Raw genomic sequence first — 72,089 nt, 5'->3', positions numbered from 1 at the left:
AGCACATGTAAGCTGTGTGGGCGTCTCACCAATTACAACAATGACAACCAGACAAATGCAGAGAAAATACACTTCTAATTTAAGAAGAATCATTGATTAGTGAAAAAGCATTCCATATTTGAAATGAATTAATTGTAAACTAGGTGGGTGGTAAATACTGGTCACCGTTAAGGCTCCTTTCTTCCAGTGAACACATGCAAGTGTAGCGTGAATGTATTTGTAAGTCTAGAGAACTGGATTGCATTGCGCACCATTTGGAACTCAAGCCAGCAACACTGTTATAGATCTAGTGTTAAAAACACACTATTTTTCAATACCTGTGATGCAGTAGTGTCTATAAGAAAATATTTGTATAGATGATCCAGAATTTGGAAGTTTGTAGTTTTCTCCTGAATTTCAGGAGATGACAGACAAATCACACTTAGTAGTGTAAATATAAGAGTTAGCTTCAAAACTAAGAAGCAGTTTCAAACATTGCACAGACTAACTTTTTTTTTATTCCACTAGTACAAAGTTGTATAGAATTAGGTTCCTGCCCAAAACGTGTCTTAATACTTCCCATTGTAGTGAATCGAAACCAAATTCATAATATCTTACACATAAAATGAAGTAATATTATTAAAGTCATTAAAAGCAACAGTAAGGAGGAAGGTAGGAATTAGAAACTTTTTCCAGTTTAGATGCTGGAAGAATGAGATGTGAGAGCCCATCTAACCGATATTTATTTGTACTACCTAGAGAAAGACCAGATAATCATTATAGGAAATAAATCAGCTATATTCAGTTATCAAAGCAATCTCCTAAAAGGAGGTTTTAGGTGGTAGAAGCACACCCAAAGAAGCACAGAAAAACAGGACCAATCCAACCAATGTCTTGTTGGGCTACTCCCAGGCCCATCACACAGCCGTCAGCCCCTCAAAGGCCTATCTCCACATATCCAGGGAGGCTCAGGTACACAAGGGCAGGCAGTGAACAGGAGTTACAGCTGAAAACCACCTGGTTCAGGCCCCTCCCAGGGCTGTCCCAGCAGAGCCATCAGCACTAGTGGCCTAGGTGTGAAACCCATCACACCCCAGCTCTACAGATCACCTTCCAGACTCAGGAGGGTTACTGCCTAGGGATGCGGGAGGCATTGTGGAATGCAGGGGAACACGGGATTTATTATGGGGTGTTTATGGGAGGAACTGTAGGAAGTAAAAGAGAGGGGGCTAGGTGATTTGGAGAGGAAGAAGCATGGGAAAATTGAAGGGCAGGAGGATTAAAGAGTGCTGGTTGCATGTACATAGTCTGCTGGTTGGTGTGCTTGTCTGGCCATGCCCTGCACCTCATCAGCTTGTCCTACTTATTCAATCCCATTCTCTTTCCCGTGTTAGGGACCCTCCAGTGAACGTGCATGTGAAAATACAAGTGCTTGCAACTGGAATAAGACCATGAGGGGAAAGCAGCTGCAGAGCTTCCCTTCTCTCTCTCAGGCTGAATGACACAATTTCATCTATTTTCCTCCAGCTGTAGTAGTGACCCCACCACCCCCCCGTGAATTCCTGCAGTTTGAAGGAAGAATATATAAATAAAATTTAAAAACTTCCATGCAGGAACAGAACGTTGGAATTCAACTGGCTTCAAACAAGACTGATGGACCACTATGTATTCCATCTGTATGAGCTATTGCTGTGTTATAGCTCTTATGATCAGTGCAATAATTAACTTTTTTCCCCCCATGGATATTCACGTTAACTGTGCACTTACTACAATTTATTTTCCCAGGTATAGTAATCAGTCATGAAGAAGAAAAGGCAACAATCTGAGGCATCTACCTGCAAATAAAAGAAAGACAATCTGAAAAGCTGCAAGTTTTAATAATATCTTCGTATCATCACATTTAATGCATTTTTTGTGCTTATATAAAATTCTATCTTTCTGGAATTAATACTACTTTTTCTTAAATATTTAATGTTTAATACAGTATATTAGTTCATTAAATTGTAATTCAATTTTTGTACCTGTGGTTGCATCAGGAAACTTGCACAAACATACACATTAATACATATATACCTACACATTTAGATAATTCCAAATTAACCAAAACTTAAAGGATTTGAATATACTGAACCTCCCTAAAATTTATATTTCATAGACTTAGATAACCAGTTACAATATGCATCAAAACCAATTTAAAATATATTAGCTCTTTATACATTATGTTTCATTAACAGATCTCAGGATTTCATAGGAGGCCAATAGGTATCTTACAGACAGAGAAAACTGAAGCAATGTGAGGAGGAATGATTTATTAGAAGCAGACCCAAAGCCTCCTTGTTTCTAGGCCAGTTGTCCATCCCACAGGCTACATTTCAGCTGAAAATGAGTTCTTGATTATGTAACCAAGTGAAGCATTTGGACCCCTGAACACAATACTCAAGTATACAATCTCCTCAGAATGCATAAGTGTTTTTCATTAATATTTTCTTGGTTTTACTCCTTTTTTAAAGAACATCCATAACTAGAGGGACACTGTAGCATTTGTGGATCCACTGTTTATGCCCTTGAGATAACTAAGTAACAAGCAACAGTAAGAGAAAAAGCTCATTGCAGGATAATCTGAATGTATACAAAATGTGTCAAATATATGAGTGATAACATTAATACTGAATTGATTAAGAATTGAACATGGAATCTGAGCTTTATAGAAATCACAGAAAACACAATAGCCTATTATTAGGCTGCAGGATACAAAGATGGTTCAGCTAAAAGGTCTTACGTAACTGCTATACTGAAGTTGACCCCATACTGGCTGCTTTATTACTCCAGGCTTAACATTGAAATACAGGGAAAATCCATAAGGAAGCATTTTATTTATTTTTTAATACTGTTTTATAAGTAAAGGTGACAATGGGATATAGTGTAATTATGAATTATTATAGAAAGTACAAGTCCATCTAACATGTTTAGACAGAACATGTTGATATTCACAGGACTCCATGCCACCAATTCAGACAGTTAAATTTCTCTTGAAAAAGGACTGCCCTACCTGCAAATGCTTCCAGGCTCTATCAAAATTAGGATAAAGTTCTAGGCTGAGAGATCAGGGGTGTGAGAAGGGTTAGCGCCTGCACTTTCAGTTAGCTCATCTTTAACGTTTGTTAGCACTTAACACAGCAGAGACAACTACACTATTTATGGTGAGTTTCCTACTTTTTCACGCTGTATGCTTCAGCAACAATCCGGTCTGAACTGAAATGCAGATCCTATTCAGACCAGTAGATGGCACAAACCATTTATTTCACTATATTCATCACAATATTTATTGTAATGTCAAAGAATCACCTATTACCTTCAAAACAGGATTCGCTGTTTTTAGAATAAACAGGGATGTATAGGGACACTAAGAAACTATAACCTTTAAATGACAAGATGCACTTACATGAATTAGCAGCTAGTCCTAAAAAAACACTTAAAATAATACAAGTATTCTACTATGCAGATGCCAAGTAAATAACCATGCAATAAAAATAGTTAGCAAGTACATTTGCGTTTTAAGCTTGTTGCATATTCATAACAATTGATAATACTCTTAAATATGAAGAGCTTATACAACACTGAAAAAAAAATATCTAACACGAACAGACTAGGTGATAGCTGTGCAAAAGATACATCAGCTGGTGAAACTTAACTTCCCTGGGTAACTGACTGAAAAGTGACTAACGGATTTCCTGTAATGACAAACTCCGGGAAAAACCTACCTCGGTTGACAAAATGTCTTGTGCCTTAGAAAACAAAAAACTTCAGCAGGATAGGGTAGAAGCAACACAGATCAGGTGTAACTGACAACTGGGGGAAAAACTAGCTATTTATTTTAGAGCTAGGAAAAGGTTTAAAAGAAACAGCCAATAATTGAACCTTTAAAAAAAAATAAGAGTTTGACAGGTAGAAATCAAGAGCTCCAAATATATGCCTAAAGCAAAAATTCTAAGTGAACTTCTAGCCAGTCATACAATAGCAACTTTGCAATCCACACCATTTCAGAGCCAAGAGAAACAGACTTTTCTTTCACTGTATAAGACAATCAGAAAGTTTAAAATGCCAAAAATACCTAAATATTTGGAACGGAATCAGTTCATATGCAGGCATACTTGCAAGCATACTTCCACATAAATCATTCATGACAGTCATGGGTTATTAGGCTCTGCAGTGGATCTTTCTAAACGAGAAAAACACGGTAAAACAGAGTGTTTGTGTTTCAAAAAGAACACAGCTCCTGAAACATAGCTGTTGTTTGCTTCACTTTTATAAACATGTGTTGGACAACTTTAGTTCTTGGAAAGAAAAAAGAACAAAGGAAGTGATTCACATTGAAATACAGGGCAGGGGAAATGCATCTTTCCCATTCTGTAGAACACAAAGCTCATTCCCATACAATTTTGATAAAATTCTTGGAATACTAGAGCAAGAAGAACCAGACTCCATTTTTTAAGCTGCAAAGATAACCTATAGCTACATAATTATAGGACTTAATAATACTTAATTTTATATTTTCAAAGAAATATTGTGACATCATGTCACTTTACAGGGCACACCACTTATAGCAGTTATTTGCTGCAGGAGTACATTAAACGCTATGCAATCATAGGGTAAATTATCCTCATATCTGTTGGGCAAATTACAACTTAACATGAGAAAAATTATAAATAATGTGAAGATTCATGGTTTAATTACTTTAATAGCAAGTAATTTATCAAATAATTAAGAAAAAGAAAGAAGCAGATGAGTAATTGGCTGGAATATACAAGCAAGAGTATTTTTTTGCACTGAGCCAAGAACTCCTAAACTATAATGCTAATAGTATGAGTTTCTTGTTTTTCCCTCTAATCTAGTACAACTTCAGGCTAGCAGAGCCCGAGGTAGTGCTTGTCCCTCCTACCTCTCAGTAAATCATGCCATGAGTCAGTTCAATGAGTAGACCCGAAGGAGAGTTTTGGTTTTGATCATTTGTTTTCTGGTGAATAAATCCAATTTTGCACTACTTGCTTCCTAGATCCAATGCAACAGAAGAGTTGTGAACATGCAGCCAGACATGAAAGAAGCTAATTATTCTCTGTAGGAGGCTAAAAGTAGGCTTTAAGGTAAACCTCCATAAGCTAGCAAAGAGGTCTTGTCTTTATTTTTAAAGGACACGGGGAAGCAGGAAAAAAGCTTTGTTCAAAGTTCAAATCCTGCAGTCTCTAGAGAAGAAGGAAAATGCTGGATCAGAAACAGGCCAAAACGGCTACCTCAGCAGGAGACAGAAGGAGGATCAACAAGTGAAATTGCTCTTTGACAATGAGTATTGCTGAGATGGAAACCACAAACTGCTGGGTGACAAAAAGAATAATGACAATTAGAGTCACATGTTTTAGATACAAGATGCTGCAGCAGACTGATTTATCCCAGCTGAACAGTAAAATAACCTTGTTACTGGCTATTTCCTTATAACCCCGGCTGAAAAGGCCACTCCAGACTACAAGAGTTCTACACATTAACGTTTGGTGGAAAGCTTTCTTTTAGTAGAACACAACCAACGTACTCCCAAAACTTCAGTAAAAGCATTTATATTAACAAAGGAAATATGAACTGCGTTACAAAGCAAATACTTAAAAACAAAGCTAGTTAATGTGATGATAGGTATGGTTCCTTGAGAAGACTTTAGAGGTTCCTTGTCCCAACACTGTGACAGAAATAGGAGGCATATGGGGTTTGCAGATTGGTTAGCAGCAAGTTCCCAAGACTTTCCAAGCTCCTCAGTTTTATCTTCTGAAGCAAGAGAAGACAGCTTTTACAGTGGCTGAAGTTAACTTCCCTGGATTAGGGACTACTCTTCAAAGAATCATTTAACTAGAGGGTTTTTCTCTTGTCAAAGAAGGAGAAAAAATGTCATACTTAAGTGTTTTAGCAACATTCACTACAGAAAATCTGTCTGGAAACAAAGAACAGATACAAAATTAAATAACTCAATTGATAAATGTTGGCTACAATCTCCAGATGCTTTCCCCCATCTGCATCTCAAACAAAAAAAAGGAAGAAACAGAATAAAACCTGCTTCTTTGGAGCCTTATCATCTTCTGACATATGCTAATTTGGCAGCCCTAGAAAGCATTCAGTTTCATGTTGTGACAGCATTTTGTAGCTAACGTTTGACTTCCGTTTCAGGTCAAAAATATTTCTTCTGCAAACAAGAGCAAGGCAAAGTCCGCAGACTCCTCAACTCTCCCTCTGGATTGATGTTGTGAGACTTCTACATTATTTTTTGGCCTATTTAGTAAACTTGAGGAATAATACTTGTCTTTGGCTGGTGTGTGTGTGTGTGTGTGTACTTGTGCCTTGAACTAAAACTGGTGATACCTTCAATCATAATAAAAATTATAAATACAAATTATAACTCAGACATGGAAACTTTTTTCCCTCTTGTGGGTAGCTACTGCAAAGCTACAATTAACCTCAATTAAAAGCAGGGATAAACTTTATACAAAGAATATGCTGTTCAGGTGTTCTTAACGAGAACAGCATTTGGCACTGTTTGATCTTTTTGTAACAGGGAGTTCTGCTGGGATGAAAATGAAAGTGGCTAAAGCTTAATCCAAGAGGAAAGTATTTTTTTTCCTCTATACAAAAAGGGATTTCTCTAATAAAATGTACCTAGAAAGATTAAGATCTATTTGCACTCTAATTAGCCTGAGCAGCCTCATCTGAGACCTCACCCACACACACAGTCCACTGGCACGTTTAATCGCTGGTGGAAACCTCCAATCCTTTTTCCAAGCTGTGTAGGCAGGTCTGTGCTCAGCCGTGCCCTTGCTGTGCTTGTCTTCAGTGGACTTTGGGAGTTGACCTCCAGCCTGCCTTATCACCTTACATTTGCATCGTTTCTGACACAATTGTATTTCTGAGGAGCACTGGGCTGCTCCCAGAATCTGCCACTGCCACCAACCCTGCCCCATCCAGCTACTAGAAAGCAGATTTTCTGGAACTCTTACCTTAGCTTTTCTGGAAACGATTCCCTTGAGATATGTTTAACACTCCTGCCACTGGTACTACTTCCTACTGATTTTCCACAGTGATATCACAGCTCTCCAAGTAACCTCTTGTGGACTACGCAAAGAATGGTCTTATTTGCATCAATTACATAACTTACATGGAAAAAGCAGTGTTTACCTATATCGTTTAATCTTTATGCCATTAATCCAGGTTGCTAACCATTTTCACTTAAAGAGTTTTAGTTATCTGTTGCCCAAACTAAAACGTATCAGACTACACTGTACAAAAACCATACAACTTCCCTTGAAGTCAAAGGGTTTGAATTTTGACTTCTGAACTTTATCTTTCATTGAAAGCCTCCCTCTGTGTTTAAAAATACTTTGTGTTGATTTTTTAGTTGTGTACTTTTAAGGGGACTTATTTTGCATTACATTTCAGACATGCCATTAGTTCAGGATGAGAGCAAGCATCACTACCTGATCAGATGGCTATCAGCCTGGAAGCATCCTCACCTAACCCAAAAAGGCAGGTACAGCAGAAGATGCAAATAGTGGTCTGGGAAAGTTAGGAAAGAGTTGGGAAGCTTTTTTCCCACTCCAAGAAGACACATTTAATTGTCACTCCCGCCACCCCTTTATTTTTTTATTTTTTGTATTCTCAAGCTACTTTTATATACTGTTTAAATCATTACCAACATGCAATGGTGCTGAAACACTGTTCCGTCATTCCCCTTCCCGCCTACTCCTAGCTACATACCTGATACCTGTCCCTCCCAGCAAAAGTGATATTACAGCCACAGCGATGCATATCCAGGTTAAAACAAATCACTTTGTCAGGTTAGTTTTCAGTGCTAGCTTAAAGCGTACATGAAACCATGGCCTCGTTAATCAGCAAAATTTATCTAATTACCAGAAGTCACAAGGGATGACCCTGCTACCGTAACATTTCACAGCTTCCATTCCCAAACTCCATGGGTTGTGTTCTCCACTTTCATCAAGCTTGTGACCCAAATACTAGCACATACGGACAAAATCCTATTGCCCTTGAGACCCAGTTTGCATCTGCAATGGTCTTTTGCTCATATTACTGCTGTAATGCAGAAATCTCTCACCTGATTCCACCACCTTTCCCTTTTACATGAACTGTTTTCCACATGCTATCAACGGAGGAAAACGTAGTGTCAGGCTGGGAAGATTAAGGAAAGCCTTCCTCTCACCCCTTTTGTAAGGCTATTGCCTGACCCCCCAGTACAGGCATACCACGTCTCAGCCCAAGAGATCTTTGTTTTTCTGAAATTCTGAACAGAACAAAATTTTCCAAGTGAGAAACCACCATTTATTCCAGCTAAACTAGATGTTTTAGTTTGTGTTTTCTGACAGACTACTATTTGATATGACTGGCATGTGTCTTACAGAGGAGGGCAGCTTTGCTAATAGTCTACTTAGGAAATCACAGAGCTTTCCCAAGCTCTTATCACTAACCCACCAGAGCAGGGCTAACAATAGCATGGTTTCTTCCAGAACAATTTACACTACCCATTTTCTTTCAAGAAGCAACTAAACTATTCTGAAAGGTTGTAGATAATACTTATTTACAATAGATGAAACATTTTGGTCTTTTCATTCTCTATTTCCATGGGAAAATCTCCATGATTTCCCTTGAGTTCTCTTTTTTGTGTGTAGTCTAGACTATCATAATAGTTTTGACAATTATTTTTATTACATAACTTTGAAAAACAGACTCTCATAGAATTTGGTTGTTAGAAAAATCCTGCTCTGAATAAGATAGGACAATGTGTGGCTTTTGAAAAAAAATAATCATAAATTCCTCTATTGTTGGTTTGCTTTCAAAGTTGATTTCTCAGTCTAGAAAAGCTAAAGCTATATTTTAGAGTATGCCATCCACCAATATATATATAAGGAGCTTTCCTTTTCCTATACTTCTTCCCATGCAAAAGGAAGCAAGTAAAAGAGTAAAAATAGGGTTTGGCCTCGAACAACTATTCCAAAAGATGCTGAAATGATCACCCCAAACACTAAAAACTTGTAGATACCACTTAAGCTAGCTGACAGAGACTTGTTAGAGCTTTATGTTATCCTAGTCACTCCCAGTTAGAATGGAAAAAATACTTATGCTTGGGAATTCTCCCATGAATGAGTAGTGAATGATTAGGAATCATTCTCTAGTCCTATGGGCAGTGTGTATTTCATACCACTCCGTTAAATCAGGTGTGATAAATATTTGTAAAAAAAATTGATTTTGTATACAGGGCCATGATGCTAAGCTGTTTAATGAACGAGTGCTCATTGCTGTGCCTCTGAACTAGACGGGAGAGACAGGCAGGCTAACATGACATTTAAAATTTTTGTAATAAAAGGTTGCTTAAGGTGCGTTTTCTGCTAAATATCTTTATTATAGACTATTTCTGGTTCCATGTTGACCTCCTCCACAATTCAACCTTCTGGACTACTTCTCTGTATTATTTCACAGTTGGAAAGGATAAAAAAACTTGTTAGTGTTAAATGTTAAATAGAACAGATTCCTGCTAATAGATTATTGATCATACTTGAGTGACCTTTTGAACATCATGGGCAGGATGCCCTTCTCCCATTTAGGCTTAAGGATCTAACATATTTAAAAAATGTTAACATTACAAGCTAGTTATTTTCATGAGCGAAATTGTTAAATTGGGATGCACATCTGCTGTAAGAGGAGGTAGCATCTCTGTTTTTTAACCATAGACTTTATGGAGTATTTTATCAAACTCATAAAACCCACTTACAAAAAAAAAAAAAAACAAAACAAACAACCAAGAACAAAAACAAACCAAACCAACCAACCAAAAAAAACAGTAAAGTTCTTTATTATTCTGCTACAACCACAAACTTATTTGGCTGAATAACTATGAGAAATGATTTTCTACCTCCCTATTTCCTCTAATCTTTAGGTTAACCATTTTAAACAAAGCAAGAATGGAAAAAAGTTACAGGTAGAAAGGGTATATGTATTTCACGCACACTGTCCTACAAACCTTTACTTATTTAAGTTGTATTCTGACATGCAACTTGAAACTAAGATTCAGAATCCCAAATCCTTTTCAATCTAAGATGTGGAACATGAGAGCTCTAGGTTTAAGGCTAACTGCTGTTAGGTGACACCTAGTTAAAAATCACACTACTGCTAGTACGTATTTCACTTTATAAGTAAAAAAGAATCAAACTAAAGATCCTATGAGTACACAAGTTTTTAACCTCATTACAAGCCTAGTTGAAATGGTTAAAGGCACACCAGGTTTGCATCTGTACAACACTGTCACACTGTGTTAATCTAGGCTTTCATCCCGATCCAGACAGCTCAATGGAACACTTACAGGGGAACACATGCTTCTAATTACCAATTTTCTCTGTGCAGACATATCTTAAGACCTGCATTTCCCGAATTATTGAAATGTAATTCCCAGCCATCTTTCCCGCAGTACCATAAGGCAAGATGAACTTAAGAGGACTGCCATAACCACGTACAAGTTTGCTGTCAGTACCTCCTAGCACCTTCTTCACACACATCGCATTGAGAAGTGATTGCAGTTACTTTGACACAATGTCTTCTTACAGGGAGCAGGGAAATAAACTTCTGACATTGCAGGTGCCATTGACATCACCCTTAGAAGCATGGTAACCTCTGTCACAGGATTGTGTCTCGTTACAGCATTGTTAACCATGCACAGCACAAGGTTCACACAGCGTCTGCTTCTTGCTAATTCGTTCTTTGAACGAACTTGAACTTGTCTTGCCCACAGATAATCCAAAGCCAATGACAAGCTTTTGTTTTCCAAAGTTCCTGAAAGTTTGCATCTTTTCTTTCTTGTAGATATCTATCTAGTGTTTAGATATTGCCACAGACAGTAGAGGAGTCTCGTCTACCACGTAACTGTGTACTGACTGGGCCACTGAAACCCTCTACTTACTACTCAAGTAGATCAGGAAATTGTCAAGTCTCAGACCCACAATGCTCCCTTTTGCTTTGAGGTTGGATGATTCTACTCTTTCCTTTTAATTCTGGGATGACTAGTTTCTGGTTCTATCCTGCCTACATAATAAATAGCTTAATTGTTCATAGACACTTAGAGCTTGCAGGGATGTTTTCTTCCACTAAACCTGTCCAGAGGATTCTCACAAGGGAAAAAGTTTTCTATGGACAGGAATACTCCTGATTTTAGTCTTACTTTTCCCTTTAGAGGAGAAAAGGGAAGCCACAGAGGAGCAGGATCAAAGATTAAGCTTAGTCACAGGTATGAATGAAGAAAGTGTTTTAAAAACATAGATTGCCAAAGGCTAAATATTAATTTATTATAGTCTGAAAAAGAGAGATCAGTGAAAATACAGTAAAGCACACAAGAAAGTCTCTAAATCAAAGAGTTCCATATGAAAATCTGAAAAAATAAAACATTTAAATGAATTGGATCAGAATCACTTACACATTAATCACACATTTATCATTTACAGCTGACAGATTCAGGAAGCTGCACCTTTGTCTTCAAAAAATTTGGGAAGAATATTATAGTTTTCTTCAGTACCGACTTAGAGCTTTCTAGTTTAGGGAAGTAGTTTCCTATTTTTTTTAAAATATCCTATCTCCAAGAAAACACTAAGAAGTGACCTAGTTTCTACTCCTTTCTTACCCCCTCTTGTCCACCAAGATATGTAATTAGTTGACAGATTTCCACAATGAACAAGCTAAAGATACATATTTTGGAATTTAAGTCCTGTGTTCATCACTTGGGACACGTTTTAATTTCACAGGCTGTTCAACGTAAAAACTAGGAAAGTGTCCTAACAGAAGGATAGCCAGGTTGTTGAGGGGGACAAGTTTCTTGTTCTTTCCCTTTGTCTTCCTACCTCTGGGCATCAATGCTATTCACATGAACTTGGCAAGCCAGATGTAGCTCGAAAAGGAATTCCACTATCAGCAAAAACACCGCAAACATTAGAGCTTGAAAAGATTGTAGAGGCAGAATTTCTCCCTTGTAATATACATCCCAGTGTTATTTGGCTCTATCTCAAAACCTATTTTTCATGAGTCTGTACTTACTGTGAAAAAAATTTAATGTTTTTTCATTTAATGACTAATAACCTTTAGTTACAGTTATTTAAATTACGTGCTTATCTTAAAACCTTCATCAATAGTGTTTATCTTAGGAAATTTATTGGTATGTTCCCACCTGTTTTTCTCTCAGCCACTTTACTGATTTCATTCCTCTGTTCTCTTCTTCCTAAGAAAGAAGTAATTAACATATATTTTCTGAAATTGTGTCCATCTGTTTGCAACATACTGATAATGATATACTCAAGACTACCTACAACATTCCATGAGTGGTCTCATGAAAATTATATTAAGAAGGCCACTCCCCTGCTACTGTTCAAAACAATCCCCACAGATATGCCATAGTTATATTGTGCTTTTCTTCACCCAGTCACTGAACAAAGACATCTAATCTGCTCCCCATTTCCTCCCTTAGCTATTACTGTCTTCCAAGTTTTCCCTTGTATTGAACTTCTCACTTTTTTCCAAGGACATATCAGTTTGTATTTTTCCTCTCTACTCAGTTACGTTCAATTCCCTGTTTCCAAGATTTTTGGATTATGTTATTTCTTATTACAGCTTATAAAACCTTCTAACTTAAAATCACCTGTAAACACTGTTAATATTCTTTTTACAACTCCTCTAAAATCATTGATTTGGGATCGAGAGAGGGAGTTAAGAGAATCTTAGTAGATAGGATGCTGATTAACGAATACCTAGATTGTTGTATTAAAAATAGATGTTGCTTAATGTCTTTGCTTACTACTGAGCAAATTAACTGAAACAAGTCTTGGGGCCTCTCACAAAGGATAGTTCCTGACAAAAACGGGGAACCTGTCTCAAGAACTGGCTGAGTCCGACCCTGTGGTTTGGACAAGAGCCAAGGAGCAGCTGAGTCTGCACAAAGGCAGGAAGTCAACCAGTGGTGATGGAGGAGAGTTATCAGCCTTCACCCCCACGACCCCTGGCAACCACCACCAGGAGAAACTGGGCAAATGCAGCTTATGGAAATGACTTTTTGAAACTAATTTTAATATGAAGTGGGGATAGGTCATGCATATGTATAGGCGCATTGGGAAACTTCATGCACACGTAACTCTTCACTGCACATAACCCAGGTGAGTTGCTGCATTGGGGTGCGCATGACTTTGGTGGGACTGCCCTCCGTGCTGCCCAGCTGTACAATCTTACCGGTTGTGGAGTCCGTTTTCTGCACGTCAGGATGTTCAAGGCAGATGAGTTGTTTTCTTCCACACAAGAATAAATTAAAGTGCAAAATTAGTTTGGCCAAATTTGGACTGGGAAGGTAAAGAGCCAAAAGTAATTGAAGAGTAAGTTATGTACATTAGAATCTCTCCCAGTAAGAAAAAAAAAAAAAAAAAACACAAAACAATTAAAAACAACAGCAGATGCTCAATGAGAAGAGGACTGCTTAGGTAGGGATTAGTTCTGCCATATCTAGAATGATAAAGTAAGCTTGTAAGGCCAGACCAAATTCTCTACATTCAATAATTAGCCCATCATATTTTCTGGTCCCGTTACATCAGAAAAATCATAGAACTAAGATGACAGCTGCATGAGAAAGTGTGAACTACGAGGCCACCCAACATCTTTCCCTGCTTTCAGAAGAAAGTCTTCACAAAAGACATTGCGAGGTCAAGCAAGAACTCGGCAGAAATCCCAGCCCCCCAGCCCCTGAATAGGTTTGGGAAAGGACCTTTACTGAAGAATGAGGTAGAGGCTGAAGCTGTTTACAGTGACACTGGTGACATTAACAGATTGCTTGTTGTGCATTCCCCAGACATCCTTGGAAATTTATAGCTGGCAATTTCCTCTGAATGCCTCATTCCCTTCACTTCACCATTCCACAACACCTGCTTTCGCTTTTCCTTTCCCTTACTTCCCTTAGCTGTCTCTTTCTCCCCTCCCTGCTCTGCTTATTAATCCTTCATCGAGTTAGTGTCACGATCTCTTTACAGGGTGATGCTTTTTCTCCTACTTGCATGACATTATCTGCTTTTAGAACATCACCTTTCTGAGGTACACGCCACCTAATGCTAGTACACTACATTAGAAAGTAGTCCTGCTCCTGACAAACCTTGAGAGACCAAAAGTAAGCATTGTTTGAGAAGCTCTTCTGCTAAAACTCTAAAAGTGCTAATGACAAACTACTAAACTGATAGAGAAAATTTATGGGAAGAGTGTTCCGAAACCCCGATACTATGAGAAGTTAAAAAAACTAAAACTAAAACAAACAAATGAAAACACTTGCATTTGAGATAACAGGAAGGAAGAATGCTACACAGCTTTCCAGCTTGTAGGTGAAAACTAGTAAGCACTTCTTGCTAATCCGCATCATCTTTATTTCATGACAAAATCAGAGCAGTGGCCCATCCCTTCACCTATGAACAGCGTGTGCAGGGATTAGGAAAACGTTCAAAATATTCTTGCTGCCACAAATTGTGGGGCCCTGATGAAGAACAAATAGACTAAACTATTCACTGAATTCTGCCTACACCATTCCAACCTACACCATGTTTGCTGCTGGTTTTCATGGGAAGTTAAGATCTCCTCATAAAAGGTAGGAAAGCAGATCCTTCACGTCTCTACAGACGTGGGTGTAAGGTATTACACAGGACTAATTTACATTCACTTCAGTTTTCCTTTGGCAAAGGAAAACTAAAACTAAATACTCCCACTTCCCAACTTCACTCTCACTGTATTATGCATTTCTTCCTCTGCCCAGGGGTTAGTATCAGTGGTACTGGCAGACATTCACAAACACCTGAAAAATCAACTCACAGCACCCAGGTTTAAGATCAAGTAGCAGAGATTTGATACTTTGGGAAAGATAAATATATTAAACTTGTAAACACTCCTCCAACGCAGTTCCATCATATAATATGTGCTAGTGGGGTACAAGATAACTAATCATTTCAACATCTATTTCTTTCAGAGGCCACAAAAGATTTCTGACAGCATTTATTAAAATCAAAATTAGTGATGTCGATTGAAGAAAATCATCCGACCATATCAGGAGTTAAACTATGTTCGAAGACCAGAAATAAGCAACGTTTTCACATACAACATCAGTGAAAGTTATATACACCAATGGGGAACTTAGAGTTCTCTCAAATCACTCAAACTGGAAGGGACCTTAGGACATCTCTGCTCACGAATCCAACCTCCTGCTCGAGCCACAACAAATGCTGAATTCAGACCAAGCAGCTCGCAGCTTTGTTATGCTTATTTTTACAGTGCAGAGTAGTCCCCTCGTCTCCAGTAGGAACCTCCCACTTGCATTTATGCTTGTTGCCTCTTGTTCTCCAGCCATGCATCTCAAAGAACTTGGCTTGCCCTTTCCTGTAAAATTATTCTGGGCACTGGGGGGCTGCCTGGGTGTCCCCTCAGCCATCTCTTTTCCAGAAAGAAGCAGCCCAGCTCCCTCAGCCTCTCCCCCTTCTTATTGCCTGGCCTCTGAAGAGCTCCCATGGAGCTTTCAACATGTTTCTTGTACTGAAGGACCAAAAACCAGGCATTGTGCTCCAGATGCAGCCTAGTGAGTGCCAAGCTGAAAGGAATAATCACTTCACTTCATCTACTGGCTACACTCCTGTTGATACAGCCCTGTACAGTTAGCTTTTATCACTACCAGGGCACATTGCTGACCTGAAACCCAACCAAGTTTTCCTATTCATTTCAGCAAGGCCTAAATTCCAGACTGAACATATAATAAAGAAGACAACAGGCAGGGAACAGCGGCAACAAAACACCGGGCATAAGCTTACACATACCAGTGGTCGTTATTGTATTAGAAAGAAGTTGAGATCCATTTATCCTGTTAAAAGAGCTGCTTTTTGTATGACTGCACTCCGTTTCTGAACCATCCTTTACCAAGCTTCTTACAGAAGAAAGGAGACGAGTACTCTGTCTTCTCATACTACAGCTTGTTTGTAACAGCCACAGCCTGCATAAAGATACAAGGGCCTTTTCCACCAAAGAATTTAAGAGTTATCTGAAATAAGAAGAGCCAGTGATCACTGCTTCCTACTACAGGATAGCTAGGAACTACACCCCTGCTCAAGCACAAGATACAGTTTACTAACTTGCCAGACTAAGGCCTGGTTTACTGTTAGGATTTTTAAAGAACACATTTCATTCTGGGATGTTACAGATGCAAGTGTGAAAATCTGCGTTTAACCTTCCATCTGAAATAACTAATTTAAACAGAAATAGCGAACAGTCAGTTTAACAAACTAATCTCAAGGATTTGAACTCTTCTCCTGCATAAAAATACAAACAAAAGAAAACAGAAAAGGAAACCTTCTGCACAAGCCAAATGAGTTAATATCTGACTTTCTGGGCTCTTACATCAGTTTGTTTTGAACACCAAGGCTAGCTAGAACATCAAAACATACATAGACACACTGTTTATTCTAAGTGCTAGAATTACAACCCTGTTTTTAACCCATCAGCAACTTGCTACATCTATTCATTCTGGTTTTGAATTACTTACAAATTCAATCCAACCAGTAGCAATGCTATCTTTATTCATAAATCATGCTGCCAAAACTACAGATTTGTTAATTACTAGACAAGTCAACCCATGACACTAAGGTAAACAAGGCGATATAAAGCACTACTTGCTAACATCATGACAGATGTCACAGGATGCAGTTACTTTTATCTGCGATTAAAAATGTGAGTGTTCATATTCCAACTATTCAAGTTCTTAAACTCTTCAAAAACTTCCCTCCCCTCATAAAAAAGATACGATTTATGAATCATATACAGTAAAAATGGAGCTCTCTGCTGTGATTGCTTTAAGATAACAACTATTATTTGTAAGAAAGCCTCAGAGTTACAGTTTCCATTTATGAAGGGCAGAGTAATTCAGAATTTATGAATTTGACTACAGAAACAACATCTATCTGTGGGTAACAAAGCTTCCACGAACACCTTCTTGAATTAAGGCAAGCTAAGTTAATACTCAACTTTCAGTCACACCTCCTCCTGCCCCTCCACCTGACCTGTGACTATCCTGGAGGCAGGGCAATTTCTTCAGTAATACATCACACAGGACCTAATTTGGGAACATATGGTCTTGCATCTCCTCAGCTTCTGCCTGAAAAACACATTCGGATATCAGTGTTGTTTACCTGGCCTTCCCAGAATCATATATAAAAGCACAACACAAACCCACAAAATGAAGACCAAGGAATAAGAACCCCCACAGCGCTTTTGGAACCCGTAGGGCTGTTGAGAATCATAGTTGGGAATAGAATATAAGTAGCTGTAATGATGGTTTTCTTACTGCTAGAAATCTTCTGGGAATTACTACAGGAACAACCTTAGTGCTACATCTCACAGAAGGAATGGGTTAAAGTGATAGGAAAAACAGTTCTCGCACACAGCCCAGCAGTTTAATAGCTGAACACATACAATCAGTAAAGGTGGAAAGCTAATGAGAAGACTTCAGAAAAAGCAGCATACACTTCCTTTTTGTAATTTATCAGCAACAGCACAGTCCGTAACTGTCAAGCTCCTTTCTGCTAAGATACATACTTCAAACTACCAGTAATTTAGCAGTGATCTTTATTTACTTCATTTGAGATTTCTGCATGATCCTGCCCTCTGCCTTACATTATTACTATTAGGGAAGGCAACTATACTGAAGGTGGTTTTCCGGTACTAAGATGAGCTTGGTGTTGCTAGGCTAAGCGTTGTTTTAATGACTTGGTTTTGCCAAGCTTTCTCTTTGGTGATTCTCTACCAGCAAGGAAGTGCCTGTTCAAATTGGAAACATAATACATCATTGCTCAATATTGAGTATTAATCATGTGAAATGCCTTCCTTTTTTGGACTGTGATCTCAAAAGCTACTTCAGCTAAAGAAACTAGTGCACTGGGGAACAAATAACCTACTGAGAAGGTATAATTCTTAAATTCAGTTCTGAACTATTCCACATACTTCGCAATTTCATAATCTCACATGGCATTGCAGAGCTAGTAGCTTAGTTCATTTAACATAACAGAATAAGCTCCCAGCATGAATATATATAAACCTATTAATGGACCCTTAGTTGAAAAGGTTAGCTCCCACATAAACCTACTAGCTCCTTAAACTCCTTTGTAGAAGTTAATTGATTTTTAAAGAAGCATGAAGCTTTATTTAAAGGCAAACGTTAAGGTTCTGGCAGCAAGCGCTCAAAACATTATATATGCTGTCATCTATAATGCAAGGAAAGTTAAGTAAATTGTAGGGATTTTTTTTTTTTTAAATCACCAGTGTTTTCTGATAACACTTCAGCATTCACATACAAAAAAAAAATCAGAAAAAAATAAAAGGCTTATGAAGCTAGTGCTGTAATTATCCATTAACTTCAACAAATATTGGAATGTTTCTGCCAAGGACAAGAGTTTTAGAATAATAAAGTAGGAAAAAATTAAAGATTTATACAACTTGAAATAATGAATTTAATGTTATTGAATTCTTCATTTTATGTCTGCATGAATTACTCTACAAGACAGACATTTTGTGGACAAGTGGTCCCACAGGAAGCCACCTTCTCTCTCTGTTATTATCCTCAGCATTCTACGGCCCACTATTTCTTTCTATACTCTTTTATGTTCTGCTAGTGTTTTTTCTTGTTGTTGTTTTGTTTTTTTTTGTTTGTTATAAAGCCATGGAGAACTTATCCTAGAAGGTTCAACCACAAGCTTCTTAGAGCCTGTAGACAAAAACAAACAGTAACTGAGAGGCTTATATTTCACATGCTAGGAGCTCAGACTATTAGGGCAGACCACTTGAAACCATAATTGATACAGAACACACACATGTTGACAAAAGGGCACACACCCTTCTATGTCTCTTCATTTTCCAATTCAATATTGTAACTCCTATTTTAATAACTCAGTGAGGAATCAAAGGGCTTACTTTCATTAAGCTAATTTATTATTAGCAAACAACACTAGAAGCAAAAATTAACACCTATATAGCCCATTTAATACTCTGGGGTAGTTAGTCTCCAAAACTGCTAAAAACAACATACACCTTTCCAAAAAAAACCTAGTACTCCCAAATCTCTACTGTGGTTCCACTTTGGAGAAAAAATAAGCACAGAAAAAAAAACAAACAGCGAAAAGCAAAAGGTACCAGCACAGTTTCTTCTCAAGACAACTACAAGATTAGTTTTTTCAGTTCAGGAAAAAAAAATGAGGATGACTTTAGAAGACTTTTTGTGGGCAAAAGTCAGCATTTCTAAGGGGATAGACTTCCTTGTGAAGTCTCAAGCTGAACACACAGAGGAAAGTACAAATCACTTTAAAAAAACCTGTGCAAATGAACTTAAGCGTAAACTTTCCCTGCCTTCCAACTGGCCATAGCTCTGGTGAACAATACCTCAGAGTGCTATGTAGGAAGTTTCCTTTAGATTCTACCAAGAGAATTTGGTGCCCTACAAACTGAATGCACATCTTCTATAAACAGTTTCACTGACAGTACATTGGTGTCCCAGGACTCTCAGCAAAAGAAAAGCTTTACCTTAGACTAGGTGGTAAGAACTGCAATGCTTGTTCCTGGGATAAATACTTTGTAATGTTATCTTCCCCTCAGAAATGAGTCCTTTTTGTAAAAGCTCTAGAACTACTATCTCTCCAGATAAGGCTTTGAAACAGGTATGCAGATACCAAGTACTTTCACTGAAAGCAAGTTGTAATACAGCACATTTGTTTGTACAACAGAACTCACACCAGGCTGTTTTTTTAACACGAAATGTGCTAAGTTCATTCCTGCACTCCTTTTGGTGACAGTGAGATGCACAACCACAGCTGCTGAGCCTACATTACCCCTGCGAACCCAGTCCGTGCCCTAAAATCACCCCATCCATTCCCCACATACAGCAGAAGAGTGCTCCTTGCTCGATTAAAGCCTTCTCTCTCCTCTGTGCCAGGCAGCTGTGCCTGAAGCAGGCTGTGGGGCACAGAGATGCCGCAGAGAGCCGGACGCCCAGATACGTGGGAAACTCCCTTCATCCCCCAGAGGTCTTAGGGCAGGATAGGGGCTAGCCAGGGGTGCCTGAGGCAGCACCCTATGCCTTCAGAGCCCAGCCTGTCCCCTGCTGCCAGCCTGGGACCACACACTCAGAGGGGCTCCCTCAGAGGTGTGGAAAACAGATTCCACTATCAGTGAGATCGTACAGTAGGTATACTTACTGGGTGCTGGGCAGCACGGGGGGCAGTCCCACCAAAGTCATGCATGTCCCAACACGGCAACTCACCTTGGTTATATGCAGTAAAGAGTTACATGTGCATGAAGCTTCCCAATGCACCTATATATATGCATGACCTATCCCCGCTTCATATTAAAATTAGTTGCCAGAAGTCATTTCCATAAGCTCCTCCCATCTGTGTTTGAGCAGTGTCTCCTGGTGGTGGTCGCTGGGGATCGTGGGGATGAAGGTTGATGACTCTTTCATCACCTCCTGCCTTTGTGCAGACCCAGCTGCTCCTTGGCTCTTGTCCAAACCACAGGGTTGGCCTCAGATGGTTCTTGAGACAGGAACGTTTTTGTCAGGAACCATCCTTTGCGAGGGGCCCCAAGACTTCTTGTTTCAGTTAATTTGCGCAGTAGTTAGCAAAGACATTAAGCAACATCTACTAGTTCAGTACAACAATCTAGGTGTTCATTAATCAGCATCCTACCTACTAAGATTCTCTTAATTCCCCTCTCTTAGTCCCCCCTTTTCTAAGAAGTCAGTAAATTCTTTACTACCTCTAACCTTAACTCAGTGTTTCCCTATCTAATGCCCCTTCAAGATATTTGTTAGACTTAACTTTACATCTTAGTTGGTTCTTTTTTGATTCACTGTAGGAAACTCCTGTACTCTTAAAACACCATAAGGTACATCGGATCACCACGCAAAGAACCATGGACAAAACTATGACCACGATTATTATGATAAACAACTGCTTCATTTCATGATTGTGAAATCCTGTAGGCCTCATCACGAGAGGGTTATCCAGAGCCGTATGTGTTCTTCTTCATAAAGTTCGGACTATTCCTGGAGGCGGTCCAGCAAATATACCCCCTCGAGGACTGAGGTAGCCCCCTACACAGTGACCCTTCCAATCTGAGGGCCAGGTTTTTCTAGCAAGCCCATCTCCGCATAACCAACAGAATCCTATTTGTAACTTGCAGGTTTGCGTGAGAATATTGAGGCCATTAGATCCTGAGTTCATATTATCTTTTTTATCGAAGAGGAGGCTCAGGGGCGACCTTATCGCTCTCTATGGGTACCTCAAGGGAGGCTGTAGCAAGGTGGGGGTTGGCCTGTTCTCCCACGTGCCTGGTGACAGGACGAGGGGGAATGGGCTAAAGTTGAGCCAGGGGAGTTTTAGGTTAGATGTTAGGAAGAACTTCTTCACTGAAAGGGTTGTGAGGCACTGGAACAGGCTGCCCAGGGAAGTGGTGGAGTCACCATCCCTGGAAGTCTTCAAAAGACGTTTAGATGTAGAGCTTAGGGATATGGTTTAGTGGGGACTGCTAGCGTTAGGTCAGAGGTTGGACTCGATGATCTTGAGGTCTCTTCCAACCTAGAAATTCTGTAATTCTGTGATTCTGTGATATCGTGACTTCTGCACCATAACCACCAATTTTAGTAAGATTAAAAGTTCCTACATATTCTGCCATATTGCAGTTGTCTGGTTCCTGGGCTAAATGGCTAAGTGGACCTGTACCTACGCATGGGGAGCTATCATTAAACATCTGGTGTATATGTTAACATTCTTGTGTGGGAGTAGTTCAGGTCTTTCCCCTAGATGTTGATGAATGTCATTGCCAAAAGGACAGGTTCCATTTCTTGGGTGCACAAAGCTCAGTGTTGAATCCATACTGGGTACACCCCATACTAGGAATTCTAGGTTGCCTTTAGGCAGCAGCACGCACACCCAACAGTCAGAAAGGTTGAAACTATCACTCGCTGCCTGGGTGAGTTTCACATAGGTATTGTGCTCCCACTGTCCTGGTTCCTTTATCAATGATACCAATAAGACCGTGAAAAATGTAACTTTCCTGGTTGCACCTGAGTAACCTTCCATGGAGCCTTGTGTGTCTTTTTCAGCCTGGTGTGATGGATCCAGGCATTCTGCTCCTTGATTCTGACCATTGTGAAAGAGGTTAGGAGTACCTGGAATGGTCCTTCCCACTGTGGTTCCAAAGTGTTTTTTTCTACAAGAGACTTTACATACATATAACCTCCAGGTTGTATATTGCGCACTAGTCCATCTCCAGCCCTCTACCCTGAGTCCCATTCACGTGCTTTCCAATCTTGTTGAGCTGTTTACCTAATGCCACCATATAGGAGGTCATAATTTCACCCCCAGCTTGCATGGATGTTCATTTCTGTATTCTGTAAGGTCGTCCATACAAGATTTCAAAGGGGTTTAGTCCTTCCTTCGCCATTGGTCTAGTTCATGTACTGGTTCATTTTTTCTACTTGGCCACTCGACTGAGGTATGAAGATGCCAGTCCATACCCAAATGGCAGCTAATTTGTCGTACCACTTTTGAGATAAAGTGTGGTCCTCTGTTAGAGGATATAGCTACTGGAACCCCAAAATGTGGTATTATCTCTTGTAGTAATATTTTAGTTACCTCCCAAGCCTTGGATGTTCTGGCTGGGAATGCTTCTGGCCATCCTGAAAAGGTGTCAGTTAATACCAATAAATACCAATACTCCCCTTTTCTTGGGAGTTCTGTGAAATCAATCTGCCATTGTTGTCCAGGCCCATTACCTTTTCCAATTTGGCCCATTTCTGACTTGGAGGTATTCTTGGGATTAGTCTGGAGGCAAAGATCGCATTGCTGAGTTACCTGTCTCACTGTGGTGTATAAGTTTCTGGCCACAATTTCTGTGATTAGATGTTTATACAGGGCTTCTGCTCCCCAGTGCCTTTTCCTATGTTCTTCTCTTACAAAAGATTAGGCAGGAAGGAATAATTAGCTTTCCTTGTGGGGTGTGAGCCCACCCTTCTTTGTTATACAACCCTTCTCAATCCAAGATGAGTTTCTGACCCTCTTTAGTGTATTCTGGCTTACCTTCTAGGGAAATTCATCCATCAAGAATCAAAGCCCCTTCTATATTTACCCTGGTTTTAGCTACTTGTTTTGCCTTTCCATCTGCCAGCTCATTTCCTCTTTCCAATTCTGAGCTCACTCTCAGGTGTGCCTTCATGTGCATAATCACCACTTTCTCAGGGAGCTGGACTGCCTCTAACAGTTTCAGGACCTCCTCTGCATGCTTGATGTTTTTGCCCTGAGAGTTTAATAATCCTCTTTCCTTCCAGATTGCTCCATGTACGACCCTGAAGGCATACTTTGAGTCTGTATAGATGTTCACAGTTTTGCCTTGGGCCAATTCCAAGGCACGAGTCAGAGCAATTATTTCCACTTCCTGTGCAGAGGTATTCATGGGCAGAGGCTTTGACTCCATTATTTCTTGGCTGGTGGTCATGGCGTGTCCTGCATGCCTCCTACCACTCAGAACATAGCTGCTTCCATCCACAAACTAGTTCTACCCATCTTCCATAGGACTGTCTCTCAGGTCCAGACGGCTTGCATATGTTGCTTCAATAGTCTCTGAGCAGTCGTGATGCACTGGTTCTCCTGTGTTTCCGCTGAGGAAAGAAGCTGGGTTGACAATGTTAGTGACGATCTCCACATCGTCCTGTTCTACCAGTATCGCCTGATAACTCAGGAATCTTTGTGGAGATAGCCAATAACCACCTTTTGCTTTTAGTACTGAGGATACTGTGTGGGACACTAGTACAGTTGTCTTCTGGCCCAGGGTAAATTTTCAGGCTTCTTGTATGTTCAATATTACTGCTGCGACCGCTTGTAAGCATCCAGGCCAACCCTTTGCAGCTGCATCCAATTGCTTGGAAAAGTAGGCAACTGCTCAGCACAAGATCTGGGCCCATATCGACAGTATTCCCAAAGCAATCCCCTGCTTCTCATGGGAGATAAAGAAAAATGGCTTACTCACATTGGGAAGCGCTAAGGCCAGGGCCGACACCAAAGCCTTCTTCAGTGACTCAAAGGCTTGCATGGTCTCCTTTTGTCCCATGTAAGGTGTTTCTGATCAGTGGTTATTAGTGCATATAGTGGTTTAACAAGCAGTCTGTAGTTACAGATCTACAGTTGACACCACCCAGTCATTCCCAAGGAAGTCCGTAACTCCTTTACCATCTGGGGTCTCTGAATTTGGCACATTGCCTCTCTACGGGCCTGTCCCAAAGTTCTTTGTCTAGCACTAATTTCATAGCCCAAATAAATCACCTTATGCTGTATTACCTGAGCCTTCTTCCTGGATACTCGGTACCCTTGGAGTCCCAAGAAATTTAGCAGGCTCACCGTCCAGCCATACAGCCACCCTCCATCTCAGCAGCAATCAGGATATCGTCCACATATTGCAATAGCTTCCCTTCCTCAGACGGGGCTTCCCAAGATTCCAGGTCTTCTGTGAGTTGATTACCAAAGATGGTAGGGCTGTTCTTAAATCCTTGTGGCAACATCGTCCAAGTGAACTGAGCCTTATGTCCACTTTTAGGATATTCCCATTCAAATGCAAATATCTTCTGGCTAGCTTCATGGAGAGGGAGGCATCCTTCAGGTCTAAAACAGTAAACCACGTTAGTTTGGGTGTCAATACAGTTAACAAGGGATATGGATTTGCTACTACTGGGTGAAGGTCTTCAGTGATCTTATTTACAGCTCGTAGGTCCTGGACCACTTGATACCAGTCAAGTTTACGAACAGGTAATATGGGGGTGTTGAAATCAGACTCGCATTCTTTTAATAATCCAAATAGTAAAAATTGTTCTATTACTGGCTGAATTCCTTCCCTATCTTCCTTCTTTAGGGGGTATTGTTTAAATCTTACTGGTTGTTGACCTTCCTTGAGTTTAATCTCAAGAGGTGGAGCATTCTTTGCCTTTCTGGGTACATCGGTGGCCCATACCCCAGGATATACTTGGTCTAGAATCTCTTCGCTGATTTTTCCTTCGGTAGGAAGACTAGTTATGGATAGACTCAGAATTTGAATGTACTGCTGATCTTTTACCTTCAGAGTAACTTCCCCTTTTTCAAAGGTAATCTTTGCACCCAGTTGTCTCAACAAATCTCTGCCTAGAAGGGCTTTTGGGGAGTTGGGCATAGACAGAAATTTGCGGTTGCCCCATTGTTTTCCCAATTGCTATTTTAGAGGCTCACAGAAATATTCCTTTCACTTTGGCCAGTTGCCCCTTTTGCCATGATATAATCATTTCCCAGAGGCATCAAGGCTTGATTCAAAACTGAATATGTTGCCCCCATGTCAATTAGAAATTCTACTACTTGTTGTTTCTTCCCTAGCTTTATTATAACCAGTGGATCTGGTAGGGTAGATTCCTGAGGTCCCCGCCAATCTTCCTTCACATGGACTACTATTCCCTCCATCTGGTGGCTTCATCCCCTTTATTTCTTGGACATTCCTTTTTCCAATGACCAAACTTTTTACACAGAGCACATTAATCCTTGACTAATCAGGACTGTTCTCATCTAGGCCTCCTTTCCTTCTCTTCCCTGAGAACCGCCACCAGTCTCCTTTGCCCTTGTCTATATCCTTCCTCTCTGTTACTAAATACTCTCCATGCTTCATCCCGAAACACTTCTAGATTTCTACTTTCTGTAGGACGCAACTTCTGGAGCTTGTGCCTGATGTTCCTTGTGGACTGACCCAGAAACAGAGAGACTAATGGTTGTATTCCTACCTCTGACCCAGGATCCTGCGGTGTGCTACAGTGCATTACAGCCCTCCGTTGATCCAGGAATTCAGATTGGGACTTGGAAGGACTCTGTTTAACTGCATATAAAGCTGATCAGTTTATGGTTTTTGGGATGGCCATCTCCATTCCCTTTGAAATCCAGTCTCGATACTCCTGCAATTTTTCCATGCGTGCAGATTTATTAACATCCCACTTTGGGTCTTGGAGAGAGAAGTATTCCTTAACGTCCCCTCCTGTAATCCAATAATGGTCTCCAGCCAAATTCCCTGCTGTTTTGAAAATCAGTTGCTTCTCTGTCTCAGTCATGTATTCATTAATAATAACTGCATGTCCTTCCAGTCAGGGTTATGCTGTTTTACAATGAAATGAAAATATTTGATTATACTTACCGGATCACTCCTGTAATCCTTTGCAATCCTTTTCCATTCCCCTGAATCAGCAGTGGAAAAAGGTACTTTGATCAGCATTGTCCCACCATCAGGCCCGACTTACTGCCTTTTGGAGAGGTGTTTGTAAGGCTGCGGGGGCAGATTTCTTCCTACTACGGGAAGATATAGGACTGTCCGGGTGAGCGGATGTTCCATCCAAGTCCACACCCTGTTCCTGTGGTCGAGGGGGAGGCTTAAACAGATACATTAGATCTTGCTCTGGTGCCTGATGAATTTTATCTGCTTTAGTACACCTTCATCCAATACTGCATGCCAAGCAACACCGCCTCAGTTTACCTCCAAGCTCCTTCTCTAAGCCCTTCTCCTGTACGAGGACTATGCTGCATGCCAAACATCTCTGTGCGATTTACCAGCTGCCCTGGCCACACGTATGACTTATGTGCCCTTCTTATAACACATACCGCTGTATCCACGCCTTCAGGAGGTTGTTGTCTGCTCCCACGGCGAGCGGCTGGCTGCAGAGCCTCCTCCGAGGAAAATGCTCAGGGGGCACCCAGGGGTGTCTGCTCTGTACTCGATCCCACGGTCAAGCAGAGAGCCTCCTGGCTGGTTTTATGCACTGATGTGCAGAAAACAGACCCCACACCCAGTAAGGTTGTACAGTAGGGATGCTTGTTCACCACTGGGCAGCATGGAGGGCAGTCCCACCAAAGTCGTGTGCACTTCAGTGGGGCAACTCGCCTGGGTCATATGCAGTGAAGAGTTACGTGTGTATGAAGCTTCCCAATGCGCCTATACATATGCATGACCTATCCCCGCTTCATATTAAAATTAGCTTCCAGAAGTCATTTCCATAAGCTCCTCCCATCTGCGTTTGGGCAGTGTCTCCTGGTGGTGGTCGCCAGGGGTGGTGGGGATGAAGGCTGCTGACTCTTCCTCATCACCCCCTGCCTTTGTGCACACCCAGCTGCTCCTCAGCTCTTGTCCAAACCACAGGGCCGGCCTCAGCCGCTCCTTGAGACAGGCTCCCCGCTTTTATCAGGAACCATCCTGAGGGGCCCCAAGACTTCTTGTGTCAGTTAATTCGCACAGGAGCAAGCAAAAGGCGTTAAACAGCACCTACTCGTTCGATACAACAACCTAGGTGTTCGTTAATCAGCATCCTACCTGCTAAGATTCCCTTAATTCCCTTAACTCCCCCACTCCCCTCACAGGGACCCCCTCACAGGGAGCCCTCCCCCCCCGCACCCCCTGAGGCGCGAACCCGCCGCCCAACGGCCGCCTCCTTTCCCCCCCCCCCCTCAAGGAGCCCACGCGCCGCTCACGTCACGCCGAGCCGCCGCCCAATCACAGCGCGCCGGCACCTGCGCCCGCCGTTTGCGAAGCGGAGGCGGGCCCGGCGTTGAGCGACAGCTCGGCCCGGCCACTCAGCGCGCGGCGGCCCGCCCCCCTCTCCTTCCCCCCCCCCTCCGCGGCTCAGCGCCGGACGGACAGCCGCGCCAACCAATCAGCGCGGAGGCCGCTGGCGCGGCGGCCCGCCGGGCGGCCAATGGGAGCGGGCGCTGGGCGGAGGCCCGAGGTTTCCAAACGCTCCGCGGCGCCATGGGCCGCAAACTCAACCGAGATGGAATCTCCCGGTCTGAACCGGTTTGAGCCGGTTCCGCGCCTGTGGCACTAGGAGGGGGAGCCGCGCCGCGCTCAGTCCCTGCCGCCGCCGCCGCCTCGGCCGCCGTGCGTGCGACCTGCTCACAGGGGGAGCCCGCGGGGGGGAGCCGCCGGGGGGCGAAGTTCGCTGCGAGCCGGGGGGCGGGCGGCGGGGATGGGGCTGCCCTGAGCGCCCGCCGGGCTGAGGGGAGGGCGGCGGCGGCAGCGGGACGAGCGGCAGCCCCCGGCCGCCAGCAGCGCCGGCACTGCGGGGCCCGGGGCGGCCGGCGGCGGGGCAGGGAGCCGGAGCCGGCGGGGCCCCGCGGAAGGTAGAAGCGGCCCGGGGGGGCTCGGCGGCGGCGGGGCGCCCTCACGGCCCCTCACGGCCCCGGGGACCGAGCGGAGAGAGGCAGCCGCGCACCCTCCCCTTGATTTTTTTTTAATTCACTTCGGGGGTCGTCGTTCTTTTTTTTTTTTTTCATTTTTTTTTATTTTTATTTTTTATCGTCATTATTATTTCTTTTTTTTTTTTTTTTTTTTCTCCATTTTATTCCTTTCGGCGTGTGGTTAGAAACTTGGCTCACCTTCCCCCCCTCCCTCCCCCCTTACTTTCCGAAGGAGGAGGCTGCGAGGAACACGGAGGTGAGGGCGCGGAGCGGGCCGGGGGCGGGGGGAGGGCCCTGAGGAGCCCCCCGAGGGCTGGGGGCTGAAGGGAGGGGACGGCGGGGGGGCTTTGAGGCCCGGGGCTGCGAGCACCGGGGGGCCCCAGGCCGGGCACGGGGCCGCGGTGCTGGGCTCGGGGAGCTGGGGGGGGCCCGGGGGGGGGCTGAGGGGGCCTGGGGGGGGGCCTCGGCCTCGGTACGAGGGGGGCGGTGGGGCCGGGGTTGGGTCCGCGCGGGGGGGAGAGCCGGGCCCTAATCTGTAAATTATTAGGAGTGGAAGTTTCCAGAAATATTTTTTGTGTGTCTGTGCAGCAGTATTGAAACGTCCGCCCGCGTCACGTGGGGGCCCTGTATAGAGCGCAGGGCTGGAGCGGAGGCAGGCAGGGAGAGAGGGAGGGAGGGAGGGAGGGGAGGCAGGCGGGGAGAGGGGGGCAGGAGGGGGAAGGAGGGGCCCCGCCGCCAGCCACCCGGCCCCCGGCCCCCACCGGGGCGAGCCCGGGGCTCGGCGGCCCCGCAGGAGGAGGATGGCGGGGCCTGGGCACAGCCTGGGCACCGCTGGGGGTAGATCCCCCCCCCATGCCCTCTGTGGGGCAGGGAGGGAGGGGATGGGTGCTTGGCCATCCCCGCCGTGCCAGGTGCTCCGCTGAGCAGCGTGGGGCTGGAGGGACGTCCGAAAGATGCGAGGCAATGGCTGGAGGAGGGTGGCTCCCTCCCCCCCCTCCGGCGCTGGGCTGGTGTGTGGAGGGCAGAGCGGCTCGCCCAGGGTGGCCTCATGGCTGCCCCCCGAAGCTCTGGGTGCCTGCGGTGGAGGTATGCCTCGGGCTTCCTTGGGAACGCTCTCAGTCTCGCTGCTGCGAATCAATGGTCTCGTTCCCGGGCACGACACGCTTAAATGAATCGGGTGTGTCTTAAGGAGCTAATGGTTGTTTCAAACTGAGGGTCCAGGGTCACGGAGAGTTGGGATAACTGTGTAAACAGTTCTCTGCAAATGCAGTTCTTTTGACCTTCGGTAGATGTCATGTTCTTGCTGTGTTGTAGTTTAGTTTTTTTTAAACTTTCTGTTACCCAGCTTATTGCCAGTGTTGAAGAATTGGTGGTGGTGGTGGTGGTTAGAGGTGAGATTTAAAACTGCTCGCATTCAGGCATGACGGGGAAAGTGTAGGGGCATGGTATGCCAAAGGCTGTGAGCTTCATGTGGGTACGGTGCTGGGAGCAGGAGATCAGGTTGGTTGCCGTTGGTATTGACCACAAAGCCGCCATTTCTGTCTTTCAATTTGCAAGCAGGCAGGTCATTTTGAAGATAATGCTGGGAGTGGCAAAGGGCCCTATTCAAAACATTTCCTTTTTGCCTCCATGTGGTTAATAACTTCTGCTTGTCACGTGGCTGCTCGTTTGTCTTCTTAGGACTGCGTAAAGACCACTGAAGGGGGCTCAGATCTAAACTGAGTGGCCCTACCCAAAGAATCACAGATTGAAAACGTTCCTCGTAGTATGAGGGCTGCTTTCCCAGCTCCCGCTTCAGCCATGGAGGGCAGATGTGAAAGGAGAGGGGCGTGCCTGCGAGTACGCGCGGCTGGTGGGAGCGATCGTGCTCTGCGCTGCGCAGCGCATTAATTGGTTGGGTTTCCTCCTAGCAGCGCTGCTCGCTGCCCCTCTGCCAGGTGAAGTCTTGAAGTACCCTTTCAAGTTAGAAGAAGGAAATCATCTTTCCCTGCTGTTTTGTTCCTTGCTTCCGTATGTAGCGATTCCCAAAACTTTCCGAGCTGGGTGGAGGACAAATGCAGGGTTTAATTAATTTTGGTTTCTATTTGATGTTTATTTCCTCGTATTTTTCCAGGGAGATGCTGTAAAAAGCCTGACTGGATAATGCCATGGACCCCTCAAAATGATTACACTAGTGCAATAATACTAATTGCACGAGTTATTTATTCAAAATATTACTAAAATATTATTTTTTTCCCCCAGTTAATATAATTCTAAATAGAAGCAGACAAAACTGCTTGATTCTACTTGCAAATGTACATTCTAAACAAAAGATTTTCCCTGTCTGCATGTTACTGTAGGACTTTCACTTAATTAGCAATTGCTTGGGTTGAGTCACAGGTTTGTCTTGCTCTTCACTTTTAAGCATAAGACTTAAATATGTAAGGGATGAAATGAGTTCTTATTTCCCCATGAAGCTATCCAGTAAGAGCAGAACTTTTAGCTTGCCCTAAAGAAGGGGTGGGCTGCGTACGTTGATTTCTCTTGTTTTCCATGTGAATGCATGTGAATTTGTTTCCAGAAGAGGTGGATTGTATTGCTTTGAACACGCTGATAGCGCTCCTGTAACTTTTTGAATGACCTTGCAGTTTTCCAAACTTCAGGGCATTTCTCAAAAGAGTGGTTCGGTGTGAAGTTTGTATCTATATGGAGGGCCCTGAACAGGAGGGGGAGAGAACTGTAGATAAGAGGGTAGGAATGTGTTACTGTTGCTGTGTGAAGAGGGGAATAAACTTAAGCTATTCCCAGCAGGGGTCTGGTTTAAAAGGAGTGGAGTGTAGCTTCTGATCCGCACTTCCTTGGGTTTTGGCTTGTCTTGTTTGGGGGTGCCTTCATCTTGTAGCAGTTTCTGGCTCGTAAGCATCTTAATGTGCACGGTCACACGTGCTCCATCTAATTTCCTTTGCAAAATGTTGAGGCTACTAGATCTAAGGCAAGGAGTTGGTGTGTTATGGGACCTGAAACCTCCAGAGGGCTTTTCCATTCCAGTGTGAAGTTCTCTGAGGTGGTGTGCTGAATTAACTGCCTCCTTACTTCATCTTGAAATGCCTTCAAACAGGCAACTGCCTTAATTTCAATGGCAATGGCTTGCTTGTATGTAGATAACATGTGAGCTCTACCAAGCATATGAAAAATGACCTCTGTGGCTAACTTCTTACCAAGTTTGTAGATTGTTTCACTTCCATAATGGGTTGTTTAAAAGCTTTCAGAGCCAGATGTGCATGTTGGCCTTGAAAGCTTAAAATCCTACTGAGATGAGTAGGATGGGTATGGGTCGTGTTCCAGAGTCACGGAATGGTTGCTACTGGGTATTTCTACCAGCAAACCTGGTAGTTTTTAAAAATTTGTACTGGTTAACAAATGTTCAGGAAACTGTAGGGGCTGCTGCCTGCTTGGAAAGAAGTTGCTCAACTTGCTTGATAATGTGGCCCATTGATTAGTCAAACTGCTATTATGGGTTGTGCCTGCTGAACACCCTGAGAATTCGGTTGGGGCAGTAATGTGTGAATTTTAAGTATGGGTTTGTCCTTGTGTTTAACAACGGTGGGAGTTTTGTGTATTTAGTGCTGCCTAGTACTGCTAATGTAGCTCATCTCAATCAAATGAGATGTTTAACTTGAAGCAACTACTTTACAACTGCACCTAATAAGTTCCTATTAATTGATCAAAAAATTCTTTATTTTTCAGTAATCTATGCCAGCAATTATGACAATGTTAGCAGACCATGCAGCTCGTCAGCTGCTGGATTTTAACCAGAAACTGGATATCAATCTTTTGGACAATGTGGTGAACTGCTTGTACCATGGAGAAGGCGCACAGGTAATGTGGACTTTGAACCTATGTGTATGGACTGTGTTTGACCTTATAGCTAATCAGTTGAGCAAAATTAATTAACTTGAATAAAAATCAGTAATATTAACAGATTTACTCGGCTATTGACTAGAGTATCCATGGTGATTTATGTGCCCTTGTTTAAAGCAGGCCTTTATGCCCATTGAAATAACAGAAAAATGATAGTTTAATGTGTGTTTTCATTTCTATCATGCCTTTGGCTATTATAAGAGATGAGCAAGTACGACTTGGTGGGGGTGTTGTTGCTTGCAGCTCATCTTCTAGGCCTTTGTTCATCAGGAAAGTCTGAGCTACTGTTCTGGACAGGATTGTGAAGCCATAAACTCAATATTGGCCACACTGAATGATTGCATTTAAGAGAAAAAAAGTGCCCTTAGAACATTTATACTTACAAAAAAGTATATGTATTAAGAGAAGATTTTGTCCTTTTATCTATTTTTTTTCCCATTACTGTTTTCTTCTGCACGGATTCTTCTTGTGCTCTTCTCAGGACTTAGTGCAAATTGTGAAATTTGAGTTCAAATCAGGGGAGTGTGTGTCTGTGAGCATATGTTGTCTTGAAAGTGAATTTTATATTGCTTTTATCTAGTTTCCAACTACTTGGGGAAAAAGGCTTAATGTTGAAAGCAAGTATTGCTACAAGGGTGTTGGCATAGATCCTCTTCTGGCGAGTTTTAATTGTCCATGCTTAAGAAATTGGGAGTTTCAGTGTCAGGCATCTTACTAAGATACTCTTGCACAACAATAAAAAGTGAATTAAAATGAGACAAAGTAGCTGATGCTTTTCTATTCCTTCCTTCCAACTATTGGAATAAAAAGAAAATACACTTCCTTGAACTCATTTTGTGTATCTAAAAAAAGTTTGTCACAAAGTGGCTTGTAGCTTTTGCCTTCGGTAGCATGGACTTCTGAGTGCTTGTGTTGTAAGTGATATGCTTGTTTACTGACTTACAGAATGGGCGCTGTTTGTAAAATTTTTTGGTCCGAATTGACCTTAAAACATAGGAAAGAGATATAAGGAGAGTAGAGGATTAACACTAAATGCAATGATCAAATGGCTATTGTTGTATTGGGAGAAATTTATTTCATATAAATCAGCTGGGGATAGTTTTGTGTATTTAGGAAATCAGTGCAACAAGAAACAAATGCAAGAGGAGGCTATTAACTGGCAAAAGGGGATCATGATATAAACTTACAAATAAATGGACTAATATTTTCATGTAAACTTGGCCTCCTATTTTAGTATTTTCCCAAGGGTGTAGATGTTTTTCAGTGAATGTCTGTAAGCTTTTACCTCTTCCAAGAGAAGTTCAAAAGTTCCTGCAGGAAAAAGCACTTCATTGCAGAGTCTGCCAGTTCAGAACATGCTTTAAAAGGTGATGCGAGTAATAGAAATAGAGGAATCTAAATATTGGGATATTAACAGCATTGTGTCTGGAACAGGATATAGTAACATGGAAGAAAGATTCAGGATGCAGTCTGGCTAGCCCATGCTGAACTTACTTTCAAATTCACCTGACTTCTTCCCCATAATTCTTAGCGTGCCTCCTCCTGCTTAACTCCTATTGCAGCTTGCAAAACTATCTGCACATCTGTGTTAGGCAAGTAAGAAGCTTTGTTCTGTCCTCGACTTCTAGATTTTCTTCTGTTCTTAGCTTTTTTGGTGTACTTTCTGAAAAGAAAGAATGCCCCTAACAACTGAAGTAGCTTTGGGACAACTCAAATGGATGTTTAGCTGTATTCATCCCAGACTCTTTAATTCCATGGGTCTGTTAGGCAGTTGCATGTTCGGAAGCTTCGGTCTTGGTTAAGCATTACCGTTTGCATGAAACTATGGGAGCTGATGTCCAGCAGTGTAAGGCATTGGTGGGTACGAGAGTCAATTTCACAGAGCCTGGGAGAAGGATAGTGAGCATATGTGTATCTTCTTGGTATGTGTGTTTGATCCTGTGATCTGTTACTGGTATTAGAAGCACCAAGGCGGGTCAGTGTAAAAACGTACCCAAGTTCAGCATGGCTGTAATACAGTGATTCTTTCCCCCTTGAACGGAACTTTCAGCATAGAACTGCTGGATGTTTTAGCTCTGTGGTACTGTGAGAAAATGGTTATGCTGCCTTCTTAGGTCAATATAATACCCAGGTGGTACTGCTCCATGTGTAACCTACAGAGACTTGGTAGTCCAAGTCAGTAACAGACTGGGGAACATTCTGCTGCGCTCAGTTTTCTTCACTAGGGATGTCAGTATTGTATAGATGCCTTTAGATATCTTTTTTTTATGTGCTCTCTTAGCTTTGGATTTTAATTCCATAAATTCCATATACAATTTGGCTGTTGCTTGTGTTATATGTGTATTGACTTTGAGTCTTGATGGGGTTTCTGTCTTACCGAACAAGTGTGTTTTTTTTTTTTTTTTATACTAGTTGATAATTAGCTGAAGTATGTTCTTGTAGCCAGCTAGGGGTCTGCATGGCTATAGTAGGGTGTAACTGGTGAAGTTAAAGCTTTATCTGCTTTGTAATTCCATTGAATTGGCTCTACAGTGCAGTGGGAGAATGAATTAATCTATGCTAATTGGTGTGTAACTTTTTCTCATAACTTTGAAAATGCTCATGCTGTTGAGAGAGAGCATCTGGTGCTTGTAGGTGATGCAATTTGCTGCAGGATTTGTCAGTACGCTGCATTTTTGGAAGTGGCTTACATCATTTGGCTTCTTAAAAAGATGTTTATGGACATCTAGGCCTAAAAAGGATACTTAAAATGAATTCACCTGTTTCAATGCATAATTGCTTCAGATGAGGAGTTTTGGCAAGTTATTGAAGCCATAGTACCTAGTATAATGATTGCTTGTGGCAGTCCCAAGGAGGAACAAACTGTTAATGTAACCAGCTGCCCTGCTGCCCCCCAGTAAGTAGTTACTGTTTTTGTAAGCTATTGGATATATCAAGGGATTCCTCACAAGCAGGGATTGGAGAACTTCAGTTCTGCTCTGTGATTCTTCAAAATAAAATCAAAAGTTCATATATCAAGAACTTTGCATCATGGTGCAGTACTCCTTAAAGCTGGCTGGTGTCTTATATAAATGCTTCCAGTAAAAACTAGAAAGTTCGGGTACCCTAGAATAGAATTTTATCTAGAAGACTTCCTTGGATGGCAGAAAGCTTCTTGCCCTAGTGTGTTGTGTGGTTTTCTCACATCTTCACTGTTGGTCTAGAAGAACTATTCAGGATTGAAGAGGGAAGTAAGTCAATGACCATCTTGCACTAGTGTGTTCCTTGAATTTGATTGTTAAAAGACCTTAATTGACACACAGAAGGAGGTTTAAGTGACCTGTTGCTTCTGATTTAATTCTAACTTGTGGATACATGGTGACATAATACATGAATGTCTTAGCTGATAGTATGTTTTTTCTAAAATAACCCAATGCTAATGCTGTTTTTTTCCCAAACTTGTTTATAGCAAAGAATGGCTCAAGAAGTCTTGACTCACTTAAAAGAACATCCCGATGCATGGACAAGAGTTGATACTATTTTGGAGTTCTCTCAGAACATGAATACCAAAGTAAGCAAATCAACTTTTATTTATTTGGTTTTCCTCCTTCTTCCATTCATAAACTTTGAGGAAGGTATCTCATTTTTAGCCATAGTCTTTCTTGATTCAAACCACATTTTTTTATTGTCTTGTTCCCAAAGTTGGCTTTAGATGAGAACCATAAATGGACAAAATATTTAAATCTCCTCTTCCGTTGACAAGTTTTTTCTCCTAAAAAAAAAAAATAAATTGGAAATAGCATTTTTCTTTATTTTCTAAGCCACATACATGCATAATGCCAGTTCCAAAGATTGGTGTGTGTATACATCGAGTAATGGAAAGTCTCCTAGAGCCACATTTTGTCCTTGGGTAAGTGCTTGGCTGTCTTTGATGTTAATGAGAGCCATGTGCACGTAACTGAGGAGAGAATTTGTCCCTAGGTATATTGAAGACCAAATAGAAACCTTATTAGGCCAAGATTTTGAGCAGTCAATGAAAGTGAAGCACCCCAAACTCTTTGTATTATGAGATTAGTCTTGACTAATATGCAGAACGCATTTGCTTTGTACTGCTATTTAAAATCCATCCATCATGGTAGAGACTAAAGGGACAGCGTTCAGTATTGGTCTACCATTTTCAAGGCTTTACCAAGATTTCTGCAGTTTGAACAGAAAAGTTGATTGAAATGTATTTTCACTGTCTTAAGTTTGATGATTACCTTAAGTAATGGACATGCATGTTTTTCTGCTTGATACACATTGTGTTCGAACAGAAAATGATCATGGTTGGATGGTGTCTGAATTCAGGAGGTTTTCATGAAACCAGTTCAGTTCAAATTTTTTTAATGCTCTAAAGTTCAGGGGAAAACAGTTTAAAGAACTTCCTCAAAGTGCTAACCTATAAGTAACAGTGTTTGCCTGTTTGCTTGCCTGGTAAACTTTGCTTTTTATACTGACAGACATTACTAATGTTTAAGTTGATTTATCAACAGTATTTTTAAAAACTCAAATTTGTCTTGTGAAAAATGAGATGATTAGAGGAACAGAAAGAAAGCAACAGGTAAAGAATTCTTCAATTTACATAAATTGCAAATGATTTGGTGCTAAATTTATGCACTATGACATTTGGCTTTTATGCAATCATATTTTTTTCTTTAATTAAAGCTGTTAACACTACCTGATATTAATCATAATGTTCCATTATGTTGATTGCTTGTAATAGGAAGAAAAGGGGTGTCTTCCTGTGCAACTGACACAGCTAGGCTTTGACGGCAGGCCTCCACAAGGTCTACCCTTTTGATTCCCTTTAACTGAATTCTGTTCATCAATTGTTTTTGTTTCTTGGGAGGTGGGAGGGAGGGGATTTGGTGCATAGAATAAGTAATAAGGGTGCCATAGAAATTTCTACCATAGGGATCATTTCATGTTTTTTTCAGTCTTTGCTGTTAACCTGTCCCTCATCTTCATAACTTGGCAGTGAATCGTTGTTAGATGATTAGAAATAAACCAAGAGCAAATGCATATTGGAAAGACTTCTGTTTTGTGCTTGGTTTAAATGTGATAATGTGTGCTGTTTCACTACTAAATAAAAAGTACACCTCCAATACTTTAGATGGCAAAACTTACAATTGGCATCAGTGACTTTTTTGGACTTTGTGTATCTTTTTTTTTTTTTTTTATCAGGGAAGTACCAAAAATAATTATAACCATGAAATCAAATAAAAGTTAAATGGAAAAAAAAAAACAACATGGCCCCTTGCAGTATGTTCAGGCAGTCACACAAAACCTTAAAACATGGTACGGCAAGAAAGATGCATAGGTAAAGACTGTATACAGTAACTTTATTACTGTTGCCATTTCATTTCACGTGCAAGTATTAGAGAAAAATGAATATTACTAGTGCTGAGGAAAAGATGAGATGAACACGAGGCTAGCAGAGGGCAGAACTGAGATTGCGTGTACCAAAGAATGAGTAGAAACCTAGACAAGATGAACCTCTATGGCTTAAGGTACATGAGTGCGTATGGGGGGTGTAGGTGTGGCAACTTGCATGCCAAGGTGTGTTGGGGGAGACTGAAGATGATTTCTGCCCATAGTTTCTGTCAAGGTTTTCCTCTAAGTTGTGTTTGGTCATCTGATGTTAAAATGAAATAAGGTTTGCCATTCTGATTTAGAGGCTGAGTAAGTTGACTTGGGGAGGGCTGGAGGGGGGGGGGGAAAGCAATGTGGAAGCAATCATAACCTTTTTGGTTAGATGAAAAGGCTATTAATAGGTGTGCCTGTACAATCTGGAAATAAAACTATAGGAAACTTCCGGAAACTATAGGCTAACTTCAGGAAAGTTAGCACTGTCTGGTTATCAATGGCCATACTTCCAATGTTGTTAGAAGCTTTTCTAAGTATATTTAGTTTCATTAGCCTGGATCAGGTGCAGATGACATCTACAAATCTGTGGCAGTAAGTGAAATAGCTTCTTGTGAGGCATTTTACTTAAATTGTTTCCATACATTTTCCTGTATGAGCATCCCCCTTAATTTCTTTTAGTTTTTGTGTGAGATGACTATTGTAAATTTGTAGATTAAAATCTAGTTGATAAACTTTTACTGCTGATAATGAAGAAAAGAATACCCTGCCAATTTTCTGTTATTACATATTTTTTTTCCTCTGTACCCAAGACTTTGGAAGATGACGCTATTCTAAAGACACTATTTTGCAGATGCAGGATCCTCACGTGAAGCTGGTGGGAGCTTGGGTCACAGAGGGAAGCGAAGGGGGAGGGAATGTAGGTTATGTTAAGATGAGAACAGCAAAAATGGCATTAAAATGCAATGTAGTTTGGGACAGCCTACATTGTGTTCTTTTAATTAAGCTGAAGTTTATATGATCCCTTTGGTTGAAATGCTTATGATCCTACTTTGTATAACAACTAACCATTTTAAAGAAGAACTCTTATTCTCAGCCAAACTTTTAACTGTAAAAACGTGAGTTTACCTTTCAGGCATTGATATGATACTTTTTTCTTCTTCCTAGGCTGCTGCTGTTTAAAGCAAATGCAAAATTCCCTGTCCAATTTTCTCTGCTGTCTATTCATGCTAACGGGGTTTTACGTATTAAAGCTTTTTGATCACATCAAAACTTCTTTCCCTGTTACTTTGAGTTGGCAGTAGGGATAAATGGGCAGAGGGACTGGCCTTACTGATTACTTTGCATACGTAATGTTTTCAGTTAAGAAACTAGGAAGGAATTCCTGAAAGGTAAAAAGATTTCCAAGAACTTAGTCACATTTTTATTGTTCTTTGACTGAGCACAAAAGTTCATCTTTAAATAGTAGAAATAGCTGCCATATTGGGGTGGGTATTGAAATTGAATAAACCTGTGGGTTGTCTTGCTGTTCCTAAAGTAACACACCAGTGAAGTTTGGGAAGTACTTTCTAAAGAAAGTGTCAGAACATGTGATGCTAAGACAAGATTTTTTTTTTCCAGCTCTTAGAGGAACGATAGGAAGCTTGAGACCATCCAAGCTGCTAAATATTTTAGGAGCCTGGTTGTGGTAGTACTTGAACATGTGAGCAGTCATTTATGATGCAAATTCATATCTGGCTGCTACTTTCTCTTTTCCAGATAGCCAAAATTGTCTGCCAGAGGGCTTTTCTTTTTTCCTTTTTTTTTCCTCCTGGTGTGAGCATGATCAAACAGCAGGACTTAGTATAGCAAAAATAAAACAAGAAAAAATGCATGAAACCTCAGTAAATGGGTGAATAGACATGTTTAATAAATTTGTTAGTTTAATGTTCTTGAAGTCTTAGATATTAAGCGTGAATGTCTGATTGAATGAGAGTCCTGATCGTTAGGTAGTCCTACAGTAACGTACTCACATTTTGCTCTTCTCCAATTTCAGTATTATGGACTGCAAATCTTGGAAAATGTGATAAAAACAAGATGGAAGATTCTTCCGAGGAACCAGTGTGAAGGTAGGGAGAAAATTTTTGCCTTGTCTTCTAACATACGTATGCTAATTGAGATTTAGGCCATCAGTCCCCACGTAAATAACTTCCAAGTTCAGACACAATTAGGCTAGTAGCTTTTTGTAATAAGATGTCTGTGTTTCCAGATGATGTTTCCATGTCTTGCCCCTTTTGCCATAGTGGTTTCAGTAGAATGGCAAGCACCTGAAATTCTAAGTGTCATGGGAAGGTAAAAGGTGGACTGATACTTTTAAAACATCATCACTTTAACATTGTATTGATTTGTAGGCCAAACTTAATCTGAAGAGGCTTCTGGGGCTGGCTTCTGGCTTTGAAGTGGAGATGTGGATTCTCTGTGCTTGGCAGTCTTCAGCCTGTCTGGGCTGTATATACAGCCCCACCAATACACGCTCATTTTTCTGATAGACTGCTGCCTCTTGTAGCGTATGCAGATTTGACTCTTTTGAACTTGTAAGCAGTCAAAATTATTTTAAAATAGAAATGGTATGTAAGTAGAGTGTCCTGTTTGTTAATGGTCATTCATTCTTTAACGCAGTGAGGTACTATGAAGTCTTTTAATTTGTGTACGTGTATGTACAGGTAGACTGCAAATAAACTGCAGTGTAGGGCAAACTCCAGTCTTAGTCACTGCAATGAATTTGCAAGCCCTAAAACACAGGGTTCTTATTCTTTCTTCCCTTATGGCTTGCAATATGTGCTGAATTTTGGAGGTTTGTTAGTACAGTTAAAGTAAACAGAGGTACCTCAGTAGTACAGAATTACCGCACGTTCACAAAGCTTTCTGTCAAGTCATGAAACTTAGCTTTCAGAGCAGTAAGTATAACCGCTTAAATTCTTGACATTTCAAAACTTGAATGTTGTCACCATTCTATACTTGTCTTTTTACTAAATACTGGCTTTGGAACTCATTAAAGTTATTCCAAATTTCCGTGTTCTGCTGCGAGCTATTTTTAAAGTGTGAAGCTGTGCTTTGAAGTTTTACTGCCAGTACTTAAGTTCTGAAACTATATTGATTAAAATGCACTTGTAAATGTTGATGAAAACAAATGTGGCGAGGGAGGTTTCCACATCTTTGCAGTTATTTTCCTTACCTCACCCCAGTAGGCTGACAGGTATAGCGTAGCTCTTGAAGTCAGTTTGGTTTTGCATTCATTCTTTTAGCGGCAGCATTAGACTTGTATGAAACAGCTTCAACTGAGGCTTAAATACAGCTTTGTCTTTTTAAGAAACAAGCCGAGGGGTCACCCTGAAGTTACGTCTTCTGTGTGCGTTTAGCTCATATATCCACGTTCCTGACTAAGAGCACTTCGTTTCAGTGTTTGGAAGTTGTTCTCAAAGATTTTGACTGTTGGAGCAGGGCGGGAAGGCAGTAAGGAGTAAGTGGTTTTGAATTAGTTACAAACTCAGCTTACCTAATGTCTGCTGGTGGAAGAAGCTATAGTTGAGTAGGAGGAGTAAGAGGTAGACTTGCTTGGTAGTTTGGGGCTGGACAAATGCCAAATAGAGAATATAATTCAATAATCACAAGTTGTAAAGATACTCAATGCATACACAATAATTGGTGGTAGTATGATGAGGATGCTGGCTGTGCTTTGGCACCTGCTATCCCATCTGTTCTTCAGGTGCCAAAGCACCTTTAGCAAAGTACCAAGGCTTTACATGACTTCAACAAATTCCGGAAGTGATATATTTGAGTTAGTGTTTTGTACTTTTATTTTGCTGTCTGCAGTCAAGGTAATATTGTTTGACTAGTTGCCCTCTGAGAAGATGGCAACATTAGATATGCTATATATAGTGTGTATATATATACTACACTATATACATGTATAATAGATACAGTACAATGGGAAAAAAAATTACTGTTTTTCTGCAATCATTCAATTATAATTTTAGGAATTCTGTTCTTACTTTGTCTGATTTTTGCCCTTCTGAAAATGGCAGAGGAAAAGATGATCCTTCATCCTAACAAATGAGTATCTTTAGTTCAACCTTTCAAAACATTTGTACTTGTACAGAGCCAAACTGAAATTGTGAAATTGACTTAATTTAGGGGAAATGAATCAGATGGCTTTTACTTGTCTGGTTTCTCCAGTGCATTGATGGAAGAGAAGCCAAGTGTGTACCATCTCATTTGATCCATCTCGGCCTCAAGAGTAAAACTGTTGGGGGAAAAAAAGATAAAAGTAGCAATAAACCTATCTTGATGTTTCATTTCTGATCTGGTTTAATCTGGACTGTGGCCATAGTTGCAGCTGGCTGGTAAAGATTGGTGCTGGGTGGTACAAGAGAAGTTGCTCCTAAATTCCTTCCAGTGATTTAATTACTTGGGAGCTAAGACTGGTTCCATTGAGGATTCTGACCCCAGTATTCCCTGTTGTTGGCAGGAATTTCTTATTTAAAGTGTAACTACTAAAATACGGGTTCAGGGAACAGAAATGTAATATAACAAAGTAAAGCTTAGTAGCAAAGCTATTCATGCAGGTTACGTCAGTTGATTTCTAATTGTGACTTTAAAAAACTTGTTATGCTTGATTTGTATAACAATCATAGCTGATGAACCTTACTTGCCTTATGAAGGAACTAAATCAATTTATTAGAAAAGACTGTTTTTCCCTTGTAGCAACAGCAGTGTTTAACAATTGAAGTCAAGAGTAGATCTAACTTGAGCATTGGTGAAATAAAAAGTTACTGAAGCAACCTGTCTGAAGGTTCTTGGACAAATAAACCAATGCCATAATTATGGAGCCTGAGCCGTAACCTTGCTTCTCAGATTTTTGTAGCTGTACTTGAAGTTGTGCATCAGAGTGTCTTGTTGGGTCTTGAGGCTAGCCAGGGTTTATTGCTTCTGACTGTGTTTAGGAGGTTTTAGCTTCCAGCCTAGAATTCCAAATGCAAGAAGGGAAATGGGCTTTCTTCAGAAGATGTGTTCTTTGGATATGAACCTTAATTCCTAAACTTACTCTTATTTTTAAATAGCTTTTAGCTTTGAGCTCTTCTGGTCCTGTGGCCTTTTAACTTGTAAAAAGTTACTGTATTCCTCAGGTGTGTTTTTTAAGATTTAGAATTGTAATCATTTCTGGAGAGTTCGTCTTGTGTGTATACAAATGATGTGGTGTGTGGTTTTCCTTCAAACCTTATTGAGGCTGCTTCAGTATAAGAAAGCCAGGCATATTCCAGAACACCCGATAAGGTGGTGAACTTGTTTATTTCTGGACCATTTTACTATTAATCTACAGAAAAAAAAAATCAGTTTGAGGTGATGCTACACTGTTTTAAGCAGCGATACTCTGTAAAGTTGGTTGTTTAATAATGTTTTCAAAGGATGTCATTTGGTCAAAGTGCTATGGTCTTGATAGGATTTTCTCTTTCAGTGTGAAAACCTGCCTAGAAATAAAAGCTTCTTGGTCTTACAATTTGGAGATACGTTTCATTAATCCTGCAATGTGAAATGTAATTTTGTTCCTGTGAACAGAGAGAGCTTGTATGGAGTGTTTTGAGTTGGCATGGATAAGCACTTCCTCATTATGAAACCTGAATTGCTTGTACAACTTTTCTCATTTTCAAATGGAGGGGAAAAAACAAACCACTGAAGTGTTCAGAGAGATGCAGTTTTGTGGCTTGTAGGAAGGTCCTGGAGTTAAGTACACAGCTTTTGATGCAGTGGAAACTGATGTAGAAGAGATTTTTCGGTGGAGTGATTAGATACCTTAATGGAAATTTCTGGCATACTTACGAAGAGATGTTTTTTGATGGTGTCTGTGATGAAGGGGCAATTATATACATGGCACTTCTGGGGAGGGAGAACAGGCAAGATCTATCCTTTATGCTTTTTTAAAGAATTTTTATCACTTTTTTTATACTTGTACTGAAAAAACAAATAGTGAACCCAAACAAAAACTGTTTGGGAAGGATGGTCTTTGGGACAGGAGAGGAATGCATTGTCAAAAGTAAAAATAAGATAGTGCTTAAGCTGCATAACTAGTCTTAGAACACTCATTTAAATATGAGCTTGTACACATACAAACCTCTCTGGAAGGAATAATCCAGCTTTATGATTTCAAGCTCTGTTTGTGGTTGCAAGTTAGTTTTCATTGGACTGTCCACCTGTTCCACTTCGGTATTGTCTTATTTAAGCAAAAAATGTGCTCATTGTAGCAAAGTAGTGTAAACGCACATTTGCAGCACCAGCTATAGCAATTTTAAACACTTTGGAAATGTTGTTTGTGCTCCATAATTGGATAAAAGGATGTGCTTGTGCATCTGAAGTACAAGGCATGGTTTTGTCTATAGGTGCGTACTTGCTGACTGTGTGCGCTCACGATAACATGCTGTAACTCTGTCATGATAGGAGCTGCTCTGAGAGCAGATTACATAGCTTAGATGAGATATAACTGCTTGTACAAGCACATGGAAAGATAAAGCTGAAGGATATTTCACACTTATCACTTTATACTGGCCGCAGAGCTTAGCGATGTTAGGGAATGTGATGTTCCTTTCTCCCCTGTCAGTGCTAACTTGTACAGATTGGGTGACCTATGAAAACATTTTTCCTTCAGGAAGTCTTGCGATTTCCCTTAAGTCTGTAGAAAATGAACTTCCACATAAGGACTACATGTAATGCTCGTCCAGATGCTTTGTGAAAGGCCTTCAATCGGAGGAGTATGGTTGCAGTGTTCTGCTAGTGTCCTTGCTCTGTCTTCCTTCTGTGCGTTGCTTACCAGATAATTCTAACACCAGTTCTAGACCAGGCCTTCTGACAGCACCCTGGCTGGACAGTCTGTCAGTGAACTGGAATGTGGTCTGATGTTGGAGCTAGGCTGATGGTGTAGTTGTCTGCTGTGGGATACAGCTGAGAAGGAACCCCGGCTTTGAGCAAGTGCTGGTGCTTTCTGGCCCTTCAGCGAGCAGGGTTTGGGCAGCTAAGCTGGTGCTAAGATAGCTCAGTTTCAACATGGTTTTGAAACTTCATTGGTAGTTTTCTACTAGCTGAGCCTACAAACCGGTCTGTGAGCAGGAGCTCTGTCTGCCGGTGCCTTCCCATTGATGGTGGTGGAATGCAGAACAGGGACCTCCCCTTGGTCTGGGTTGTCATGAGATGAGTGTAGTTGTGATGTCAAATGGTCCTTGAAGGATGTTAAAGGAGGGGTCTGGACTTGGCTATTGTTCTTGCCATCTTCGGGCCTTGTTAAGAGCTGCTGTGATTGAAAGGGATCTCCTAGGCTTATGTGGCTTGTACACGTGCTTTCCTCAGGTCCTCAAAACACATTGATTTTAGCAAATACAAGGCACTGTTACCCTCAGTTTCTTGGACACGTTCCACTGAAAAACGTCAACAAGCATATGTGTTGATTTCTGTAATGATATAAAGATAAATTACTCTTTCTTCTACTCAGAATTATTTCCTTTTTCCTATGGAATGGTTATAAAAACCAGAGCTATTAAATATAGAGCAGAAACTATAGTACTTTTTTTCTTTGCAGAAAAAGGGTAATTATGGAGAAAATGCAACTTATGCCAAAAAAAGCATTAGAGAATTGGATGGCTGCTATGTTTGAGGGATTAAGAATGTGACTGTTCCCTGGATGGAAGACCTTAGAAGCTTGCAGCATGACATTTGAAAACTAGTGAGCTGTTCAGGTTGTCTGAGCTGTGGTCACTTTTTTTTTTTTTTTTTTTTTTTTCAATGGAGAAGGTTTGGAGCTGAGCAACTGCTTCCATTTGCAGATCTCACAGTGAGATCAACAGTAGCATGGCATTCAAGTTGCAACTGAACAGCCTAATTCTATCAATGCAGCAAGATAGAAAATAGACAGTTTGGAGTAAGAACAATGTTCTTAAGAACAACATTCACTTTCTAGTTCTGTTTTTAGAATGAAAGGAGTTGCAGCAATAGTCTTCCCTCAGTGGTTTGGCAGACAGTTAAAATAGTTTAGCTTCTGGCACTGCAAGCCTCTTTCCGTACTATTTTGGGGGCTTTAACATCTCACTTATGAATTACTGTAATGCTTCATCAAACTGTGGTATGTTTTTTTTTTTTTTTTTCTTTCTGAAAAGGCCTCAATTGTTAGGTCAGGGCAATGATGTCACAGCAAGTCCGGTGCTTGATAATAACTCCAGTGGTTGACAGTGATATGCTTTGTTAATGAGCATGCTTCTAGAGTAGTGTGGGTTGATCCCAGCTGATAATGATGAAAACTTCAATTTGTAGTTGGAACGACCTGCAGGACAGCTACTGTGTACTATACATCTAATAGCTTAAAGTCCAGACCTACTACTTCCAAATTTCAGGAGAGTGCAATTAAAAAACTGAATGAGCTGTTCCTTTTGCTCAGGCTAGAAATGCAAAAAAAGGCTAATTTTGGCCAAGTAAGTCCTAAAAATGTTTTATAATTTAGTGTAGTGGCTGGGGGGAAAAGAAATTTCTTGAATATAAGGCCTTTGTTTTGCTTAAATGACAACTTAATTAAAAAAAAAAAAACACGCTTCTAAGTATGCGTTGTGTCTGTATGCGTCAGTTGACTGTCTTGCTGAAGAAATGATTAAAAACAGATTTTGGTTCTGTTAAGCTTAATAGTAAAATATATACATGCTCTAAAACTCTTTCCTGTGGCAAGAGAATTCTTGTCTGGTTTGAAATGTTTAATCCCTGATACATTCAGTTTGATCATTGTGTCAAAGCTATAATGAAGTAGAACCATTAGTAGTGCTCATGTGGTTCATGACTCTAGATCCTCTGTACAAGCCTTTTCTTGAAGTTGGACACTGTAGAGGATGGATTTTAATATGTATATTGTGATGAAAAGTCACTCGGAAAGCCATTGTTCCCGTGTCTTCAGTGCTTGATAGGTTAGTGGTGGGGAGGGAATTGAGGATTAGGTGGTAAAATGGGACTGTAGGCAGTATAGCTTCCTATGGTCTTTTTTCTTGTGGTGAAGCTGAAAATTCAGGTTATTTTAAAACACTTTGTGGAAGTAACGCAATGAAACAAATGATACAAATGCAGGCTGTTCCCAGTTGACATGATCTTAAGCAAAAAAGGCAAAAACAAGCTCCAGTTTAAAAAAAGTGTTCTGTAATACATAATAACCTTGTGTGACAAAAAGAACATGGTATTCCAGATGCAAATGCAACAGGCTGCAGTGGTGAATACAATTCGAAGTAGTATTCTTGCAAAGCTGTGCAGGCAAAACTTTGTAAGCTGAGGCGTGCTGTTCCGCTGGAAGTGTGTTGTGTGAATTCCTGGTGTCAGAATGGATGTGTACGCCTAAGTACACTGGAGCATCTCAGAATCGTTACATACTGTAGAGGGGATGTCCCAGACATTGGCTGTAATTCTAGCCAAGTTGTTGAAACTGGAGACATGCTTAGAAAGCTCTTCTTATTCTTGGAGTTTGTTTTATTAATAAGGTGTTAGTCAGAGATGCTGGTGAAAGGACTATCTTAATGTAGTTTGTTTTGCCATTGGAAGCATTGGGCTAAAGCTGTAAGAATGTATTTGCCAACTTTGGAGTTGTTAGGTATGACCTGAAAGTGGTAATGGGGTAGAAATGCAGTTGGCTGAGGGAGCTCTACAACAGCACTTGTAAGAACTTACCACAACACGTGTTGTGACGGGACAGTGCTGAATGCCATCTTTCTGTCTTCAGCCTAATGCAGTGTTCTACAGTGCTACGGATGCAGGGTTCATTACATTTTCTTGCAGCCTTTGGGAAGCTGATAGGTTGATGGGGTGTAAATTACTATACTTATAAATTCAGGAACTTACTTTAGTCCTTAGTCTGATTTTCTTTTTTGTCAAAATAGCTTAATCTGTAAGCTATTTTGTACATCTGAAATTCTCTTGCAGAATTGATACAAAGGTGAGTTTTTGCTATATAGCACGCAAATCAAGAGCTGTGCACACTTATACATGAATATTTATTCCTTAAAGGTGCTTCTTTTTAAAGATGAGAGAAGAATTTCAATTCAGAAGTATTTATTATTACATTAATGTCATTCAGAATAGTTGAAAATAAATCCTCAATTCTTCTGCAGGTATAAAAAAGTATGTTGTCGGCCTAATTATCAAGACCTCTTCTGATCCAACGTGTGTAGAAGTAAGTGAAGTATTTTCAGGGGAGCAAAAGGGAGGCAAATGATTTGCATAATCTAACTTCTCTTTTCTGTTCTCCAGAAAGAGAAAGTGTACATTGGGAAACTGAATATGATTCTTGTTCAGGTAAGTTAAACTTCCTGAGGTTTTGAATCTTGTCAAAAAGTATTTGCTTTTGCATAAGTACCTAATGTATGGGCGTTTCCCTTTTCAGATTCTGAAACAGGAATGGCCAAAGCACTGGCCAACTTTTATAAGTGATATTGTGGGAGCGAGCAGGACTAGTGAAAGCCTTTGTCAGAACAATATGGTGATCCTTAAACTATTGAGTGAAGAAGTGTTTGATTTTTCCAGTGGCCAGATAACTCAAGTGAAAGCTAAGCATTTGAAAGACAGGCAAGTATATATATTTAGTCCCTCGTAAATAGTGTCTACTTTGTGCCTGCTGCCAAGTAGTTTTTCTCGCTGTGGGGTTTTCAGTAAACACCTACATCTGTCTAATTTTATTGCTGAGATTTGTAGAATACTGATTTTTCTTTTAAAGCAAGATTGTTGGGTGGTACCAAACTTCGTTAAGTATATTCCTGCATTATTGCAAGTAGCCTCCTTTGACTGATGGTTCTAGCCTTTTAACAGAGATTTCAGTGTTTTGAAGACAGAATTTCTAGGCACAGATTTTGTACCACTTCAAAAATAGAAAGTGTTGTTCTCATCAAAACTTCTAAGAAGTTGGGTGGCTTGTGAATACCTCCATGGATGTAGGCCTTCAGAACCTGTTCTCTAAAAACAGACACTTTGGTTAAAATGGATTGTTTATGGAATGTGGAAATGATTAATTTTTGACTTTTGTTTCTTATAGTATGTGCAATGAGTTCTCTCAGATATTTCAACTGTGTCAGTTTGTGATGGTAAGTTTTATTTTTAATTTTTTAACCTTTCTTCCATTCCACCCCCTCTCCATCGTGCCGAGTAACACCAGACTTTAATGTGTTCTTACAGGAAAACTCCCAAAATGCTCCCTTAGTTCATGCAACGTTGGAAACCTTGCTACGATTTCTGAACTGGATTCCTTTGGGATATATATTTGAGACCAAGTTAATCAGCACACTAATATACAAGGTATTTATGTAATTATTGATGGTTCTTTAATTCAAAAGTTAAAAAACTTAGCGTGCAGCATTCTTGTAAAATGCTTTTTTCTTTTCTCAATAGTTCTTAAATGTTCCCATGTTTCGGAACGTCTCTTTGAAGTGCCTCACAGAGATTGCAGGTGTCAGTGTAAGCCAGTATGAAGAACAGTTTGTAACACTTTTTACATTGACCATGATGCAGTTAAAACAGGTAAGGTTCTAGTGAATCTGTTTTCTTTTAACAAAATCAACTTCTGTAGAACCTACTTCAATTTATAAATTAATATTCATTATAGAGATCTTGATAGGAGAAATGTTTCTCTTCATTGTGTCCTTTAATAGTATTTTTTGCTTGATCAGAAGATGTTAAGTGTATTTTTTAGAGCTCTAGATTACATCTGTATTTCTGATGGACTGTTTGATTTTGGTTAATTCAAGAGCTGCATTGAACACTTGGGTTGTCTGCTGAGGAAAGTTGAGAGAAATGCAGCAAACTTTGTTCTACATGACACACGAGGCCTAAACTGTCTTAACCTCTACAAGCTGCTGTTTTAGTGTTAGAAAGTGGTGGAAGTTTGTCACATAAATCCCTACTTCTAATTATATAACTTGCTAATTCCTCTGAGCAGTTCAGATTCTTCAGGTACATGAGGTTGTATCTAGTTGTATTTGCATCTGATGTGGACGGTTACAAGTGGGGTGTTCTGTTTTTTTGTTTTTTTTGTGTGTGTCGGGGGGAGGAGGTAGGTTGAACTCGTCCATGGCAGTGTTAAATCATCCTTTCATCTTTTTAAGCATCACATAGGACAGATACTGTCTATCTAATTTCTATGAGAATGTTCATAATGTTAAAATTATGGATGCTTCTGAAGAACATTCTGAATAGTGTTAAAATGCAGTTATTTTTGAACAAGTTCCCTATGAACATGTCTACTGATTTGAAGGCAAATTAGCTTGCTCTGAGAATAATTCATTGTAACGTATTATTTTGGGGATTAGTGGTATGCTTAATAGCTTAAATCATTTTATCATAAAAATGCTGCCTTTGAGACTGTGGCTTCACTTTAAATCTGAATGTTTGAATAACTTTGACTTCCAGTACTTTTATTCTGAAGATTACAATATTATGGTATTACTGTACTTCCTCTTCAATGATAAGTAGTATAGTTTTCCGTGTATCTGGTAAGGATGACTTATCTTAAATTTCAGAGTGGCTTGGACTATACAGCTTACCCTTTCTGGAGGGTGAGGACTGTTATGAGTGAAATTCTATGCTGTTCCATGTAAACAGTTTTTTACTTTAATGAAGTAACTGTTAGATTTGCTAGAGGATACAAATGTTTTGTAATCCAGTACTCTTTCAGGTGCTTTGCTTGATTAGCAAAGGTACCTGGCAGCTTTGTGTATTGACTTCAATCTCTGTTGAAATGTTCTTAAATACTGTATGTGACAAATGACGTGGAATTTATGAAGAAATGCTGTATTGTCACTTCCAAGCCTGAAGAAAAGCAAGGCCATTTTAAGAGCTACATTTAATATTATGAAACTCATGCCTCTCAGCAACAGATGTACTGAATTCTTCAAAGAAGAAATTGAACTGTTACTTTATTAGTGATAACCACGGACTATAAGTGTGTTGCCACAATATAAATTGGTTTACTTCTGTTTCTCTGACATTGAAGTATAAAGATGAGTTTGTGATACAAATGAGCCAACGTGTGCTTGATCTGCATTTGGGGGAATGTGTAAGAACGTTTCTTTGACCTCTTTTCCTTGATTTTGTCCAGTTCTTAATGTTCTGTTCAAAACCATGTTTCCCTGTAACTTCTTCAACAAATTCTGTCCCCTGAATTCTAAGTTTTAAGTCTTAAAGGTGCAGGAGTTAATTCTGCTGCCGGTGTTGCGTACCTTGTTCCTTTTGGCCTATTTCTGTTCTGGAATACTGGCTAATGAGGGGAACCATGATTATTTTCAACATGTCATTGGCTGCCCACAGATAAGTCTTCTAAGATGCAGGTAATTTTTGTCAGGAATACGACAGCAAGCTATAAGCAGACACTGGGCTCTAAAATTATCTCGTTTTCAGTTGTACCTTGCAAAAGGAGATTGACCAAGGGTAAAAAATAGTTCTTACAGAAAGTATTCTGTCATCCTGGGGTTACATATAAAAGCATTTATCTTTCTGAATCTGGAGAATTAGTAATTCAGTGGGCTAGCTGCTACCACTAGTTGCTTCTGAAGCCAGCAGTTTATTAGCAAATAGTACGCTAGGCAGGGGAGGTGCTGCTGTTGGCTCAGCACACATTATTTAAGCTCAAGCAGATGCCACAAATTTGTACTAAGCTTTACTTTTTGAGGATAGGGGGAATAGAACATGGTGCTTCACATTTGCCCGTCTTAATGGAAGATATCTTCATGCCAAACGTTTTTTTGAGTGCTTCTTAACAATTAGGTTGTCTATTCTTTAACTGTCTATTTTTCCTGTATTTATAGTGTTAGTCCATCTTTGAAGTGCTTTAGGAAAGGCATATTGCTGTTCGTGTTGCATCTCTTTCCTGATCCCCCCCAGCTAAAGACTTCAGCTGGAGCTATAGGTTTTTTATTTAGTTATAATTTGACTTAAAGGAAGATTTTTTTATGCAGACACACAAATTACTGTGTGTTAAGTGTTTGAACACTGTCTTATTTATTTTTTTAAAGATGATGCTCTTGATTCTAAATGCAAATACCCATGGCTTAAGTATTTTTCCCTTAAAAGAAAAGTTGAATGCCATCTTGGGTATTTAGCATGTTTTGCAACTTGCAGGTTTTTAGTGTAATTGTTGCATCTGAATTTGAAGCAAACTTGCATTTATTTGGCCTGAAAGAATCAGGACATTGAAAACTTGTTCTTTACCTCTGAAGAGGCCCACCAAATCTTGAATATTTTCCAAATCTTTCTTATTAATTTGTAAATATTATGGGAGAGGTCTTTCATGTTGTTTTAAAGTTATGACAATGTAATGTTACTGGGTATAGGTAACACACCATTTTGTGGAATGGCTTTGCCCAATGCCAGCAGAAAACGTCTCCGAATAGGGTAATATTACCCTTGTCTCTGCTCTTAGAAGGGGTAGCATGTTCAAGTATATGTTCATGTTTTCATCCTACTGTCCATTCTGGAGACAAGTATGAAGTGAAGGAGTAGGAAGACATTTGGAAGAGGGGCCTATAAAGGGGATGTTATGAAGGCTTTTTTTCCAAAACAGTGAAATAGTTGTTAATAAACAGTATTTCTACTTGCTTACAGGACATTATTGATCATGTCTATCTTTTTATTAGATGCTTCCTTTAAATACCAATATCCGACTTGCATACTCAAATGGGAAAGATGATGAACAGAACTTCATTCAGAATCTCAGTTTGTTTCTCTGCACGTTCCTCAAGGAGCATGGTCAACTTATAGAAAAAAGATTAAATCTGAGGGAAACATTAATGGAGGTAAGTTGCTTAGTTTATCCAGTTTATAAATGTAGTGTGTTCTCATACTCAAAGGATGTGATGGTATAATCTCTCGATTTCCTTTGGGAGGAAAAAAACATTTTTTATAATTAGTAAATCACATGAATACAAGAAAGTTTCCAAAAATTTTTCCCACTGTGTTTCAATGGTGTTCTAGTTTCAGTGATTCTATATTAGAAATTAAGCCTAAAAATAATAGGTTTTTCTTTCCTCCTTCTTAATTGCTCCTCCTTGAGAGTGTAAATACATCTTTAAAATAAGTTGAGAAATACGGTGTATTCTTTTCCATGGGTCTTTACAGACGATATTTGTTTAGCACACATACACAGATAGTTGTTGCTACAACTTCTGACAGCTTGTGTGTGAAGTAAAGTAACACGCTTTCTCTTCATTCAACATCCAAACTTGTTTTCTAGGGTACAGCGCATGCCGTAGTTCAGCTCTCCTGTCTTGGTGTAGCTTCTTACCTAATTTGCCACTTCCCAAAGTTTGACTGAAATGCTTAGAATGTTGTCCTTGAGGATTATATTCAGTTCCTGTGCAATAAGCGTGACTGCTATACATTGCCTTCAGTGCCAGAGCTCTAGCAAATTGCTACTTACTGAGCACACTTTATTATAGTGTTACAGGTCTTGGCAGAGGACCCGTGATCCCTGATTATCAACTGTCTTCCAGTTCCTGAGAATAAGACTTAGTTATCCTTCCTTTCTGTTTTTCCCTTTCCTTTTTTTTTTTTTTTTTTTTTTTTTTTTTAACTGTGAATAAAAGATTTGCTGAGGATGAGCTGTTCTGTGGTGACTTTGCTAGCTCCCTCCCACTACTGAGCTCCAAGGGGATGAAACTGGCTCCATAGCCCCTTGAAGCACTACTTCCAGTGTCCCAGAATTGAGCCTTCCACAGGTATGGAGGCATAGGGCGAGGAACTGCCCTGACACATGTAGAAAAACAAAACCACAGTTTAAACCTGGAGACCAGGTGTCATTGGGAGGGTCCGTCTTTTGCAGGTGCACTACTTCTAATCCATCTGAATTCTAGTCAATCTTCTATCTATAGTATTCTCAATACATTTCTCCTCCAGATAGTTCTCTACCCAAAAAAAAAAAAAAAAGTTTATTCATAAGCTTGTTTAGGAAATAAACTAGAAGAGAATTCTTAGTCCATTAATGAAAAAAAAAAACCTGTTCCTGAATAATTGCTTAACTCAAACTTCACAAACTTTCACAAAATAGCTGTCAGTCAGGGACCACTGCTCACGTTTTGGCCTGTGTTGAGGCTTTATTAAGAAGATAGTGTAAACAGCTGAAGTTGTTGCATGTCCTGTGGAAGTGTTTGTAAGTTGTAGTGCAGTTCTTATATCTTGTCACCTGTCCTGTTCAGTGTGACCACGTTAAAATGTTTAACGTCTTTAAAATAGATGTCTGCAAAATTCAGTTCTAAATGAGTTTGTGTCTTCTCTAGGATGTTAAAATGTTATACCAGAATTCTTAGGGTGGCTTGAAATTGTTGCAAATTTGACTCTTGTAACCCACGCTGTAACAGAACATAGTGAAAAAGCTTTTTAAGGTAGCTGTGTAATTCTAACCTATTTACTCTTGCACTGTGGAAGTAGCTGACCACCTATGAAACTGTTTCACAGAGTCATTGGTGCCTTGTAGACTAGTGAAGGAAGGTAGATATTCAAAGTGAAATTGCCAAGAGAAATTGACCTGTATAGGGCTGATACAGGTCAATTTGAGTCCCTCTTTTGATGTAATCTGATTCAACATCTTTACCTACTATTACTATCTAAAGTGCTTTGAGTTGCTGTAGTGTCTGAGCTTTGACAATGTATTCAGATTTCATTGCTTCATTCTGTTTTGTTCACTGGTGGGGTATTGGTTTGTATTTTTCACCAGGGATTTAAAAATAAGCTGTGTTAAAAATGTTGGCATATGTAGTTGGTATCTCTTTCAGAACAGCATCCTTTTCAGTCTGCCTGGTGGCTGTTTTGTCAGTGAAGTAGAAAATGTTCTAATAGATCTCTTCCATAGAATGCAAATGAGTAGCGTGGCTTTGAAGGTTGTCTTCAGGATATAAGGATCTCCAGAATAAAGTAGCAGTAACAGTCTTGAGAGTAGCAGTTCTTGAAACTAGTAGTTGAGGGTTTTTTTTAAGGCCTAAAACAAAAGGTCTTGCAGAAGCTCAGAGGGCATGATTTTGATAATACAGACAATGGGCTGATGTGGCTATTGCATTTTTTAGACATCTAGGCTATTTTAGGTTTAAGAATTGACGTATGATTTCCAAATAACAGCAGATGACATGGCGCTATTTTTTTTTGAGTTCTTCTGGTTGTTACTCTGACTCGTAAGTAGTGTCACTTACATGTAAATGCACCTTGTTCTAAAATTTTACACTAATTCAGCATTTCATCAGCACTTGGATAATTGAATTCAGAGCAATATGGTTTTGATATGATTCTGTGTTCAGAAATAATAATTAGGTGTTTGAAACACACTCTTCCAGGCTCTTCATTATATGTTACTGGTATCAGAAGTTGAAGAAACTGAAATTTTCAAGATTTGTCTTGAATATTGGAATCATTTAGCTGCTGAGCTCTACAGAGAGAGTCCATTTTCAACATCTGCTTCTCCATTGCTTTCGGGAAGTCAACACTTCGATGTTCCTCCAAGGAGGCAGCTTTATTTGCCTGTATTATCCAAGGTAATCTTTGCTGTAAAGATACTGTAAAGGTTTAGATACTGTTCCTAAATTTAGAAACTTCACTTTATGTAAGGAATGACTTCAGAAAACTTGTTAGTTGATTCAACTCCAGTTATTTAACATGGTGCAATTTCCAAAATTATTTTAGGATGACACCAGTAGATGACTGGAGTATTAATACAGAGTTAATTTGCTTTAGACACTGTGTATAAACATAAGACTAATTAATAAAAGAAAAGGAAAAAAGAATTTATTTAATGACTAACCCTGTTTTCTTCCATGAAAGCACTAAAGAACTTACTTTTTTGTAATAGACCTGTTATATAGGGTTTGCGTAGTAGGTTTACTAGATCCTACTGACAGTTTCTGTAATTACTGGTTTCCAGCATGGATCTTGGTGGGGTTGAGATTTCTCAACTAAGTAAATTTGTCATAGTATTAAAAAAGGAATTGGTTGTATAAGAGCTGAAGTTAAAATTATTGAAGTCTTGAGTGTTGGAGTTGGAGGAAAAAATGTTTGTATTTAAAAGGTGCCTAATGCTACAAACACCTTTGAAGTTCTAGAAGGTATGGTACTTTAATTTGAAAAACAAACGAAAAACAAACAAAAAAAACCCAACTCTTGTTCGTGTAGAGAGGGAAATCAGCAGGCACTATTCTTAATGGCTTTTTAGTTAGCATTAGAATATCTCCTTCCAGGTTGCTGGTATATGAGGTGACCTCATGAAGTTCTGGTTGTACCCTTTATTTTCATGCTGCAGTGCAATTCAATTCAAACTGTTTTCTAACATGCAGGTTCGATTGCTAATGGTTAGCCGCATGGCTAAACCTGAAGAAGTGCTAGTTGTGGAAAATGATCAGGGGGAAGTAGTACGAGAATTCATGAAGGATACAGATTCCATAAACTTGTATAAAAATATGAGAGAAACATTGGGTAAGTGCACTAGCTGGTGTTCTTGTTCTGTAAGTCTGTGGAGCTGCACCAGCAGCATGTACGTGTCAGATGGATAGCTCAGGTAGATCTGAATTACATGGGGAGGAAAAGGATCATCAGTGAGTAGTAGTACATACACAAATTGGAACGGTAGAGGCAGCATTGGTCTGAGGCTTTCAGTTTTGAGCATGTAGTGCTCCTGTATGACTTCAGTAAGCAGTACTATACTACCCATTTTTTGTTGCTTGCCTTTTGCCATTGGAAAACCTTGGTTTCTTTGCCAAAATATGTCAGATCCAATGAAGCATGCATGTGCGTCTTGCATTTATGCACGCATACGTTCCCTTTGTTATCTTTTGAAGCCTCATGCTCAACTGTCGACCTTGTTAGCAGTGAATCAGTAGTCCGTATGTATTGTAGAGAACTTAGGGGTGTGTGTTTCTTTTAATTGTATTAAAATTGCTACCGCATGTCCTCATCCTTAATCATATTTCAGATACAGGTTGATATTTACAGGTTTAGTTAGTGTTTGATTTCTGGTGTTAATTATTGGTTACAGTGTATTAATCTTAATGGAAGATTCACTTTTTAAAAAGCAAGAGCGCAGTGAAACCTGCATTCTGAGGCATTGTAAAAATCTGTCGCCGAATATGACCTTAAACTGCTCTTGATTTCTGGGGATTTAGAATTTCATATTACAGAGCTGATGCAAGTGTATGAGTTGTGATACCTGAATCTTCCCTTCCAGACTTGTTCAGGAGTACCATCTCCATTTTAATGGCAGATTTAATGACACAGGAAAATTGACTGACTACTTACCACAGCATAATGTCCCCTGTAGCTAACCAGTCCCGTATTTTCTATAGCCCACGAGTATGAATGTCTTTTGTTAATAATTCAATTTAGTAACTTTACTGATTTGATACACAAGACCTTAGTTAACTTAAATTTTTGTATTGTTTCCATACCTTCTTTGAATAGGGTTTAAAAAAAAAAATTGGGTTTAAAGTTCTAGTTTGTTCTGTCATAAGCTCACAATAGAAGCATTATGCTTAAATAACATTTTCATTGTCTTTTTCTTAGAATACAGCTTTGCCTATGAAGATGTGATCTGGCTTGTTGTTTGAAAATGCACCTGCTTAATGTTAATTGTCTTTCAGTGTATCTTACGCATCTGGATTATGCAGACACAGAACGAATAATGACTGAAAAACTGCACAATCAAGTGAATGGGACAGAGTGGTCGTGGAAAAATTTGAATACCCTATGTTGGGCTATAGGTTCAATCAGTGGAGCAATGCATGAAGAAGATGAAAAAAGATTCCTTGTTACAGTAATTAAGGTATCATGGTGCAGAACTAATAGCATTGTCACACTTACTTATTTCTTGAGCATAAACTACATTTAAAAAGATACTGCTTTAACATTTTAGCAAGCTACCTTGTATAGCAAACAAGTTAATTAGAAAAATGTAATGGGAAGTGTCATATCCCGAATTAAAGGCTGATATTTTTTTCAGTCATGAACAATGCCTTAGTCCAAATAACCTTTTTCCCTGTGAAAATTGGAGGGAGAAGATTCATTCTGATGAAATCTTTGGTATTTCCAAAGCAAAACATAAGGAAAAGGATTAATATTGAAACGAGCGGCAAAATAACCCACGTTATTTTTGACCAACAAGAACCCTCCTTTTCTGCCACTTTCTTGATACTCCTTGATCAAAGTGAATTTTAGGTAAATATGTGCATGAGAAGAGTGCAGGAAGAAAATGTTTTCTACAGGACTACCTTGCCTCACTCTTAACACGTCATACAAATTTGTACAGGGGATTTAGTTTCCTCTATTTGAAGTGTGGCATCTATATCTTTGTTAATATCAGCTGGCTGGCCAGTATTCAACACTGAGGGTTGCTGAAGTCTACCCTGCAGAAAGTATCAGTTACATCTAAAATGCGGATTTCATGGCTGAAAACATGGCGTTCCTGATTTAGTTAAAACTTAAATAACAGCTCCAGTTGTAAACAATTTTTTGAAATTTTTTGGGTTTTGAACTTGATAATGGAAACTGCTTTCTTGTATCTTTGTTACAGCTCACTTCAGCCTTTTATACTTATCTTGTAGTGCTTTTAATTGAACTGGACAAGCCTGGGGAGGAAACTAATAATATGTTATATTGTAGGATCTCCTGGGACTCTGTGAACAAAAGCGAGGAAAAGACAATAAAGCCATTATCGCATCAAATATAATGTACATAGTAGGTCAATACCCACGGTTTCTGAGGGCTCACTGGAAATTTTTGAAGACAGTAGTCAACAAGCTATTTGAATTTATGCATGGTAATTATCTTTTTCATTTGCTCTTAACTTTTTAAAGAGAAAAAGTTGATGCTCATACATATGCATGTCTAAGGAAAAATACTAAACCAGTAATTGACTTGACTTAATTTAGAAACCCATGATGGCGTCCAGGATATGGCTTGTGATACCTTCATAAAAATAGCACAAAAATGCCGCCGACATTTTGTTCAGGTTCAAGTGGGAGAGGTCATGCCATTTATTGATGAAATCTTGAACAATATTAATACAATCATCTGTGACCTTCAGCCACAACAGGTATGTTGAATTCAGGAGTGTGGGTCAATTTCTAAAGCCCAATAAAAATTTACTTGACTGAAACCTAGGAATGGTTTTTCAGACTTGAACTGTATTGCTTATTTTTTTCATTACTGACAGTGCTATGATGTGAAGGGTACGTTTGGTTTACATTATTAATATCTTAATTAGGATTCTTGTAAGGAGAATGAAAGTGTTTAGTTAAAATCCTGTTTTCTAGAATGTTTTTACAAGTGAATAACATGCTGAATCTAAGTTTGAGGTTCTGATTTGGGAAAGAAGAGTATCTGACTATAATAGATAGGTCTTGTATGTGCAGGAGTGAGGGGGTACTTCTAGGGAGGATGCACTCCTTTAAGAGAGCATAGTGCACACATGATGTATTTCAATGTACTGAAGCCTTTGTTAGAGTAGGCATTAAGTGTGAGCTTGCACATAAATATTATCTTAAGTTAGCCCAATGTAAAAGAAAGAAATTGAGATGTATCCTGAGAGTTAAAGGTATATGCTAGAGCTTCTTCACTTCAGGATATGGTGGCAAAATGAAGAAAGACTGCAGGATGTACGTAGTGACATTTGAAGGGACGGGAACGGAGCTTTGCTTTAAATGTGATGAAAGTAAGAAAAGAAGAGAGGTCCTGTAAACTCAAGTGGGAAGAAGGTGTTTGGACAGTGGAAACCCATTTTCAGTCTGTTACGTGCTAGTTGAGAACAATATAAACTCTTCTGCATTCTTTTAACCTTCCCCCTTTGACTTCCTTTTTCCAATCAGGTGCATACGTTCTATGAAGCAGTAGGATACATGATTGGGGCACAGACAGACCAGACTGTACAGGAACATCTGATAGAAAAGTACATGTTGCTCCCTAATCAAGTATGGGACAGCATAATTCAACAGGCAACAAAAGTAAGCCCATAAATTTTAAGTGCATTCTGTGTTGAGGTAAAGAAAACCTGCTGTTTTTTTCCCCTGCTATTAGGGTATACATAGCTGTGGTGGACTTCTAGAAAGCAATGGTGGTGACGTGATAGTAAAAGCGTTGTTTGGAGAGAGCATGTTAAATGACAATACTGAATTATATCTGATTTAAAGGACAATTTTTTATTACTTTACAGAACATGTTGCTTTGCATGTTCTGTAAAGGAGAAGGAGAATTTTGAGGAGAAGGGAATTCTATGCAAATGATTACTTCTCATCAGAAAAATGGCTTTTTTTTTCAAGACTCCCCTTTGCCTGGGCCACATGTTCAACTGAAGTTCTTATGAAATTAAAACTTTTATGAAATTAAAACCCTGAATTAAACAGCAGTACATATAGTGTGTAAATTTCAGTGATATGTTCTTCAATGCAGAGTAAGATAAGTTCTTTTAAAGTGATAGTTGTTGCACTAAAAGAAAAAAGGCATTCTTATTCATTAAACAAAATGAACTCCAATTTTTTGACAGAATGTTGATATTCTGAAGGATCCTGAAACTGTTAAGCAGCTTGGTAGCATTCTGAAAACCAATGTGAGAGCGTGTAAAGCAGTTGGCCACCCCTTTGTGATTCAACTTGGAAGAATTTATTTAGATATGCTGAATGTGTACAAGTGCCTAAGTGAAAATATTTCTGCAGCTATTCAGGCTAATGGTAAGAAATTCTACGTTGTTCTTGAAAATGGGACTGACAATGCATGTAATCAGGTTTCAAGTACGATACAAGGAGGCTAATTTACTGTGTGTTTTTAGTGTTTGGGCAAGTGGAGAATGGCTGAAAGTGTGCTTGCTTAGATGATTTTTTTGTTGTTGTTGTTCACTGAATGCTTTATTCAAATAAAGAAACTCTGTTTCTGGAGGGGGGAAGGCTATATGCAAGAAAGCTTGTGAAAGATGCAAAACACTGTAGGCGCTTGCTTAGAACTAATACCTGTCTTGCTGAGGCAAGTTGTAGCATGCATTCTTCTAGCTTATTCTGGTTTTTGAATACGAGGAAACTATCTTTGAGTTGAGTCTTAATGTTGGCAGAGTTATAGCCTGGTACTGCTACTAAATAGCTTTAGTACAGAAATGCAGTACATAGAACTACAGTGAAGATGCCTCAAAGTTGTCATAAAGCAGACCAGTAATCACTGAGAAGGAATTGTCAATTACCTGACCAGTTTTTGCTACATAAGCTCGGGCCTATGGTATCCAAGTAGAATGTGCTGCTACGATAGTTCTTGACAAGATTAAATGAGTCAGTTATTGGATTAGTCATCTGTGTTATGACCAATTTCCTTACCCATGCAGATGACGCTAGATGGAAGTGTGAATGTTAAGTAAGATTTTGTAAGTGAGCAGCTGGTTGACCTTGAAGGAGCTTCTCAGAGTTTGGAATAAAACTGGCTGTGAAATCAGTGTTTTGATTCTGCAGCTCTAATGGCCAGAACTTTTTTTTTTTAATATTATGAAGCAGTTGGTAGGACTTCTAGTATGGACATGCTCCTAGAGCAGCAACTACTGCGATTGTGCTTGCCTCAGCGTATGTTTTCACAATTGCCTCTATTTTGCCCATGATGTCTCTGGTGCCAGAAGCAATTCTACTCGTTTCCTTGGCTGCAGTCTTCCAGGGTTTCCCTTGGATGTACTGTAATGGTTGTATGGCTTTGCACTCAATCAGAACAGGTTTTACCGATGAGATTACATTGACTCAGTGTGAGAAACAACTAAGAATGAGGCTCCTTGTGTAAACATCAGTCTGAAGGATTAGGTCTGTCTGGGGAGAAACGAGGAGCTTGCTTTAGAACACTGCGTATTCCCCATGTCACTTAACGAGAACCAGATGTAAGCTTGGTCCAGATAGTAAGATGAATGTGCAAGACTCCTTTACTTAAAAAGTGAGTTGAAGCTTTGTTTTGGATCTGTGCAAGTAGGGTATTGCCTGTAGCACTTCTATAATGCGAAGTAGCAACTTGGACCTATGGAGCTAGAACAATGGGGAGGTAGTTCTTATCTGCAAAATATGTGTAAGTCTTCATGGGTATAACAATGAAGAATTCTGAGTTTATGGTATCAATTGAAGTGAAATCTGTTTGGTACGCTTTACCCAGATTAAGTGAAGCTTTAAAACTTTTCAGGTGAAATGGTGACAAAGCAGCCTTTGATTAGAAGTATGAGGACTGTAAAAAGGGAAACTTTAAAACTGATTTCTGGCTGGGTGAGCAGGTCCAATGATCCTCAGATGGTAAGTAAATTTATTTTATACAAATAGCTCATAAGACAAAACTAGTAAGAACCCTGTCCTTCTGTTGACTAAAGAGCAGTCAGCGTCAGCACTGTTCCTGTTCACAAGAACTTGTTTCAGGAGGACTGTAAAATACGGAGGATGAAGTGTGATCATACAGAGGTAGGCCTGAACTGTTCGAGATGCTTCAGTTAATTTTAGCTGAGGGTGATCCTAAGAGGGGAGCAAGGTTTAAGAGAATCGTCTTGCAACCACTGCTGGATGGATGCAGTGCGTGGGAAGTTTGTGTAACATATTCCTTTGTTAGGAAAGGTATCTCTGTAACTAAACAATTAAGCTATAAGCTGTTCACTTGAGACTGTGCAATAACTGCATTGTTATAACCATGGCTTGCTTTTCTATTTAGGTAGCTGAAAACTTTGTTCCTCCCTTGTTGGATGCAGTTCTCATTGACTACCAGAGAAATGTGCCGGCTGCTAGAGAACCCGAAGTACTTAGTACTATGGCTATCATCGTAAACAAGCTGGGTGGACACATTACTGCTGAAATACCTCAGATATTTGATGCTGTTTTTGAGTGCACGTTAAATATGATAAATAAGGTATTTAAATTTAAATTTTGGATAAAGCACCCTCCCTAGAAAATGAAGGTAAAAAGTGGAGTTACAAGTTGCTTTTCTGTTCCAGGAACTTGGAATGTCATGCTTCTGGAAGCAGAAGTATACTTAGTGTAGGGCTAACTACTAAAATTAATAAAACTTTAATATTTATGAATATAAGTATTGATCAGCTCTTTCAGTGTTTCCTCACTGAATACCAAAGCTGATGCAAACTGTAGCATAAAAATTGCAATATGTACTTGCATAATACTTGAGTGCTACCAGCCGCTTTGCAATAGGGTGGAACCAGAAATTGTACCCCTGTAGTAACAGAGGTGCTTAACAAGCGTTGAGACCATCTGTCTTAAATCTGTGCAGCGAGTAGTGCTTAAGGTTGTGTACTGACAAAATGTAGCTCAGCCTGTCAGTGTTGTGTAATGCTAGAAGATGGTTTGATCAAGCTTGGGTCATGAAAGCAAGGGAGAAAAAATTATTCAGAATTGTAACCTTTCCTTTGTATTCAAACTTATTTAAGTCAGGGGCCTAACTGCTGTTCCATATTGGGTATTGACTCTATCTTCTTAGCAGGAGATACCCTGATAGATCTTTCATCTATTCAGGAATTTTCACTTTTTCTCCCCTCATTATTTTTTATAGGATTTTGAAGAATATCCTGAACATAGAACAAACTTCTTCTTGCTACTCCAGGCTGTAAATTCTCATTGCTTCCCAGCATTCCTGGCCATTCCACCTGCACAGTTCAAACTTGTTCTGGATTCTATTATTTGGGCTTTCAAACACACAATGAGAAATGTTGCAGATACAGGTAAGCTGAATTTTTAAGTATGAAATATGCAGACTTCGCTTGCAGTATCAGATGATATTCTGTGGTAGACTACGACTTCTCTGTATCTTTTTCTTTAGTCAAATACAGTGTTCTAGTTGCACAATGCTATATTGCATTTGTACAGAAATGGTATTTTCCTGTCTTGGTTTGAAGCTGACAATCAGGTATACATGGATGTGCTGGAAGTTGGAGGGGGTTTCTCTCCCACAGCTGCAAGAGTGCCCTGGTAGAGTTTCTGCTTGCTGTCTCTTCCAGATGTGAGGGTTCTTCTTCTGAAATTGCTAAACTGACGCGATAACTAATTGCTGCTAAAGCTGGTGTTTTAGCTCTGCTTTTGTTGTGCTGCCTGTGATGTTTGACTTTTTACCTCAGTAAGACAGTTGCTGAGTAACCACTGAAAAACCCAACAGAAAAATAAACGCCTGGGGTGAACTCAGTCCGGGAGCCAGCTTTGGCAAATGGAAACACCTTAGATTGTGAAGAATGGTGCTTCCTTTGGACAACAGCAGGTTAAACTTGAGGTGAAGTTTCACTGAGCAGATGTATCAAGGGAGGCTAGGAGAAGCTGCCTGTATGTGCTCCATTCTAACAGCATCTTGACTACTGTATAAAAAAGTAGCTGTAAAGCCACCTAGTTTTCAAGTCAGTAGTAGAGTAGAAAGGATTGGAAGAAAAGATATCTTTTGAGTGTCATTTGAGCTAGTAAGCTATCTGTGTTCATGTAGTTTTCCTTTCTTAAATTTGAAAATACTTCTTTGCCACAGGGTTTTTCACTTCTGCTGGCACCAGTAGAGTGGTGCAGTTGTTTCTTTACGGTTCTGCTATCTAACAGTAAAAACGAAGTCAGTGCTGCATATGTAATGTGGCTACAGCCCTCTAGCGGCTACCCGAGAAAATCATTACATGTGTAATGCTTCTCAATGCCTATCAGAATTTCCTGGGACGTTTGCCCCACTTCGGAAAGGCAGAAAGACGCATGGAGACTTTAATCCTGTTTTGTTGGTCATCTTTGCTTTTACGCATATTTTCCAGGACTTCAAATACTTTATACTCTACTACAGAACGTTGCGCAAGAAGAGGCAGCTGCCCAGAGTTTCTATCAGACATATTTCTGTGATATCCTCCAGCACATTTTCTCAGTTGTAACAGATACTTCACATACTGCTGGTAAGAATGCATATATGTGAGCCGGTTGATAAAAAACAATCCTTTTAAGTGTCAAAACAATGTTACATAACCTGTTCTTGAATAATAGCAATAATAACAGCATATGTATAACTTTGATCCGTTCAGGTTTGACAATGCATGCATCAATCCTTGCATACATGTTCAACTTAGTAGAAGAGGGAAAAATAAGTACTCCATTAAACCCTGGAAATCCAGTGAACAACCAAATGTTTATTCAGGAGTACGTTGCTAACCTTCTCAAATCTGCATTTCCTCATCTGCAAGAGTAAGTGTGCTGTGGTTATTTTATCCTTTTGAGTGGTTTCTTATGTCCTGAAATGCTAACTGATGTGTTTGTTTACTGTTAGTGCCCAGGTTAAGCTGTTTGTAACAGGACTCTTCAGTTTAAACCAGGATATTCCTGCCTTCAAGGAGCACCTAAGGGATTTCCTGGTCCAAATCAAGGTACGTTCAGCATGCTTTATTTTAAGAGATTTAAAGAGATTATTCAGCAGGAAGCTGATCTTGGAAGTTACAGGACAGTGTTTTTTTGAGGAGATAAAAGTCTACTGCTATTTAAAATGTCAGGAGAAATCTCTTATGACTTGAGCATCAGTGGATGGTGGATCGTGCAATCTATTTCAGCATGACTTATGTGTATAAATTGGGATCAAATACTTGATACTGCTTGCACTTTGTGTATACAATTTGTCTAAAATGGCTGCAAAACAGATTGTTTCAATTCTGCTTGGGACTGGGGCATGTTTTGAAACATACCGTAGTAGTACTCTGCCTTTTGTTTTTCCGAAGATGCTAGAATTCAGGATGATTGTAGGAAAGCGCGTGTTGAAGTAGTGTCAAGACTACAGTAGTCAGGTAATTGAAAGTAGCAGTGATGCTGTTCTAGTGACCATGTGCTTGAAAATCTGATGTGAGACGTGGTGAAAATCTTACAAAATTTTGCATTCCTTTGTATTAATTCTGACCTTAAGAATGGAAAGCAAAGCAAGCAAAAAGTCTGACAGGGAACGTGAAGGGAAGGTGTTTCCTGCATTATTCTGGTATAGTCTTCCTAAAGCGCTTGACAATAAACTAATGATTTCATGTGAATTATACAGGAATTTGCAGGTGAAGACACATCAGATTTATTCTTGGAGGAAAGAGAAACAGCCCTTCGGCAGGCTCAAGAGGAGAAGCATAAACTTCAGATGTCTGTACCTGGCATCCTTAATCCACATGAAATTCCTGAGGAGATGTGTGATTAAAAAATAATAATAAAACAAGTTATGCAGTTTTCTTTCTGTACAGCTACTTTGTTGTGATAGAAGAAAACAGCACTTGGATATTTGTTGACCAAAATGATGCCAATTTGTAAATTAAAATGTCACCTAGTGGCCCTTTTTCTTATGTGTTTTTTGTATAAGAAATTTTCTGTGAAATATCCTTCCATTGTTTAAGCTTTTGTTTGGTCATCTTTATTTAGATTTGCATGAAGTTGAAAATTAATGCATTTTCAAAGTAATTACTTCATGCCCATTTTGTGGCTAAGGGGAAAATAGGCAAAACATAAGTTGTAAAAGACTATATTGCAAAATTATACAATTTCCTGTAAGAGTATCGATTTTTAATTTGGGATCACTTTCTTTCTAGCCTGCCCTGCAGCCTAGGAGAAAAGGTAATGAGTAAAACAGATTTAATTAATCGTTATGCAGAGGATTATAGTGCTGCATTTTTTTGATCAGTTAGCAGCTTTTTGGACTTGAGTGGTAAGGCTAGGCTACATGTATTTGCAAGTTGTATGGCAAGTTTGCAGCAAGATCATGTGCATATCATCCCATTGTAAAGCAACTTCTAAAGAGTATGGGAACACAGTACAGTTAGTTATTTTTACACAGTTCTTTTGTTTTTGTGTGTGTGCTGTCGCTTTGTCGACAACAGCTTTTTGTTTTCCTCAATGAGGAGTGTTGCTCATTTGTGAGCCTTCATTAACTCGAAGTGAAATGGTTAAAATATTTATCCTGTTAGAATAGGCTGCATCTTTTTAACAACTCATAAAAATAAAAAAAAAACAAAACTCTGGCTTTTGAGATGACTTATACTAATTTACATTGTTTACCATGCTGTAGTGCTTAAAGAACACTACTTAAAAGCAAAATAAACTTGGTTTACATTTATTTTTCTTTCTTCGGCTTATTCTTTCATTGGATGAAAATGCTGTGATCGTATCAAAGATTCCTATCCTGAAGGCATAGGAAAAGTTCTTTGAGGTCTGGATAGCTGTTGCTTCTGGCTTCCCTAATCTCAAGGACTTTGGCTATGCTCAAAAGTTAACACAAAATAAGTTGGGTTCTATTTGGAAGTACAGTAGCTGTTCTGACTTACCTCCATGACTAAAAATATTCCATACTACATTGCTATAAAATGCCATGAATAAGGTACTCTTGCTCTCTATATGGACTCTTTGTAATTTATTTCAAAGAGTTTCTGCACTGTATCTTGACTAAACAATTGATACTAGTACATATTAATAACGCATATAGACAAGATCTGCAGTTATTTTTCTACCTAAAGTTTTGTAGTTAAATGATTTTCACAGATTTATGGATTACAGATAAGAAAAACAAGCAGTATGAACACTAAGATGGTGTACAGTCTTGGCTTCCCCATGTTTGTAACGTCTTTCCTCTGTTTTCTAACAGTTGACATTAAAGTCTCCCAGTTTTTTCCATTTCTTTGGTCTTGTAGTCTTAGGATTGTTACTGTGATGCAAAGTATAACCGTTCATGCAGAGCTGTACAACAAGGTTAGACAGATGTGGAGATGTTTTATGTAAGTTTGGATACTGTAGTTAATTTTGTACTGTACGTTCATTTTGAAGTAGAAGTGCATGAAGTAGCAGTGTTCATAGAGAATTTAGCTGTGACCAGAATGTTTCCAGCCTTATAGTACTGGTCTCATTCTGTTTGTGAACATCTCTCCATTGTTCAACTTAGCTGGCCTTAAAAAACCAAAGCTCCTACTGCTGGAACATCATTTATCACAAATACTGTGATTTGAAAGTGCTAAGCTGTAGAGAGAAGGTTCCTCAAACCCTTTATGACTAGGACTTAAAATATAGCCTACCAAAATTGTTAATTACTCTGCTAGATGCAAAATTCCATTTTTGTCATACTTGTGCTTTAAGCTTTTCCATGTCTTCCTGTCCCATTAAGTATGGCTTTCTGATCTCGTAAGGCAGTATGTACTTTAATAAGCAGTTTAAAATACTTGAAGTACTGTTGAAGGACACATTTGGAATGCCCGTTAAAATTGCTTCTGACCAGGCTGAGTCGCAGCATTATAGAGCTACAGATTATCAAAAGCTGTGCAGACCAGTAAGAAATTAAAATGGAAATGCCCCCAACAGTGTGACTTCAGAATGACCGTATCCCATGAGTCACAGAACAAGATTAGTTCTGACGTGCAGTGACATTAGCAGTACAGAGAAAAGAGCTTTTAATGAAAAATACACATACGCCTTTATGTACATCTTTAATGTTCAAGACTGAAGCAAGTCGATGAGGCTCATGGTCTGATGTTAACTAAAGGATTAAACCTGACCTACACCTCCAAACAACATCTTAAATGTATTTTTAAAAAGGCGATTCAAATAAGAGTTGTTCCATTATTTTGATACCTTTTAGATCATCTAGTAACAAAATTTTAATGTTAGTTTTCACTTCCCTTTTAAATCTAAAAAAACTGTGGTGTTATCTTCAGAACTGGTGCCTTTTGCTGATCTCTGCAGATGCTATAAAAATTCAGCTTATGCAGAGCTCTTGATACCATTAAAGACTTGGGGGGGGAAGGGTGTGTGCGTATTTCTAGTGAAGTTATCCTGAATGTGGAAAATAACTATAATGTACAACTAAGAAAGTTCCAGACACTAGTTTGAATGCACACTCTGGAAATGAAAATAAATGGATAAAAAGCATGAACCCATCATATAAATAACTACAACTTGTAATTATATGTAAACCAATGTTTACTTTGTGCATATTTCTATACAGATTTTAAAAGAAAAACAATAATTCTATGTACTCTAGGTACACTCATTAACAAAAATATTACAGGGTGTTTTCTGTGTTTACATGACTTGATTGCCTGTTAGCTGATGAAGACACCCCCAAGTACTTGTTTTAGGCTACCATGTGTTTGCTACTGTAACTGAAGCAGATTATTTTCCAAAGCATTTTAGGTTAGTTTTTTTTTTTTTTTTTTTTAACTTGAATAATTTGGTGTGTGTTAATCTGATTGGTTAAGTGAACTATTTTCCAATAAAGTTAATATTTATGCAAAAAGCTTTAGAAATGCTCATCACTCAAGGAATGTTGAAGAGTTGCTTCCAATAGGTTTTAGCACCAGAAAGGCCATAAAACTGTGGGTTTCCTCATGGGGGGGAAATCAGGAAAAGATGCTGCGTTAGAATGTGTGGAGGTTGACTAACGTGAGGGACTCTCATCAGTGTTGTTTCTGCCTCAGAGCCCATATGTTCCTTTAGATAACTGATTATTGACACAGGTATTATTTATTTGGTGAAAGTATACCTAATTTTTTCCCTTTCTCCGTGCACGTGTCTTCAAATACAATAGAGCAAAACTATAGAAAAAAAAATTTGCCAAACTTGAGTAAAACAACATACCTCTCTTCCTTGCCCTTTATGAATGCACCTGTGTATTTCTTGGGACTGAAGTTATTTTTTGACTTTTACATTTAGGAGATCCTTGTTTCATTGTCCAAGGCTGACTAACCAACAACGTTCTCTTGGAAAAAAGCTTAGCTGTTCCAGTTGATGAGGGAATCATTTTTCACATGAGCTTTTTTAGGGATTTTAAGTATAATGCACCTTAATTACTTAAAGTACCTGAAGCCACTAATCATTTGAGTGTGGGGGGAAGATTCTGTTTGTATATTAAAAATGAAAAAAAATAATGAATACTTCTATTTTCAGCAGTGCAGATACTATAGAAGGAAATGGGTAATTTCAGATTTTTCTTCTTTCAAGCCTCTAAATGAACTATTTTATAGTTTGGGATCCTAATTGGTAGCGTCCAGAGAAAGATAGTATGTAAGAATGATGAGTCAAAAAGCCTGGCGTTTCCTGGGGAAAACACTTACATTAGACAATTGATGCTTTGCTTCAGCTTAAACTTTGATGTTGGCCGGATGGCAGAAGACCTTTTCTACTACTGTTACTATTGGAGAAGAACGAAGATGAACAACTGAACAACAGCGTAGTCTTAGGAACTTTTAACTAGGTTAGGACTGTGTACCTTTTACCTGTTTCTTGCCATTCCCTGATTGCAGTATTTAAAAATTTGGGTAAGATTGCTTGGGCTGCCTGATGGAGCTGTTAGTGTGATGTAATAAATTGCCTTTATCAAGCTGGCATAGCAGCAGGCAGAAATGTATACTTTTTAAAAATAGAATGTAGCTAACTCAGCCTCTTTGCCAGCAGTCTCTTCAAGAACACTTTCTATCTTATCCAATTAGAACTTGTACCTGCAGTAGCATTTTTTGTCTGCATACATACCTGCACTGTGTCTGGTCTTGCACTGCTCTTGGTTTTCATATGTGTCTACCTGTGAGTGTTTCTTTATGCTGTAAGTGGGTAAAAAAAGATAGAGCACGTAAAAATAAAAATAATTTAAAAAAAATGTGGTTAAGGGAGGCACACATTCAAAACTACAAATACAAATGAGAATGACAGAAGTCAAGAAGCTCAAAGTGACACTCGTATTTTCATTTCATTAAGTTAAATAGCAATTTTTCAAGTCTCCCATCAGAATATGTAAAGGGGCCTACATTTTTTTTGAATACCATTTAAATCTTGCTCTTAAATATTGCCTCAATTTTTTTAATAATTCTTTGCAACTCTGCAGGCATTTGTGGATCTGTAATTTCATTAAAGACCATCAGGACCATCATTTCATTTCTATATTTAGTCTGTGAACTCCATCTCCAGAGCTCTACCTGTGAGCAGTTTGCTTCTTGAGTTAACTTCTTGCAACTGAGCAATCATTAAAACAGATTTCTACAAGGACAGTTACAAATGAATGCTTTACCAATGAAGAGTCCAAAAGAGGTCCAAATGTATGGAAAAGTTGTGCACATACTTTAGAGACTTCATTTAAAGTTGAAAGACAGTTCATTTACTGATAGCTCTTGTTCTCAGCATGAGAGTACTATCTGCTTACATTTGAATCAAAAGGATGATCAGTCACGTAACTACTATTTTATAGACTGAAATAATCAAAATAACAATTGAAACACGCTGAGAGATTATCCCAGAATGAGGCTGGGTACAATCCTCAGACTAAATGAAGGCTTAGAAATAGAGTGCACAAGGCAGGCTGGGAAAGGCTGAAGCACTCCAGAAAAAGAGGAGTGGCCATGACCAGCCTTACCACCTGAAACCCTAATCCACAGCAGTTTGTTTGTTTGTTTTTTTGGCAAATGGTTATCTTCATCTTTCCCCTGAAGAATGCCAGGATTACAGTATTAATCCAGTGTTGGTACACAGCAGGGCTCATTTTGGAGAGAACAGGTATGTTTGCAAACTCTCCATCCTGTCCCAAGTCTGGATATAGAGTTTTACGTTTGTTCAGGTCTTGCATTTGTCTTCAATTACTTTAGAAAAACTGTGCTGGCAGTTTACCAGAGGAAGTAGTTCCAGATGAAGAGCAGCAACACAGTCAAGGGAAGGAAAGTGGGCCTCCTGGGGTTCATACAACCTTGCAAGGATGGCACACAGGGAATAAAGGCCAAGAGAAAATAAGCAATGAATAGATGAACCAGCAGCTGATGATCACTATCACCAACACTTACAGCTTCTGTTTGGAAGCTAGCATTTAATTTTCAAACTGCAATTTCATCTTTATTAAAAAAAAAGTAAGACTCTTGTGTGCAGTAAGAAGTATTTGGCAATGTTCCAAGTCTGTACAAAAGTAGGAGACACTCAAGGTCACCCATATTCTGTTGAATTCACTGAACTTGGCATGTGATACCATGCTTCAAAAGGCCCCTTTCCTCGTGCTGACTGGTGTGCGTGGCTGTGCAATCAGATCAAAGAGATGATTTGTCAGAAAACGATCTTTTGAGATGTTTTAGCAGTTAATTTTTGCATCCGTGATCAAATGGACTGCAAGGTTTGTATAAGGAAGGAAGAGGGCAAAGAGAAATGCAAATTCAAATTAGATTATGCAGAGTGGAACTACATTTTCTATCAAAAATGTAATCCTTTTCCAGATGCAGAGGACTCACGTAGATTGAATAGCCATTGATTCATTCCATGCTAGCAGGAATACCCATGCAAAATGTTGCTAAACGTTAGGGAAGCAAATCAACATGATTTCTTTGAGATACGGTGTTCACAGTAGCTTGCTATGCCAAAGGTAAGATGCTTTATAAGCTTATCTTTGCACAGACCCAGCTTGTAATTACAATAACAAATTCCGATAATGGTAAGAAGTAAAAGGTATTCCAGCAAATACTGAAACTATTCAGCATATGACATATTTCAAAGAAAAATA

At 39.6% G+C, this 72,089-nt stretch overlaps 1 protein-coding gene across 2 annotated transcripts; it reads left to right on the top strand.

Annotated features, from left to right (window-relative positions):
• Positions 1-27,892: 27,892 nt before the first annotated feature.
• Positions 27,893-66,692, top strand: XPO1 (exportin 1). Of its 2 annotated transcripts, XM_032183940.1 has the most exons (26): positions 27,893-28,029; positions 28,561-28,584; positions 32,055-32,186; positions 35,677-35,778; positions 39,646-39,718; positions 47,768-47,829; positions 47,907-47,951; positions 48,040-48,221; positions 48,685-48,733; positions 48,825-48,944; positions 49,038-49,166; positions 52,277-52,435; positions 54,962-55,159; positions 55,955-56,093; positions 57,254-57,435; positions 58,272-58,428; positions 58,541-58,704; positions 59,477-59,611; positions 60,151-60,334; positions 61,800-61,906; positions 62,313-62,507; positions 63,162-63,330; positions 64,384-64,518; positions 64,645-64,804; positions 64,887-64,983; positions 65,637-66,692. In XM_032183940.1, exons 3-26 carry the CDS (start codon positions 32,061-32,063, stop codon positions 65,781-65,783), a joined length of 3,216 nt encoding a protein of 1,071 aa, XP_032039831.1. In that variant the 5' UTR covers positions 27,893-28,029; positions 28,561-28,584; positions 32,055-32,060; the 3' UTR covers positions 65,784-66,692. The 2 variants fall into 2 exon arrangements, with proteins under 2 accessions (XP_032039831.1, XP_032039830.1); XM_032183939.1 differs by lacking the exon at positions 27,893-28,029 and having other exon boundaries at positions 28,483-28,584.
• Positions 66,693-72,089: the final 5,397 nt, after the last annotated feature.

The sequence above is a fragment of the Aythya fuligula genome, chromosome 3 (assembly GCF_009819795.1).
Source record: "Aythya fuligula isolate bAytFul2 chromosome 3, bAytFul2.pri, whole genome shotgun sequence".
NCBI classification, from domain to species: domain Eukaryota; kingdom Metazoa; phylum Chordata; class Aves; order Anseriformes; family Anatidae; genus Aythya; species Aythya fuligula.
This window is presented reverse-complemented; position numbering and strand designations above follow the sequence as displayed.

Bases quoted from the DNA above. Each gene is read 5' to 3' on its own strand.
- XPO1 (XM_032183940.1), top strand. From the start codon at position 32,061: ATGCCAGCAATTATGACAATGTTAGCAGACCATGCAGCTCGTCAGCTG. The intron at 59,612-60,150 runs GTAAGCCCATAA...ATTTTTTGACAG, and splicing joins TAATTCAACAGGCAACAAAA to AATGTTGATATTCTGAAGGA. The intron at 64,519-64,644 runs GTAAGAATGCAT...TGATCCGTTCAG, and splicing joins AGATACTTCACATACTGCTG to GTTTGACAATGCATGCATCA.